We start from the raw sequence: 72089 nt of genomic DNA, 5'->3' as shown, positions 1-72089 counted from the left end.
GCAATCTCCCTCCTTGGATAATGAGCACCTTTAACCTCCTGTTCCGAACAGGTTGCAATTTGTCCTGAGGATGAACGGGAAGAGGGGGAACCAATGAGAGACTAGGTCTAGGTGTGGGGACAGGCACAGGTCACTCTATTTTCCCATCAGGAAGAAGAATTAACCACAGGCTCAGCCTGCCGCCCGGAACCACAATAGGGCCTGAAGCAATCCTGCGCTTTTGGGGCCAGCTCCCAAGAAAGCGAGTTGAAAAATGGAGCTCAGGGGCACTGCAATTCACAAACCTGCAGAGTTAGAAATGATAACTCTCGTCCACAAATATATTGAGGGAAGGCAACGAAGAGGATTTGAAAGCAAGGCAGAATTGCAGGAAACAGATTTCAGGAGGTAGATTCGAATCGCCTTTAAAGCACAGGAAAAGCGGCAAAACCTCGACCATGATGCCCTTGGCCAAAAAGGGCGTATGCGTTTTTTCCTGAATATATTCAGGAAAAAACGCATACGCCCTTTTTGGCCAACCAAGCAACCTGGAAAGGCAAATCAGCGCTACAAAGAAGTCTCGCTTCCCATCGGTCAAAAGGGCCATGCTGAATAAAGTGTCAAAACCAGAAATGCAGGACAGGCCATGGAGAAACGGGAGCCTTGCTACGCTGATGGGCGGGATGTAAATTGCCAACAGCCACTCTGGAGAAGTGTACAGTGTGTCCTGAAACATCTAAAAAACTCAGCTTAGAGAGCATAGGGCAGTTCCACTCATGGGCGTATAAATTGGGAAAACTAAAAATCAGCAAGACACAGGCACCCCAAAGTTTAAGGCTGCTCTGTTGAAAAGAACCTCCACTTCATTACACCTTAAATATCCCAGGAAAGAGAAAAATGGATAAAGAAGTTGTGGTCCTTATGTAAAATGGAATGTCACTCAGGCATGAAATCAACATCATAAGGCTAGTAGCAGCATGATGAGAAGATTTAGGTACGACGATTCTAAGTGAAATAAGTCACACAGAAAAAGGCACTTATCATAAGATATCACTTATAGAGGGAATGTAAAAACCGCTACACTTGAACTGAATTACAAAACAGAACAGAGACACACGTTTACAAAACACACTATGGCTTCTTAACGGGAAACGTGAGGTCGGGTGAGGCAGAAAACAAGGGTTTCAAATTAGCTCAGATACCGTTCCATAAACCCAATATGTATTAGACAAGACCTACTCCTTGCTCAGTGAACTGGACGCAAAAACCCCCTATTCACCGCCCAAGAATATATCTGACTAGGAAGAATCTTCAAAGCTATGTATTGATATCTCTCTGTAAGTGAGTCAAGTGGGTGTAAAGCAGCATAAAAACAGCAGTGAAAAGCAGCTAAACCCCATTTTAAAAATCAATTACTTTTAAAAAGCCGTGAAACAAAGACAGTGAAAGAGAGAGAAATTCTTACAATATTCGTTCAGGGGCTGTGATGCCACCTGGATTGACCATATCTAGACCCACAGCTGATTGAGACATAAGGGTGGACACTCTTGTGGCTGAGAGGTTTGGTCAGATTGGTTGAGGAAACGCAGTCCCTTTAAAGTAATACTGCGTGGTACCCATCCCATGGGTCCCAAATCTCCAAGTTCAAGGGCATCTTCCTATAACAAAAACATGCATGAGAAACCCAGAAGATGGTACACCGTGTGATCGGGAAAGGTTTCGAAAACGCACCTCATTTCTTATCTCCTTGTGCTCGGGTTGGCCATTACAGCCGCTTTACTAGCAATCTCCCTCCTTCGAGAATCAGCACCTTCAACCTCCTGTTCCGTACAGGTTGCAAATTGTCCTGAGGATGAACGGGAAGAGGGGGAACCAATGAGAGACTAGGTCTAGGTGTTGGGACAAGCAGAGGTCACTCTATTTTCCAATCAGGAAGAAGAATTAACCACAGGCTCAGCCTGCCGCCCGGAACCACAATAGGGCCTGAAGCAATCCTGCGCTTTTGCGGCCAGCTCCCAAGAAAGCGAGTTGAAAAATGGAGCTCAGGGGCACTGCAATTCACAAACCTGCAGAGTTAGAAATGATAACTCTCGTCCACAAATATATTGAGGGAAGGCAACGAAGAGGATTTGAAAGCAAGGCAGAATTGCAGGAAACAGATTTCAGGAGGTAGATTCGAATCGCCTTTAAAGCACAGGAAAAGCGGCAAAACCTCGACCATGATGCCCTTGGCCAAAAAGGGCGTATGCGTTTTTTCCTGAATATATTCAGGAAAAAACGCATACGCCCTTTTTGGCCAACCAAGCAACCTGGAAAGGCAAATCAGCGCTACAAAGAAGTCTCGCTTCCCATCGGTCAAAAGGGCCATGCTGAATAAAGTGTCAAAACCAGAAATGCAGGACAGGCCATGGAGGTACGGGAGCCTTGCTACGCTGATGGGCGGGATGTAAATTGCCAACAGCCACTCTGGAGAAGTGTACGGTGTGTCCTGAAACATCTAGAAAACTCAGCTTAGAGAGCATAGGGCACTTCCACTCATAGGCGTATAAATTGGGAAAACTAAAAATCAGCAAGACACAGGCACCCCAAAGTTTAGGGCTGCTCTGTTGACAAGAACCTCCACTTCATTACACCTTAAATATCCCAGGAAAGAGAAAAATGGATAAAGAAGTTGTGGTCCTTATGTACAATGGAATATCACTCAGGCATGAAATCAACATCATAAGGCTAGTAGCAGCATGATGAGAAGATTTAGGTACGACGATTCTAAGTGAAATAAGTCACACAGAAAAAGGCACTTATCATAAGATATCACTTATAGAGGGAATGTAAAAACCGCTACACTTGAACTGAATTACAAAACAGAACAGCGTCACACGTTTAGAAAACACACTATGGCTGCTTAACGGGAAAGGTGAGGTGGGGTGATGCATAACACAAGGGTTTCAAATTAGCTCAGATACTGTTCCATAAACCCAATATGTAACAGACAAGACCTACTCCTTGCTCAGTGAACTGGATTCAACACCCCCTGTTCACCGCCCAAGAATATATCTGACTAGTAAGACTCTTAAAATCAATGTATTGATATCTCTCTGTAAGTGAGTCAAGTGGGTGTAAAGCGGCATAAACACAGCAGTGAAAAGCAGCTAAACCCCATTATAAAAATCAATTACTTTTAAAAACCCGTGAAACAAAGACAGTGAAAGAGAGAGAAATTCATACAGAATTCGTTCAGGGGCTGGGATGCCACCTTTATTGACCATCTCTAGACCCACAGCTGATTGAGACATAAGGGTGGACACTCTTGGGGCTGAGAGGTTTGGTGAGGTTGGGTGAGCAAACGCAGACCCTTTAAAGTAATACTGCGTGGTACACATCCCATGGGTCCAAAATCTCCAGGTTCAAGGGCATCTTCCTACATCGAAAACATGCATGAGAAACCCAGAAGATGGTACACCGTGTGATCGGGAAAGGTTTCTAAAACGCACCTCATTTCTCATCTCCTTGTGCTCGGGCTCGCCATTCCAGCCACTTTACTAGCAATCTCCCTCCTTGGAGAATGAGCACCTTTAACCTCCTGTTCCGTACAGGTTGCAAATTTGTCCTGAGGATGAACGGGAAGAGGGGGAACCAATGAGAGACTAGGTCTAGGTGTGAGGACAGGCACAGGTCACTCTATTTTCCCATCAGGAAGAAGAATTAACCACAGGCTCAGCCTGCCGCCCGGAACCACAATAGGGCCTGAAGCAATCCTGCGCTTTTGCGGCCAGCTCCCAAGAAAGCGAGTTGAAAAATGGAGCTCAGGGGCACTGCAATTCACAAACCTGCAGAGTTAGAAACGATAACTCTCGTCCACAAATATATTGAGGGAAGGCAACGAAGAGGATTTGAAAGCAAGGCAGAATTGCAGGAAACAGATTTCAGGAGGTAGATTCGAATCGCCTTTAAAGCACAGGAAAAGCGGCAAAACCTCGACCATGATGCCCTTGGCCAAAAAGGGCGTATGCGTTTTTTTCCTGAATATATTCAGGAAAAAACGCATACGCCCTTTTTGGCCAACCAAGCAACCTGGAAAGGCAAATCAGCGCTACAAAGAAGTCTCGCTTCCCATCGGTCAAAAGGGCCATTCTGAATAAAGTGTCAAAACCAGAAATGCAGGACAGGCCATGGAGAAATGGGAGCCTTGCTACGCTGATGGGCGGGATGTAAATTGCCAACAGCCACTCTGGAGAAGTGTACGGTGTGTCCTGAGACATCTAAAAAACTCAGCTTAGAGAGCATAGGGCACTTCCACTCATGGGCGTATAAATTGGGAAAACTAAAAATCAGCAAGACACAGGCACCCCAAAGTTTAGGGCTGCTCTGTTGACAAGAACCTCCACTTCATTACACCTTAAATATCCCAGGAAAGAGAAAAATGGATAAAGAAGTTGTGGTCCTTATGTACAATGGAATATCACTCAGGCATGAAATCAACGTCATAAGACTAGTAGCAGCATGATGAGTGGATTTAGGTACGACGATTCTAAGTGAAATAAGTCACACAGAAAGACACTTATCGTAAGATATCACTTATAGAGGGAATGTAAAAACCGCTACACTTGAACTGAATTACAAAACAGAACAGAGTCCCACGTTTAGAAAACACACTATGGCTGCTTAACGGGGACGGTGAGGTGGGGTGAAGCATAAAACAAGGGTTTCAAATTAGCTCAGATAGCGTTCCATAAACCCAATATGTAATAGACAAGACCTACTCCTTGCTCAGTGAACTGGACGCAAAAACCCCCTATTCACCGCCTAAGAATATATCTGACTAGGAAGAATCTTCAAAGCTATGTATTGATATCTCTCTGTAAGTGAGTCAAGTGGGTGTAAAGCGGCATAAACACAGCAGTGAAAAGCAGCTAGCCCCACTATAAAAATCAATTACTTTTAAAAACCCGTGAAACAAAGACAGTGAAAGAGAGAGAAATTCTTACAAAATTCGTTCAGGGGCTGTGATGCCACCTGGATTGACCATCTCTAGACCCACAGCTGATTGAGACATAAGGGTGGACACTCTTGGGGCTGAGAGGTTTGGTGAGGTTGGGTGATCAAACGCAGACCCTTTAAAGTAATACTGCGTGGTACCCATCCCATAGGTCCCAAATCTCCAGCTTCAAGGGCATCTTCCTACATCGAAAACATGCATGAGAAACCCAGAAGACGGTACACCGTGTGATCGCGAAAGGTTTCTAAAACGCACCTCATTTCTCATTTCCTTGTGCTCGGGTTCGCCATTCCAGCCGCTTTACTAGCAATCTCCCTCCTTGGAGAATGAGCACCTTTAACCTCCTGTTCCGTACAGGTTGCAATTTGTCCTGAGGATGAACGGGAAGAGGGGGAACCAATGAGAGACTAGGTCTAGGTGTGGGGACAGGCACAGGTCACTCTATTTTCCCATCAGGAAGAAGAATTAACCACAGGCTCAGCCTGCCTCCCGGAACCAGAATAGGGCCTTAAACAATCCTGCGCTTTTGGGGCCAGCTCCCAAGAAAGCGAGTTGAAAAATGGAGCTCAGGGGCACTGCAATTCAGAAACCTGCAGAGTTATAAATGTTAACTCTCGTCCACAAATATATTGAGGGAAGGCAACGAAGAGGATTTGAAAGCAAGGCAGAATTGCAGGAAACAGATTTCAGGAGGTAGATTCGAATCGCCTTTAAAGCACAGGAAAAGCGGCAAAACCTCGACCATGATGCCCTTGGCCAAAAAGGGCGTATGCGTTTTTTCCTGAATATATTCAGGAAAAAACGCATACGCCCTTTTTGGCCAACCAAGCAACCTGGAAAGGCAAATCAGCGCTACAAAGAAGTCTCGCTTCCCATCGGTCAAAAGGGCCATGCTGAATAAAGTGTCAAAACCAGAAATGCAGGACAGGCCATGGAGAAACGGGAGCCTTGCTACGCTGATGGGCGGGATGTAAATTGCCAACAGCCACTCTGGAGAAGAGTACGGGGTGTCCTGAAACATCTAAAAAACTCAGCTTAGAGAGCATAGGGCACTTCCACTCATGGGCATATAAATTGGGAAAACTGAAAATCAGCAAGACACAGGCACCCCAAAGTTTAGGGTTGCTCTGTTGACAAGAACCTCCACTTCGTTAAACCTTAAATATCCCAGGAAAGAGAAAAATGGATAAAGAAGTTGTGGTCCATATGTATAATGGCATATCACTCAGCAATGAAATCAACATCTTTAGGCTAGTAGCAGCATGATGAGAAGATTTAGGTACGACGATTCTAAGTGAAATAAATCACACAGAAAAAGGCACTTATCATAAGATATCACTTATAGAGGGAATGTAAAAACCGCTACACTTGAACTGAATTACAAAACAGAACAGCGTCACACGTTTAGAAAACACACTATGGCTGCTTATCGGGAAACGTGAGGTGGGGTGATGCATAAAACAAGGGTTTCAAATTAGCTCAGATACTGTTCCATAAACCCAATATGTAACAGACAAGACCTACTCCTTGCTCAGTGAACTGGATTCAACACCCCCTGTTCACCGCCCAAGAATATATCTGACTAGTAAGACTCTTAAAACCAATGTATTGATATCTCTCTGTAAGTGAGTCAAGTGGGTGTAAAGCGGCATAAACACAGCAGTGAAAAGCAGCTAAACCCCATTATAAAAATCAATTACTTTTAAAAACCCGTGAAACAAAGACAGTGAAAGAGAGAGAAATTCATACAGAATTCGTTCAGGGGCTGGGATGCCACCTTTATTGACCATCTCTAGACCCACAGCTGATTGAGACATAAGGGTGGACACTCTTGGGGCTGAGAGGTTTGGTGAGGTTGGGTGAGCAAACGCAGACCCTTTAAAGTAATACTGCGTGGTACCCATCCCATGGGTCCAAAATCTCCAGGTTCAAGGGCATCTTCCTACATCGAAAACATGCTTGAGAAACCCAAAAGATGGTACACCGTGTGATCGGGAAAGGTTTCTAAAACGCACCTCATTTCTCATCTCCTTGTGCTCGGGCTCGCCATTACAGCCGCTTTACTAGCAATCTCCCTCCTTGGAGAATGAGCACCTTTAACCTCCTGTTCCGTACAGGTTGCAAATTTGTCCTGAGCATGAACGGGAAGAGGGGGAACCAATGAGAGACTAGGTCGAGGTGTGGGGACAGGCACAGGTCACTCTTTTTTCCCATCAGGAAGAAGAATTAACCACAGGCTCAGCCTGCCGCCCGGAACCACAATAGGGCCTGAAGCAATCCTGCGCTTTTGCGGCCAGCTCCCAAGAAAGCGAGTTGAAAATGGAGCTCAGGGGCACTGCAATTCACAAACCTGCAGAGTTATAAACGATAACTCTCGTCCACAAATATATTGAGGGAAGGCAACGAAGAGGATTTGAAAGCAAGGCAGAATTGCAGGAAACAGATTTCAGGAGGTAGATTCGAATCGCCTTTAAAGAACAGGAAAAGCGGCAAAACCTCGACCATGATGCCCTTGGCCAAAAAGGGCGTATGCGTTTTTTCCTGAATATATTCAGGAAAAAACGCATACGCCCTTTTTGGCCAACCAAGCAACCTGGAAAGGCAAATCAGCGCTACAAAGAAGTCTCGCTTCCCATCGGTCAAAAGGGCCATGCTGAATAAAGTGTCAAAACCAGAAATGCAGGACAGGCCATGGAGAAACGGGAGCCTTGCTACGCTGATGGGCGGGATGTAAATTGCCAACAGCCACTCTGGAGAAGTGTACGGTGTGTCCTGAAACATCTAAAAAACTCAGCTTAGAGAGCATAGGGCACTTCCACTCATAGGCGTATAAATTGGGAAAACTAAAAATCAGCAAGACACAGGCACCCCAAAGTTTAGGGCTGCTCTGTTGACAAGAACCTCCACTTCATTACACCTTAAATATCCCAGGAAAGAGAAAAATGGATAAAGAAGTTGTGGTCCTTATGTACAATGGAATGTCACTCAGGCATGAAATCAACATCATAAGGCTAGTAGCAGCATGATGAGAAGATTTAGGTACGACGATTCTAAGTGAAATAAGTCACACAGAAAAAGGCACTTATCATAAGATATCACTTATAGAGGGAATGTAAAAACCGCTACACTTGAACTGAATTACAAAACAGAACAGCGTCACACGTTTAGAAAACACACTATGGCTGCTTAACGGGAAAGGTGAGGTGGGGTGATGCATAAAACAAGGGTTTCAAATTAGCTCAGATACTGTTCCATAAACCCAATATGTAACAGACAAGACCTACTCCTTGCTCACTGAACTGGATTCAACACCCCCTGTTCACCGCCCAAGAATATATCTGACTAGTAAGACTCTTAAAACCAATGTATTGATATCTCTCTGTAAGTGAGTCAAGTGGGTGTAAAGCGGCATAAACACAGCAGTGAAAAGCAGCTAAACCCCATTATAAAAATCAATTACTTTTAAAAACCCGTGAAACAAAGACAGTGAAAGAGAGAGAAATTCATACAGAATTCGTTCAGGGGCTGGGATGCCACCTTTATTGACCATCTCTAGACCCACAGCTGATTGAGACATAAGGGTGGACACTCTTGGGGCTGAGAGGTTTGGTGAGGTTGGGTGAGCAAATGCAGACCCTTTAAAGTAATACTGCGTGGTACCCATCCCATGGGTCCAAAATCTCCAGGTTCAAGGGCATCTTCCTACATCGAAAACATGCTTGAGAAACCCAGAAGATGGTACACCGTGTGATCGGGAAAGGTTTCTAAAACGCACCTCATTTCTCATCTCCTTGTGCTCGGGCTCGCCATTACAGCCGCTTTACTAGCAATCTCCCTCCTTGGAGAATGAGCACCTTTAACCTCCTGTTCTGTACAGGTTGCAAATTTGTCCTGAGGATGAACGGGAAAAGGGGGAAACAATGAGAGACTAGGTCTAGGTGTGGGGACAGGCACAGGTCAATCTATTTTCCCATCAGGAAGAAGAATTAACCACAGGCTCAGCCTGCCGCCCGGAACCACAATAGGGCCTGAAGCAATCCTGCGCTTTTGCGGCCAGCTCCCAAAAAAGCGAGTTGAAAAATGGAGCTCAGGGGCACTGCAATTCACAACCCTGCAGAGTTATAAATGATAACTCTCGTCCACAAATATATTGAGGGAAGGCAACGAAGAGGATTTGAAAGCAAGGCAGAATTGCAGGAAACAGATTTCAGGAGGTAGATTCGAATCGCCTTTAAAGCACAGGAAAAGCGGCAAAACCTCGACCATGATGCCCTTGGCCATAAAGGGCGTATGCGTTTTTTCCTGAATATATTCAGGAAAAAACGCATACGCCCTTTTTGGCCAACCAAGCAACCTGGAAAGGCAAATCAGCGCTACAAAGAAGTCTCGCTTCCCATCGGTCAAAAGGGCCATGCTGAATAAAGTGTCAAAACCAGAAATGCAGGACAGGCCATGGAGAAATGGGAGCCTTGCTACGCTGATGGGCGGGATGTAAATTGCCAACAGCCACTCTGGAGAAGTGTACAGTGTGTCCTGAAACATCTAAAAAACTCAGCTTAGAGAGCATAGGGCACTTCCACTCATGGGCGTATAAATTGGGAAAACTAAAAATCAGCAAGACACAGGCACCCCAAAATTTAGGGCTGCTCTGTTGACAAGAACCTCCACTTCGTTAAACCTTAAATATCCCAGGAAAGAGAAAAATGGATAAAGAAGTTGTGGTCCATATGTATAATGGCATATCACTCAGCAATGAAATCAACATCTTAAGGCTAGTAGCAGCATCATGAGAAGATTTAGGTACGAGGATTCTAAGTGAAATAAGTCACACAGAAAAAGGCACTTATCATAAGATATCACTTATAGAGGGAATGTAAAAACCGCTACACTTGAACTGAATTACAAAACAGAACAGCGTCACACGTTTAGAAAACACACTATGGCTGCTTAACGGGAAAGGTGAGGTGGGGTGAGGCATAAAACAAGGGTTTCAAATTAGCTCAGATACTGTTCCATAAACCCAATATGTAACAGTCAAGACCTACTCCTTGCTCAGTGAACTGGACTCAACACCCCCTGTTCACCGCCCAAGAATATATCTGACTAGTAAGAATCTTAAAACCAATGTATTGATATCCCTCTGTAACTGAGTCAAGTGGGTGTAAACCGGCATAAACACAGCAGTGAAAAGCAGATAAACCCCATTATAAAAATCAATTACTTTTAAAAACCCGTGAAACAAAGACAGTGAAAGAGAGAGAAATTCTTACAAAATTCGTTCAGGGGCTGTGATGCCACCTGGATTGACCATCTCTAGACCCACAGCTGATTGAGACATAAGGGTGGACACTCTTGGGGCTGAGAGGTTTGGTGAGGTTGGGTGAGCAAACGCAGACCCTTTAAAGTAATACTGCGTGGTATCCATCCCATGGGTCCAAAATCTCCAGGTTCAAGGGCATCTTCCTACATCGAAAACATGCATGAGAAACCCAGAAGATGGTACACCGTGTGATCGGGAAAGGTTTCTAAAACGCACCTCATTTCTCATCTCCTTGTGCTCGGGCTTGCCATTACAGCCGCTTTACTAGCAATCTCCCTCCTTGGAGAATGAGCACCTTTAACCTCCTGTTCTGTACAGGTTGCAAATTTGTCCTGAGGATGAACGGGAAGAGGGGGAACCAATGAGAGACTAGGTCTAGGTGTGGGGACAGGCACAGGTCACTCTATTTTCCCATCAGGAAGAAGAATTAACCACAGGCTCAGCCTGCCGCCCGGAACCACAATAGGGCCTGAAGCAATCCTGCGCTTTTGCGGCCAGCTCCCAAGAAAGCGAGTTGAAAAATGGAGCTCAGGGGCACTGCAATTCACAACCCTGCAGAGTTAGAAATGATAACTCTCGTCCACAAATATATTGAGGGAAGGCAACGAAGAGGATTTGAAAGCAAGGCAGAATTGCAGGAAACAGATTTCAGGAGGTAGATTCGAATCGCCTTTAAAGCACAGGAAAAGCGGCAAAACCTCGACCATGATGCCCTTGGCCAAAAAGGGCGTATGCGTTTTTTCCTGAATATATTCAGGAAAAAACGCATACGCCCTTTTTGGCCAACCAAGCAACCTGGAAAGGCAAATCAGCGCTACAAAGAAGTCTCGCTTCCCATCGGTCAAAAGGGCCATGCTGAATAAAGTGTCAAAACCAGAAATGCAGGACAGGCCATGGAGAAACGGGAGCCTTGCTACGCTGATGGGCGGGATGTAAATTGCCAACAGCCACTCTGGAGACGTGTACGGTGTGTCCTGAAACATCTAGAAAACTCAGCTTAGAGAGCATAGGGCACTTCCACTCATAGGCGTATAAATTGGGAAAACTAAAAATCAGCAAGACACAGGCACCCCAAAGTTTAGGGCTGCTCTGTTGACAAGAACCTCCACTTCATTACACCTTAAATATCCCAGGAAAGAGAAAAATGGATAAAGAAGTTGTGGTCCTTATGTACAATGGAATATCACTCAGGCATGAAATCAACATCATAAGGCTAGTAGCAGCATGATGAGAAGATTTAGGTACGACGATTCTAAGTGAAATAAGTCACACAGAAAAAGGCACTTATCATAAGATATCACTTATAGAGGGAATGTAAAAACCGCTACACTTGAACTGAATTACAAAACAGAACAGCGTCACACGTTTAGAAAACACACTATGGCTGCTTAACGGGAAAGGTGAGGTGGGGTGATGCATAACACAAGGGTTGCAAATTAGCTCAGATACTGTTCCATAAACCCAATATGTAACAGACAAGACCTACTCCTTGCTCAGTGAACTGGATTCAACACCCCCTGTTCACCGCCCAAGAATATATCTGACTAGTAAGACTCTTAAAACCAATGTATTGATATCTCTCTGTAAGTGAGTCAAGTGGGTGTAAAGCGGCATAAACACAGCAGTGAAAAGCAGCTAAACCCCATTATAAAAATCAATTACTTTTAAAAACCCGTGAAACAAAGACAGTGAAAGAGAGAGAAATTCATACAGAATTCGTTCAGGGGCTGGGATGCCACCTTTATTGACCATCTCTAGACCCACAGCTGATTGAGACATAAGGGTGGACACTCTTGGGGCTGAGAGGTTTGGTGAGGTTGGGTGAGCAAACGCAGACCCTTTAAAGTAATACTGCGTGGTACCCATCCCATGGGTCCAAAATCTCCAGGTTCAAGGGCATCTTCCTACATCGAAAACATGCATGAGAAACCCAGAAGACGGTACACCGTGTGATCGGGAAAGGTTTCTAAAACGCACCTCATTTCTCATCTCCTTGTGCTCGGGCTCGCCATTACAGCCGCTTTACTAGCAATCTCCCTCCTTGGATAATGAGCACCTTTAACCTCCTGTTCCGAACAGGTTGCAATTTGTCCTGAGGATGAACGGGAAGAGGGGGAACCAATGAGAGACTAGGTCTAGGTGTGGGGACAGGCACAGGTCACTCTATTTTCCCATCAGGAAGAAGAATTAACCACAGGCTCAGCCTGCCGCCCGGAACCACAATAGGGCCTGAAGCAATCCTGCGCTTTTGGGGCCAGCTCCCAAGAAAGCGAGTTGAAAAATGGAGCTCAGGGGCACTGCAATTCACAAACCTGCAGAGTTAGAAATGATAACTCTCGTCCACAAATATATTGAGGGAAGGCAACGAAGAGGATTTGAAAGCAAGGCAGAATTGCAGGAAACAGATTTCAGGAGGTAGATTCGAATCGCCTTTAAAGCACAGGAAAAGCGGCAAAACCTCGACCATGATGCCCTTGGCCAAAAAGGGCGTATGCGTTTTTTCCTGAATATATTCAGGAAAAAACGCATACGCCCTTTTTGGCCAACCAAGCAACCTGGAAAGGCAAATCAGCGCTACAAAGAAGTCTCGCTTCCCATCGGTCAAAAGGGCCATGCTGAATAAAGTGTCAAAACCAGAAATGCAGGACAGGCCATGGAGAAACGGGAGCCTTGCTACGCTGATGGGCGGGATGTAAATTGCCAACAGCCACTCTGGAGAAGTGTACAGTGTGTCCTGAAACATCTAAAAAACTCAGCTTAGAGAGCATAGGGCAGTTCCACTCATGGGCGTATAAATTGGGAAAACTAAAAATCAGCAAGACACAGGCACCCCAAAGTTTAAGGCTGCTCTGTTGAAAAGAACCTCCACTTCATTACACCTTAAATATCCCAGGAAAGAGAAAAATGGATAAAGAAGTTGTGGTCCTTATGTAAAATGGAATGTCACTCAGGCATGAAATCAACATCATAAGGCTAGTAGCAGCATGATGAGAAGATTTAGGTACGACGATTCTAAGTGAAATAAGTCACACAGAAAAAGGCACTTATCATAAGATATCACTTATAGAGGGAATGTAAAAACCGCTACACTTGAACTGAATTACAAAACAGAACAGCGTCACACGTTTAGGAAACACACTATGGCTGCTTAACGGGAAAGGTGAGGTGGGGTGATGCATAAAACAAGGGTTTCAAATTAGCTCAGATACTGTTCCATAAACCCAATATGTAACAGTCAAGACCTACTCCTTGCTCAGTGAACTGGACTCAACACCCCCTGTTCACCGCCCAAGAATATATCTGACTAGTAAGAATCTTAAAACCAATGTATTGATATCCCTCTGTAACTGAGTCAAGTGGGTGTAAAGCGGCATAAACACAGCAGTGAAAAGCAGCTAAACCCCATTATAAAAATCAATTACTTTTAAAAACCCGTGAAACAAAGACAGTGAAAGAGAGAGAAATTCTTACAAAATTCGTTCAGGGGCTGTGATGCCACCTGGATTGACCATCTGTAGACACACAGCTGATTGAGACATAAGGGTGGACACTCTTGGGGCTGAGAGGTTTGGTGAGGTTGGGTGAGCAAACGCAGACCCTTTAAAGTAATACTGCGTGGTATCCATCCCATGGGTCCAAAATCTCCAGGTTCAAGGACATCTTCCTACATCGAAAACATGCATGAGAAACCCAGAAGACGGTACACCGTGTGATCGGGAAAGGTTTCTAAAACGCACCTCATTTCTCATCTCCTTGTGCTCGGGCTCGCCATTACAGCCGCTTTACTAGCAATCTCCCTCCTTGGATAATGAGCACCTTTAACCTCCTGTTCCGAACAGGTTGCAATTTGTCCTGAGGATGAACGGGAAGAGGGGGAACCAATGAGAGACTAGGTCTAGGTGTGGGGACAGGCACAGGTCACTCTATTTTCCCATCAGGAAGAAGAATTAACCACAGGCTCAGCCTGCCGCCCGGAACCACAATAGGGCCTGAAGCAATCCTGCGCTTTTGGGGCCAGCTCCCAAGAAAGCGAGTTGAAAAATGGAGCTCAGGGGCACTGCAATTCACAAACCTGCAGAGTTAGAAATGATAACTCTCGTCCACAAATATATTGAGGGAAGGCAACGAAGAGGATTTGAAAGCAAGGCAGAATTGCAGGAAACAGATTTCAGGAGGTAGATTCGAATCGCCTTTAAAGCACAGGAAAAGCGGCAAAACCTCGACCATGATGCCCTTGGCCAAAAAGGGCGTATGCGTTTTTTCCTGAATATATTCAGGAAAAAACGCATACGCCCTTTTTGGCCAACCAAGCAACCTGGAAAGGCAAATCAGTGCTACAAAGAAGTCTCGCTTCCCATCGGTCAAAAGGGCCATGCTGAATAAAGTGTCAAAACCAGAAATGCAGGACAGGCCATGGAGAAACGAGAGCCTTGCTACGCTGATGGGCGGGATGTAAATTGCCAACAGCCACTCTGGAGAAGTGTACGGTGTGTCCTGAAACATCTAAAAAACTCAGCTTAGAGAGCATAGGGCACTTCCACTCATAGGCGTATAAATTGGGAAAACTAAAAATCAGCAAGACACAGGCACCCCAAAGTTTAGGGCTGCTCTGTTGACAAGAACCTCCACTTCCTTACAACTTAAATATCCCAGGAAATAGAAAAATGGATAAAGAAGTTGTGGTCCATATGTATAATGGCATATCACTCAGCAATGAAATTAACATCATAAGGCTAGTAGCAGCATGATGAGAAGATTTAGGTACGACGACTCTAAGTGAAATAAGTCACACAGAAAAAGGCACTTATCATAAGATATCACTTATAGAGGGAATGTAAAAACCGCTACACTTGAACTGAATTACAAAACAGAACAGCGTCACACGTTTAGAAAACACACTATGGCTGCTTAACGGGAAAGGTGAGGTGGGGTGATGCATAAAACAAGGGTTTCAAATTAGCTCAGATACTGTTCCATAAACCCAATATGTAACAGTCAAGACCTACTCCTTGCTCAGTGAACTGGACTCAACACCCCCTGTTCACCGCCCAAGAATATATCTGACTAGTAAGAATCTTAAAACCAATGTATTGATATCCCTCTGTAACTGAGTCAAGTGGGTGTAAACCGGCATAAACACAGCAGTGAAAAGCAGCTAAACCCCATTATAAAAATCAATTACTTTTAAAAACCCGTGAAACAAAGACAGTGAAAGAGAGAGAAATTCTTACAAAATTCGTTCAGGGGCTGTGATGCCACCTGGATTGACCATCTCTAGACCCACAGCTGATTGAGACATAAGGGTGGACACTCTTGGGGCTGAGAGGTTTGGTGAGGTTGGGTGAGCAAACGCAGACCCTTTAAAGTAATACTGCGTGGTATCCATCCCATGGGTCCAAAATCTCCAGGTTCAAGGGCATCTTCCTACATCGAAAACATGCATGAGAAACCCAGAAGATGGTACACCGTGTGATCGGGAAAGGTTTCTAAAACGCACCTCATTTCTCATCTCCTTGTGCTCGGGCTTGCCATTACAGCCGCTTTACTAGCAATCTCCCTCCTTGGAGAATGAGCACCTTTAACCTCCTGTTCTGTACAGGTTGCAAATTTGTCCTGAGGATGAACGGGAAGAGGGGGAACCAATGAGAGACTAGGTCTAGGTGTGGGGACAGGCACAGGTCACTCTATTTTCCCATCAGGAAGAAGAATTAACCACAGGCTCAGCCTGCCGCCCGGAACCACAATAGGGCCTGAAGCAATCCTGCGCTTTTGCGGCCAGCTCCCAAGAAAGCGAGTTGAAAAATGGAGCTCAGGGGCACTGCAATTCACAAACCTGCAGAGTTAGAAATGATAACTCTCGTCCACAAATATATTGAGGGAAGGCAACGAAGAGGATTTGAAAGCAAGGCAGAATTGCAGGAAACAGATTTCAGGAGGTAGATTCGAATCGCCTTTAAAGCACAGGAAAAGCGGCAAAACCTCGACCATGATGCCCTTGGCCAAAAAGGGCGTATGCGTTTTTTCCTGAATATATTCAGGAAAAAACGCATACGCCCTTTTTGGCCAACCAAGCAACCTGGAAAGGCAAATCAGCGCTACAAAGAAGTCTCGCTTCCCATCGGTCAAAAGGGCCATGCTGAATAAAGTGTCAAAACCAGAAATGCAGGACAGGCCATGGAGAAACGGGAGCCTTGCTACGCTGATGGGCGGGATGTAAATTGCCAACAGCCACTCTGGAGAAGTGTACGGTGTGTCCTGAAACATCTAGAAAACTCAGCTTAGAGAGCATAGGGCACTTCCACTCATAGGCGTATAAATTGGGAAAACTAAAAATCAGCAAGACACAGGCACCCCAAAGTTTAGGGCTGCTCTGTTGACAAGAACCTCCACTTCATTACACCTTAAATATCCCAGGAAAGAGAAAAATGGATAAAGAAGTTGTGGTCCTTATGTACAATGGAATATCACTCAGGCATGAAATCAACATCATAAGGCTAGTAGCAGCATGATGAGAAGATTTAGGTACGACGATTCTAAGTGAAATAAGTCACACAGAAAAAGGCACTTATCATAAGATATCACTTATAGAGGGAATGTAAAAACCGCTACACTTGAACTGAATTACAAAACAGAACAGCGTCACACGTTTAGAAAACACACTATGGCTGCTTAACGGGAAAGGTGAGGTGGGGTGATGCATAACACAAGGGTTTCAAATTAGCTCAGATACTGTTCCATAAACCCAATATGTAACAGACAAGACCTACTCCTTGCTCAGTGAACTGGATTCAACACCCCCTGTTCACCGCCCAAGAATATATCTGACTAGTAAGACTCTTAAAATCAATGTATTGATATCTCTCTGTAAGTGAGTCAAGTGGGTGTAAAGCGGCATAAACACAGCAGTGAAAAGCAGCTAAACCCCATTATAAAAATCAATTACTTTTAAAAACCCGTGAAACAAAGACAGTGAAAGAGAGAGAAATTCATACAGAATTCGTTCAGGGGCTGGGATGCCACCTTTATTGACCATCTCTAGACCCACAGCTGATTGAGACATAAGGGTGGACACTCTTGGGGCTGAGAGGTTTGGTGAGGTTGGGTGAGCAAACGCAGACCCTTTAAAGTAATACTGCGTGGTACACATCCCATGGGTCCAAAATCTCCAGGTTCAAGGGCATCTTCCTACATCGAAAACATGCATGAGAAACCCAGAAGATGGTACACCGTGTGATCGGGAAAGGTTTCTAAAACGCACCTCATTTCTCATCTCCTTGTGCTCGGGCTCGCCATTCCAGCCGCTTTACTAGCAATCTCCCTCCTTGGAGAATGAGCACCTTTAACCTCCTGTTCCGTACAGGTTGCAAATTTGTCCTGAGGATGAACGGGAAGAGGGGGAACCAATGAGAGACTAGGTCTAGGTGTGAGGACAGGCACAGGTCACTCTATTTTCCCATCAGGAAGAAGAATTAACCACAGGCTCAGCCTGCCGCCCGGAACCACAATAGGGCCTGAAGCAATCCTGCGCTTTTGCGGCCAGCTCCCAAGAAAGCGAGTTGAAAAATGGAGCTCAGGGGCACTGCAATTCACAAACCTGCAGAGTTAGAAACGATAACTCTCGTCCACAAATATATTGAGGGAAGGCAACGAAGAGGATTTGAAAGCAAGGCAGAATTGCAGGAAACAGATTTCAGGAGGTAGATTCGAATCGCCTTTAAAGCACAGGAAAAGCGGCAAAACCTCGACCATGATGCCCTTGGCCAAAAAGGGCGTATGCGTTTTTTTCCTGAATATATTCAGGAAAAAACGCATACGCCCTTTTTGGCCAACCAAGCAACCTGGAAAGGCAAATCAGCGCTACAAAGAAGTCTCGCTTCCCATCGGTCAAAAGGGCCATTCTGAATAAAGTGTCAAAACCAGAAATGCAGGACAGGCCATGGAGAAATGGGAGCCTTGCTACGCTGATGGGCGGGATGTAAATTGCCAACAGCCACTCTGGAGAAGTGTACGGTGTGTCCTGAGACATCTAAAAAACTCAGCTTAGAGAGCATAGGGCACTTCCACTCATGGGCGTATAAATTGGGAAAACTAAAAATCAGCAAGACACAGGCACCCCAAAGTTTAGGGCTGCTCTGTTGACAAGAACCTCCACTTCATTACACCTTAAATATCCCAGGAAAGAGAAAAATGGATAAAGAAGTTGTGGTCCTTATGTACAATGGAATATCACTCAGGCATGAAATCAACGTCATAAGACTAGTAGCAGCATGATGAGTGGATTTAGGTACGACGATTCTAAGTGAAATAAGTCACACAGAAAGACACTTATCGTAAGATATCACTTATAGAGGGAATGTAAAAACCGCTACACTTGAACTGAATTACAAAACAGAACAGAGTCCCACGTTTAGAAAACACACTATGGCTGCTTAACGGGGACGGTGAGGTGGGGTGAAGCATAAAACAAGGGTTTCAAATTAGCTCAGATAGCGTTCCATAAACCCAATATGTAATAGACAAGACCTACTCCTTGCTCAGTGAACTGGACGCAAAAACCCCCTATTCACCGCCTAAGAATATATCTGACTAGGAAGAATCTTCAAAGCTATGTATTGATATCTCTCTGTAAGTGAGTCAAGTGGGTGTAAAGCGGCATAAACACAGCAGTGAAAAGCAGCTAGCCCCACTATAAAAATCAATTACTTTTAAAAACCCGTGAAACAAAGACAGTGAAAGAGAGAGAAATTCTTACAAAATTCGTTCAGGGGCTGTGATGCCACCTGGATTGACCATCTCTAGACCCACAGCTGATTGAGACATAAGGGTGGACACTCTTGGGGCTGAGAGGTTTGGTGAGGTTGGGTGATCAAACGCAGACCCTTTAAAGTAATACTGCGTGGTACCCATCCCATAGGTCCCAAATCTCCAGCTTCAAGGGCATCTTCCTACATCGAAAACATGCATGAGAAACCCAGAAGACGGTACACCGTGTGATCGCGAAAGGTTTCTAAAACGCACCTCATTTCTCATTTCCTTGTGCTCGGGTTCGCCATTCCAGCCGCTTTACTAGCAATCTCCCTCCTTGGAGAATGAGCACCTTTAACCTCCTGTTCCGTACAGGTTGCAATTTGTCCTGAGGATGAACGGGAAGAGGGGGAACCAATGAGAGACTAGGTCTAGGTGTGGGGACAGGCACAGGTCACTCTATTTTCCCATCAGGAAGAAGAATTAACCACAGGCTCAGCCTGCCTCCCGGAACCAGAATAGGGCCTTAAACAATCCTGCGCTTTTGGGGCCAGCTCCCAAGAAAGCGAGTTGAAAAATGGAGCTCAGGGGCACTGCAATTCAGAAACCTGCAGAGTTATAAATGTTAACTCTCGTCCACAAATATATTGAGGGAAGGCAACGAAGAGGATTTGAAAGCAAGGCAGAATTGCAGGAAACAGATTTCAGGAGGTAGATTCGAATCGCCTTTAAAGCACAGGAAAAGCGGCAAAACCTCGACCATGATGCCCTTGGCCAAAAAGGGCGTATGCGTTTTTTCCTGAATATATTCAGGAAAAAACGCATACGCCCTTTTTGGCCAACCAAGCAACCTGGAAAGGCAAATCAGCGCTACAAAGAAGTCTCGCTTCCCATCGGTCAAAAGGGCCATGCTGAATAAAGTGTCAAAACCAGAAATGCAGGACAGGCCATGGAGAAACGGGAGCCTTGCTACGCTGATGGGCGGGATGTAAATTGCCAACAGCCACTCTGGAGAAGAGTACGGGGTGTCCTGAAACATCTAAAAAACTCAGCTTAGAGAGCATAGGGCACTTCCACTCATGGGCATATAAATTGGGAAAACTGAAAATCAGCAAGACACAGGCACCCCAAAGTTTAGGGTTGCTCTGTTGACAAGAACCTCCACTTCGTTAAACCTTAAATATCCCAGGAAAGAGAAAAATGGATAAAGAAGTTGTGGTCCATATGTATAATGGCATATCACTCAGCAATGAAATCAACATCTTTAGGCTAGTAGCAGCATGATGAGAAGATTTAGGTACGACGATTCTAAGTGAAATAAATCACACAGAAAAAGGCACTTATCATAAGATATCACTTATAGAGGGAATGTAAAAACCGCTACACTTGAACTGAATTACAAAACAGAACAGCGTCACACGTTTAGAAAACACACTATGGCTGCTTATCGGGAAACGTGAGGTGGGGTGATGCATAAAACAAGGGTTTCAAATTAGCTCAGATACTGTTCCATAAACCCAATATGTAACAGACAAGACCTACTCCTTGCTCAGTGAACTGGATTCAACACCCCCTGTTCACCGCCCAAGAATATATCTGACTAGTAAGACTCTTAAAACCAATGTATTGATATCTCTCTGTAAGTGAGTCAAGTGGGTGTAAAGCGGCATAAACACAGCAGTGAAAAGCAGCTAAACCCCATTATAAAAATCAATTACTTTTAAAAACCCGTGAAACAAAGACAGTGAAAGAGAGAGAAATTCATACAGAATTCGTTCAGGGGCTGGGATGCCACCTTTATTGACCATCTCTAGACCCACAGCTGATTGAGACATAAGGGTGGACACTCTTGGGGCTGAGAGGTTTGGTGAGGTTGGGTGAGCAAACGCAGACCCTTTAAAGTAATACTGCGTGGTACCCATCCCATGGGTCCAAAATCTCCAGGTTCAAGGGCATCTTCCTACATCGAAAACATGCTTGAGAAACCCAAAAGATGGTACACCGTGTGATCGGGAAAGGTTTCTAAAACGCACCTCATTTCTCATCTCCTTGTGCTCGGGCTCGCCATTACAGCCGCTTTACTAGCAATCTCCCTCCTTGGAGAATGAGCACCTTTAACCTCCTGTTCCGTACAGGTTGCAAATTTGTCCTGAGCATGAACGGGAAGAGGGGGAACCAATGAGAGACTAGGTCGAGGTGTGGGGACAGGCACAGGTCACTCTTTTTTCCCATCAGGAAGAAGAATTAACCACAGGCTCAGCCTGCCGCCCGGAACCACAATAGGGCCTGAAGCAATCCTGCGCTTTTGCGGCCAGCTCCCAAGAAAGCGAGTTGAAAATGGAGCTCAGGGGCACTGCAATTCACAAACCTGCAGAGTTATAAACGATAACTCTCGTCCACAAATATATTGAGGGAAGGCAACGAAGAGGATTTGAAAGCAAGGCAGAATTGCAGGAAACAGATTTCAGGAGGTAGATTCGAATCGCCTTTAAAGAACAGGAAAAGCGGCAAAACCTCGACCATGATGCCCTTGGCCAAAAAGGGCGTATGCGTTTTTTCCTGAATATATTCAGGAAAAAACGCATACGCCCTTTTTGGCCAACCAAGCAACCTGGAAAGGCAAATCAGCGCTACAAAGAAGTCTCGCTTCCCATCGGTCAAAAGGGCCATGCTGAATAAAGTGTCAAAACCAGAAATGCAGGACAGGCCATGGAGAAATGGGAGCCTTGCTACGCTGATGGGCGGGATGTAAATTGCCAACAGCCACTCTGGAGAAGTGTACAGTGTGTCCTGAAACATCTAAAAAACTCAGCTTAGAGAGCATAGGGCACTTCCACTCATGGGCGTATAAATTGGGAAAACTAAAAATCAGCAAGACACAGGCACCCCAAAATTTAGGGCTGCTCTGTTGACAAGAACCTCCACTTCGTTAAACCTTAAATATCCCAGGAAAGAGAAAAATGGATAAAGAAGTTGTGGTCCATATGTATAATGGCATATCACTCAGCAATGAAATCAACATCTTAAGGCTAGTAGCAGCATCATGAGAAGATTTAGGTACGAGGATTCTAAGTGAAATAAGTCACACAGAAAAAGGCACTTATCATAAGATATCACTTATAGAGGGAATGTAAAAACCGCTACACTTGAACTGAATTACAAAACAGAACAGCGTCACACGTTTAGAAAACACACTATGGCTGCTTAACGGGAAAGGTGAGGTGGGGTGAGGCATAAAACAAGGGTTTCAAATTAGCTCAGATACTGTTCCATAAACCCAATATGTAACAGTCAAGACCTACTCCTTGCTCAGTGAACTGGACTCAACACCCCCTGTTCACCGCCCAAGAATATATCTGACTAGTAAGAATCTTAAAACCAATGTATTGATATCCCTCTGTAACTGAGTCAAGTGGGTGTAAACCGGCATAAACACAGCAGTGAAAAGCAGATAAACCCCATTATAAAAATCAATTACTTTTAAAAACCCGTGAAACAAAGACAGTGAAAGAGAGAGAAATTCTTACAAAATTCGTTCAGGGGCTGTGATGCCACCTGGATTGACCATCTCTAGACCCACAGCTGATTGAGACATAAGGGTGGACACTCTTGGGGCTGAGAGGTTTGGTGAGGTTGGGTGAGCAAACGCAGACCCTTTAAAGTAATACTGCGTGGTATCCATCCCATGGGTCCAAAATCTCCAGGTTCAAGGGCATCTTCCTACATCGAAAACATGCATGAGAAACCCAGAAGATGGTACACCGTGTGATCGGGAAAGGTTTCTAAAACGCACCTCATTTCTCATCTCCTTGTGCTCGGGCTTGCCATTACAGCCGCTTTACTAGCAATCTCCCTCCTTGGAGAATGAGCACCTTTAACCTCCTGTTCTGTACAGGTTGCAAATTTGTCCTGAGGATGAACGGGAAGAGGGGGAACCAATGAGAGACTAGGTCTAGGTGTGGGGACAGGCACAGGTCACTCTATTTTCCCATCAGGAAGAAGAATTAACCACAGGCTCAGCCTGCCGCCCGGAACCACAATAGGGCCTGAAGCAATCCTGCGCTTTTGCGGCCAGCTCCCAAGAAAGCGAGTTGAAAAATGGAGCTCAGGGGCACTGCAATTCACAACCCTGCAGAGTTAGAAATGATAACTCTCGTCCACAAATATATTGAGGGAAGGCAACGAAGAGGATTTGAAAGCAAGGCAGAATTGCAGGAAACAGATTTCAGGAGGTAGATTCGAATCGCCTTTAAAGCACAGGAAAAGCGGCAAAACCTCGACCATGATGCCCTTGGCCAAAAAGGGCGTATGCGTTTTTTCCTGAATATATTCAGGAAAAAACGCATACGCCCTTTTTGGCCAACCAAGCAACCTGGAAAGGCAAATCAGCGCTACAAAGAAGTCTCGCTTCCCATCGGTCAAAAGGGCCATGCTGAATAAAGTGTCAAAACCAGAAATGCAGGACAGGCCATGGAGAAACGGGAGCCTTGCTACGCTGATGGGCGGGATGTAAATTGCCAACAGCCACTCTGGAGACGTGTACGGTGTGTCCTGAAACATCTAGAAAACTCAGCTTAGAGAGCATAGGGCACTTCCACTCATAGGCGTATAAATTGGGAAAACTAAAAATCAGCAAGACACAGGCACCCCAAAGTTTAGGGCTGCTCTGTTGACAAGAACCTCCACTTCATTACACCTTAAATATCCCAGGAAAGAGAAAAATGGATAAAGAAGTTGTGGTCCTTATGTACAATGGAATATCACTCAGGCATGAAATCAACATCATAAGGCTAGTAGCAGCATGATGAGAAGATTTAGGTACGACGATTCTAAGTGAAATAAGTCACACAGAAAAAGGCACTTATCATAAGATATCACTTATAGAGGGAATGTAAAAACCGCTACACTTGAACTGAATTACAAAACAGAACAGCGTCACACGTTTAGAAAACACACTATGGCTGCTTAACGGGAAAGGTGAGGTGGGGTGATGCATAACACAAGGGTTGCAAATTAGCTCAGATACTGTTCCATAAACCCAATATGTAACAGACAAGACCTACTCCTTGCTCAGTGAACTGGATTCAACACCCCCTGTTCACCGCCCAAGAATATATCTGACTAGTAAGACTCTTAAAACCAATGTATTGATATCTCTCTGTAAGTGAGTCAAGTGGGTGTAAAGCGGCATAAACACAGCAGTGAAAAGCAGCTAAACCCCATTATAAAAATCAATTACTTTTAAAAACCCGTGAAACAAAGACAGTGAAAGAGAGAGAAATTCATACAGAATTCGTTCAGGGGCTGGGATGCCACCTTTATTGACCATCTCTAGACCCACAGCTGATTGAGACATAAGGGTGGACACTCTTGGGGCTGAGAGGTTTGGTGAGGTTGGGTGAGCAAACGCAGACCCTTTAAAGTAATACTGCGTGGTACCCATCCCATGGGTCCAAAATCTCCAGGTTCAAGGGCATCTTCCTACATCGAAAACATGCATGAGAAACCCAGAAGACGGTACACCGTGTGATCGGGAAAGGTTTCTAAAACGCACCTCATTTCTCATCTCCTTGTGCTCGGGCTCGCCATTACAGCCGCTTTACTAGCAATCTCCCTCCTTGGATAATGAGCACCTTTAACCTCCTGTTCCGAACAGGTTGCAATTTGTCCTGAGGATGAACGGGAAGAGGGGGAACCAATGAGAGACTAGGTCTAGGTGTGGGGACAGGCACAGGTCACTCTATTTTCCCATCAGGAAGAAGAATTAACCACAGGCTCAGCCTGCCGCCCGGAACCACAATAGGGCCTGAAGCAATCCTGCGCTTTTGGGGCCAGCTCCCAAGAAAGCGAGTTGAAAAATGGAGCTCAGGGGCACTGCAATTCACAAACCTGCAGAGTTAGAAATGATAACTCTCGTCCACAAATATATTGAGGGAAGGCAACGAAGAGGATTTGAAAGCAAGGCAGAATTGCAGGAAACAGATTTCAGGAGGTAGATTCGAATCGCCTTTAAAGCACAGGAAAAGCGGCAAAACCTCGACCATGATGCCCTTGGCCAAAAAGGGCGTATGCGTTTTTTCCTGAATATATTCAGGAAAAAACGCATACGCCCTTTTTGGCCAACCAAGCAACCTGGAAAGGCAAATCAGCGCTACAAAGAAGTCTCGCTTCCCATCGGTCAAAAGGGCCATGCTGAATAAAGTGTCAAAACCAGAAATGCAGGACAGGCCATGGAGAAACGGGAGCCTTGCTACGCTGATGGGCGGGATGTAAATTGCCAACAGCCACTCTGGAGAAGTGTACAGTGTGTCCTGAAACATCTAAAAAACTCAGCTTAGAGAGCATAGGGCAGTTCCACTCATGGGCGTATAAATTGGGAAAACTAAAAATCAGCAAGACACAGGCACCCCAAAGTTTAAGGCTGCTCTGTTGAAAAGAACCTCCACTTCATTACACCTTAAATATCCCAGGAAAGAGAAAAATGGATAAAGAAGTTGTGGTCCTTATGTAAAATGGAATGTCACTCAGGCATGAAATCAACATCATAAGGCTAGTAGCAGCATGATGAGAAGATTTAGGTACGACGATTCTAAGTGAAATAAGTCACACAGAAAAAGGCACTTATCATAAGATATCACTTATAGAGGGAATGTAAAAACCGCTACACTTGAACTGAATTACAAAACAGAACAGCGTCACACGTTTAGGAAACACACTATGGCTGCTTAACGGGAAAGGTGAGGTGGGGTGATGCATAAAACAAGGGTTTCAAATTAGCTCAGATACTGTTCCATAAACCCAATATGTAACAGTCAAGACCTACTCCTTGCTCAGTGAACTGGACTCAACACCCCCTGTTCACCGCCCAAGAATATATCTGACTAGTAAGAATCTTAAAACCAATGTATTGATATCCCTCTGTAACTGAGTCAAGTGGGTGTAAAGCGGCATAAACACAGCAGTGAAAAGCAGCTAAACCCCATTATAAAAATCAATTACTTTTAAAAACCCGTGAAACAAAGACAGTGAAAGAGAGAGAAATTCTTACAAAATTCGTTCAGGGGCTGTGATGCCACCTGGATTGACCATCTGTAGACACACAGCTGATTGAGACATAAGGGTGGACACTCTTGGGGCTGAGAGGTTTGGTGAGGTTGGGTGAGCAAACGCAGACCCTTTAAAGTAATACTGCGTGGTATCCATCCCATGGGTCCAAAATCTCCAGGTTCAAGGACATCTTCCTACATCGAAAACATGCATGAGAAACCCAGAAGACGGTACACCGTGTGATCGGGAAAGGTTTCTAAAACGCACCTCATTTCTCATCTCCTTGTGCTCGGGCTCGCCATTACAGCCGCTTTACTAGCAATCTCCCTCCTTGGATAATGAGCACCTTTAACCTCCTGTTCCGAACAGGTTGCAATTTGTCCTGAGGATGAACGGGAAGAGGGGGAACCAATGAGAGACTAGGTCTAGGTGTGGGGACAGGCACAGGTCACTCTATTTTCCCATCAGGAAGAAGAATTAACCACAGGCTCAGCCTGCCGCCCGGAACCACAATAGGGCCTGAAGCAATCCTGCGCTTTTGGGGCCAGCTCCCAAGAAAGCGAGTTGAAAAATGGAGCTCAGGGGCACTGCAATTCACAAACCTGCAGAGTTAGAAATGATAACTCTCGTCCACAAATATATTGAGGGAAGGCAACGAAGAGGATTTGAAAGCAAGGCAGAATTGCAGGAAACAGATTTCAGGAGGTAGATTCGAATCGCCTTTAAAGCACAGGAAAAGCGGCAAAACCTCGACCATGATGCCCTTGGCCAAAAAGGGCGTATGCGTTTTTTCCTGAATATATTCAGGAAAAAACGCATACGCCCTTTTTGGCCAACCAAGCAACCTGGAAAGGCAAATCAGTGCTACAAAGAAGTCTCGCTTCCCATCGGTCAAAAGGGCCATGCTGAATAAAGTGTCAAAACCAGAAATGCAGGACAGGCCATGGAGAAACGAGAGCCTTGCTACGCTGATGGGCGGGATGTAAATTGCCAACAGCCACTCTGGAGAAATGTACGGTGTGTCCTGAAACATCTAAAAAACTCAGCTTAGAGAGCATAGGGCACTTCCACTCATAGGCGTATAAATTGGGAAAACTAAAAATCAGCAAGACACAGGCACCCCAAAGTTTAGGGCTGCTCTGTTGACAAGAACCTCCACTTCCTTACAACTTAAATATCCCAGGAAATAGAAAAATGGATAAAGAAGTTGTGGTCCATATGTATAATGGCATATCACTCAGCAATGAAATTAACATCATAAGGCTAGTAGCAGCATGATGAGAAGATTTAGGTACGACGACTCTAAGTGAAATAAGTCACACAGAAAAAGGCACTTATCATAAGATATCACTTATAGAGGGAATGTAAAAACCGCTACACTTGAACTGAATTACAAAACAGAACAGCGTCACACGTTTAGAAAACACACTATGGCTGCTTAACGGGAAAGGTGAGGTGGGGTGATGCATAAAACAAGGGTTTCAAATTAGCTCAGATACTGTTCCATAAACCCAATATGTAACAGTCAAGACCTACTCCTTGCTCAGTGAACTGGACTCAACACCCCCTGTTCACCGCCCAAGAATATATCTGACTAGTAAGAATCTTAAAACCAATGTATTGATATCCCTCTGTAACTGAGTCAAGTGGGTGTAAACCGGCATAAACACAGCAGTGAAAAGCAGCTAAACCCCATTATAAAAATCAATTACTTTTAAAAACCCGTGAAACAAAGACAGTGAAAGAGAGAGAAATTCTTACAAAATTCGTTCAGGGGCTGTGATGCCACCTGGATTGACCATCTCTAGACCCACAGCTGATTGAGACATAAGGGTGGACACTCTTGGGGCTGAGAGGTTTGGTGAGGTTGGGTGAGCAAACGCAGACCCTTTAAAGTAATACTGCGTGGTATCCATCCCATGGGTCCAAAATCTCCAGGTTCAAGGGCATCTTCCTACATCGAAAACATGCATGAGAAACCCAGAAGATGGTACACCGTGTGATCGGGAAAGGTTTCTAAAACGCACCTCATTTCTCATCTCCTTGTGCTCGGGCTTGCCATTACAGCCGCTTTACTAGCAATCTCCCTCCTTGGAGAATGAGCACCTTTAACCTCCTGTTCTGTACAGGTTGCAAATTTGTCCTGAGGATGAACGGGAAGAGGGGGAACCAATGAGAGACTAGGTCTAGGTGTGGGGACAGGCACAGGTCACTCTATTTTCCCATCAGGAAGAAGAATTAACCACAGGCTCAGCCTGCCGCCCGGAACCACAATAGGGCCTGAAGCAATCTTGCGCTTTTGCGGCCAGCTCCCAAGAAAGCGAGTTGAAAAATGGAGCTCAGGGGCACTGCAATTCACAAACCTGCAGAGTTAGAAATGATAACTCTCGTCCACAAATATATTGAGGGAAGGCAACGAAGAGGATTTGAAAGCAAGGCAGAATTGCAGGAAACAGATTTCAGGAGGTAGATTCGAATCGCCTTTAAAGCACAGGAAAAGCGGCAAAACCTCGACCATGATGCCCTTGGCCAAAAAGGGCGTATGCGTTTTTTCCTGAATATATTCAGGAAAAAACGCATACGCCCTTTTTGGCCAACCAAGCAACCTGGAAAGGCAAATCAGCGCTACAAAGAAGTCTCGCTTCCCATCGGTCAAAAGGGCCATGCTGAATAAAGTGTCAAAACCAGAAATGCAGGACAGGCCATGGAGAAACGGGAGCCTTGCTACGCTGATGGGCGGGATGTAAATTGCCAACAGCCACTCTGGAGAAGTGTACGGTGTGTCCTGAAACATCTAGAAAACTCAGCTTAGAGAGCATAGGGCACTTCCACTCATAGGCGTATAAATTGGGAAAACTAAAAATCAGCAAGACACAGGCACCCCAAAGTTTAGGGCTGCTCTGTTGACAAGAACCTCCACTTCATTACACCTTAAATATCCCAGGAAAGAGAAAAATGGATAAAGAAGTTGTGGTCCTTATGTACAATGGAATATCACTCAGGCATGAAATCAACATCATAAGGCTAGTAGCAGCATGATGAGAAGATTTAGGTACGACGATTCTAAGTGAAATAAGTCACACAGAAAAAGGCACTTATCATAAGATATCACTTATAGAGGGAATGTAAAAACCGCTACACTTGAACTGAATTACAAAACAGAACAGCGTCACACGTTTAGAAAACACACTATGGCTGCTTAACGGGAAAGGTGAGGTGGGGTGATGCATAACACAAGGGTTTCAAATTAGCTCAGATACTGTTCCATAAACCCAATATGTAACAGACAAGACCTACTCCTTGCTCAGTGAACTGGATTCAACACCCCCTGTTCACCGCCCAAGAATATATCTGACTAGTAAGACTCTTAAAATCAATGTATTGATATCTCTCTGTAAGTGAGTCAAGTGGGTGTAAAGCGGCATAAACACAGCAGTGAAAAGCAGCTAAACCCCATTATAAAAATCAATTACTTTTAAAAACCCGTGAAACAAAGACAGTGAAAGAGAGAGAAATTCATACAGAATTCGTTCAGGGGCTGGGATGCCACCTTTATTGACCATCTCTAGACCCACAGCTGATTGAGACATAAGGGTGGACACTCTTGGGGCTGAGAGGTTTGGTGAGGTTGGGTGAGCAAACGCAGACCCTTTAAAGTAATACTGCGTGGTACACATCCCATGGGTCCAAAATCTCCAGGTTCAAGGGCATCTTCCTACATCGAAAACATGCATGAGAAACCCAGAAGATGGTACACCGTGTGATCGGGAAAGGTTTCTAAAACGCACCTCATTTCTCATCTCCTTGTGCTCGGGCTCGCCATTCCAGCCGCTTTACTAGCAATCTCCCTCCTTGGAGAATGAGCACCTTTAACCTCCTGTTCCGTACAGGTTGCAAATTTGTCCTGAGGATGAACGGGAAGAGGGGGAACCAATGAGAGACTAGGTCTAGGTGTGAGGACAGGCACAGGTCACTCTATTTTCCCATCAGGAAGAAGAATTAACCACAGGCTCAGCCTGCCGCCCGGAACCACAATAGGGCCTGAAGCAATCCTGCGCTTTTGCGGCCAGCTCCCAAGAAAGCGAGTTGAAAAATGGAGCTCAGGGGCACTGCAATTCACAAACCTGCAGAGTTAGAAACGATAACTCTCGTCCACAAATATATTGAGGGAAGGCAACGAAGAGGATTTGAAAGCAAGGCAGAATTGCAGGAAACAGATTTCAGGAGGTAGATTCGAATCGCCTTTAAAGCACAGGAAAAGCGGCAAAACCTCGACCATGATGCCCTTGGCCAAAAAGGGCGTATGCGTTTTTTTCCTGAATATATTCAGGAAAAAACGCATACGCCCTTTTTGGCCAACCAAGCAACCTGGAAAGGCAAATCAGCGCTACAAAGAAGTCTCGCTTCCCATCGGTCAAAAGGGCCATTCTGAATAAAGTGTCAAAACCAGAAATGCAGGACAGGCCATGGAGAAATGGGAGCCTTGCTACGCTGATGGGCGGGATGTAAATTGCCAACAGCCACTCTGGAGAAGTGTACGGTGTGTCCTGAGACATCTAAAAAACTCAGCTTAGAGAGCATAGGGCACTTCCACTCATGGGCGTATAAATTGGGAAAACTAAAAATCAGCAAGACACAGGCACCCCAAAGTTTAGGGCTGCTCTGTTGACAAGAACCTCCACTTCATTACACCTTAAATATCCCAGGAAAGAGAAAAATGGATAAAGAAGTTGTGGTCCTTATGTACAATGGAATATCACTCAGGCATGAAATCAACGTCATAAGACTAGTAGCAGCATGATGAGTGGATTTAGGTACGACGATTCTAAGTGAAATAAGTCACACAGAAAGACACTTATCGTAAGATATCACTTATAGAGGGAATGTAAAAACCGCTACACTTGAACTGAATTACAAAACAGAACAGAGTCCCACGTTTAGAAAACACACTATGGCTGCTTAACGGGGACGGTGAGGTGGGGTGAAGCATAAAACAAGGGTTTCAAATTAGCTCAGATAGCGTTCCATAAACCCAATATGTAATAGACAAGACCTACTCCTTGCTCAGTGAACTGGACGCAAAAACCCCCTATTCACCGCCTAAGAATATATCTGACTAGGAAGAATCTTCAAAGCTATGTATTGATATCTCTCTGTAAGTGAGTCAAGTGGGTGTAAAGCGGCATAAACACAGCAGTGAAAAGCAGCTAGCCCCACTATAAAAATCAATTACTTTTAAAAACCCGTGAAACAAAGACAGTGAAAGAGAGAGAAATTCTTACAAAATTCGTTCAGGGGCTGTGATGCCACCTGGATTGACCATCTCTAGACCCACAGCTGATTGAGACATAAGGGTGGACACTCTTGGGGCTGAGAGGTTTGGTGAGGTTGGGTGATCAAACGCAGACCCTTTAAAGTAATACTGCGTGGTACCCATCCCATAGGTCCCAAATCTCCAGCTTCAAGGGCATCTTCCTACATCGAAAACATGCATGAGAAACCCAGAAGACGGTACACCGTGTGATCGCGAAAGGTTTCTAAAACGCACCTCATTTCTCATTTCCTTGTGCTCGGGTTCGCCATTCCAGCCGCTTTACTAGCAATCTCCCTCCTTGGAGAATGAGCACCTTTAACCTCCTGTTCCGTACAGGTTGCAATTTGTCCTGAGGATGAACGGGAAGAGGGGGAACCAATGAGAGACTAGGTCTAGGTGTGGGGACAGGCACAGGTCACTCTATTTTCCCATCAGGAAGAAGAATTAACCACAGGCTCAGCCTGCCTCCCGGAACCAGAATAGGGCCTTAAACAATCCTGCGCTTTTGGGGCCAGCTCCCAAGAAAGCGAGTTGAAAAATGGAGCTCAGGGGCACTGCAATTCAGAAACCTGCAGAGTTATAAATGTTAACTCTCGTCCACAAATATATTGAGGGAAGGCAACGAAGAGGATTTGAAAGCAAGGCAGAATTGCAGGAAACAGATTTCAGGAGGTAGATTCGAATCGCCTTTAAAGCACAGGAAAAGCGGCAAAACCTCGACCATGATGCCCTTGGCCAAAAAGGGCGTATGCGTTTTTTCCTGAATATATTCAGGAAAAAACGCATACGCCCTTTTTGGCCAACCAAGCAACCTGGAAAGGCAAATCAGCGCTACAAAGAAGTCTCGCTTCCCATCGGTCAAAAGGGCCATGCTGAATAAAGTGTCAAAACCAGAAATGCAGGACAGGCCATGGAGAAACGGGAGCCTTGCTACGCTGATGGGCGGGATGTAAATTGCCAACAGCCACTCTGGAGAAGAGTACGGGGTGTCCTGAAACATCTAAAAAACTCAGCTTAGAGAGCATAGGGCACTTCCACTCATGGGCATATAAATTGGGAAAACTGAAAATCAGCAAGACACAGGCACCCCAAAGTTTAGGGTTGCTCTGTTGACAAGAACCTCCACTTCGTTAAACCTTAAATATCCCAGGAAAGAGAAAAATGGATAAAGAAGTTGTGGTCCATATGTATAATGGCATATCACTCAGCAATGAAATCAACATCTTTAGGCTAGTAGCAGCATGATGAGAAGATTTAGGTACGACGATTCTAAGTGAAATAAATCACACAGAAAAAGGCACTTATCATAAGATATCACTTATAGAGGGAATGTAAAAACCGCTACACTTGAACTGAATTACAAAACAGAACAGCGTCACACGTTTAGAAAACACACTATGGCTGCTTATCGGGAAACGTGAGGTGGGGTGATGCATAAAACAAGGGTTTCAAATTAGCTCAGATACTGTTCCATAAACCCAATATGTAACAGACAAGACCTACTCCTTGCTCAGTGAACTGGATTCAACACCCCCTGTTCACCGCCCAAGAATATATCTGACTAGTAAGACTCTTAAAACCAATGTATTGATATCTCTCTGTAAGTGAGTCAAGTGGGTGTAAAGCGGCATAAACACAGCAGTGAAAAGCAGCTAAACCCCATTATAAAAATCAATTACTTTTAAAAACCCGTGAAACAAAGACAGTGAAAGAGAGAGAAATTCATACAGAATTCGTTCAGGGGCTGGGATGCCACCTTTATTGACCATCTCTAGACCCACAGCTGATTGAGACATAAGGGTGGACACTCTTGGGGCTGAGAGGTTTGGTGAGGTTGGGTGAGCAAACGCAGACCCTTTAAAGTAATACTGCGTGGTACCCATCCCATGGGTCCAAAATCTCCAGGTTCAAGGGCATCTTCCTACATCGAAAACATGCTTGAGAAACCCAAAAGATGGTACACCGTGTGATCGGGAAAGGTTTCTAAAACGCACCTCATTTCTCATCTCCTTGTGCTCGGGCTCGCCATTACAGCCGCTTTACTAGCAATCTCCCTCCTTGGAGAATGAGCACCTTTAACCTCCTGTTCCGTACAGGTTGCAAATTTGTCCTGAGCATGAACGGGAAGAGGGGGAACCAATGAGAGACTAGGTCGAGGTGTGGGGACAGGCACAGGTCACTCTTTTTTCCCATCAGGAAGAAGAATTAACCACAGGCTCAGCCTGCCGCCCGGAACCACAATAGGGCCTGAAGCAATCCTGCGCTTTTGCGGCCAGCTCCCAAGAAAGCGAGTTGAAAATGGAGCTCAGGGGCACTGCAATTCACAAACCTGCAGAGTTATAAACGATAACTCTCGTCCACAAATATATTGAGGGAAGGCAACGAAGAGGATTTGAAAGCAAGGCAGAATTGCAGGAAACAGATTTCAGGAGGTAGATTCGAATCGCCTTTAAAGAACAGGAAAAGCGGCAAAACCTCGACCATGATGCCCTTGGCCAAAAAGGGCGTATGCGTTTTTTCCTGAATATATTCAGGAAAAAACGCATACGCCCTTTTTGGCCAACCAAGCAACCTGGAAAGGCAAATCAGCGCTACAAAGAAGTCTCGCTTCCCATCGGTCAAAAGGGCCATGCTGAATAAAGTGTCAAAACCAGAAATGCAGGACAGGCCATGGAGAAACGGGAGCCTTGCTACGCTGATGGGCGGGATGTAAATTGCCAACAGCCACTCTGGAGAAGTGTACGGTGTGTCCTGAAACATCTAAAAAACTCAGCTTAGAGAGCATAGGGCACTTCCACTCATAGGCGTATAAATTGGGAAAACTAAAAATCAGCAAGACACAGGCACCCCAAAGTTTAGGGCTGCTCTGTTGACAAGAACCTCCACTTCATTACACCTTAAATATCCCAGGAAAGAGAAAAATGGATAAAGAAGTTGTGGTCCTTATGTACAATGGAATGTCACTCAGGCATGAAATCAACATCATAAGGCTAGTAGCAGCATGATGAGAAGATTTAGGTACGACGATTCTAAGTGAAATAAGTCACACAGAAAAAGGCACTTATCATAAGATATCACTTATAGAGGGAATGTAAAAACCGCTACACTTGAACTGAATTACAAAACAGAACAGCGTCACACGTTTAGAAAACACACTATGGCTGCTTAACGGGAAAGGTGAGGTGGGGTGATGCATAAAACAAGGGTTTCAAATTAGCTCAGATACTGTTCCATAAACCCAATATGTAACAGACAAGACCTACTCCTTGCTCACTGAACTGGATTCAACACCCCCTGTTCACCGCCCAAGAATATATCTGACTAGTAAGACTCTTAAAACCAATGTATTGATATCTCTCTGTAAGTGAGTCAAGTGGGTGTAAAGCGGCATAAACACAGCAGTGAAAAGCAGCTAAACCCCATTATAAAAATCAATTACTTTTAAAAACCCGTGAAACAAAGACAGTGAAAGAGAGAGAAATTCATACAGAATTCGTTCAGGGGCTGGGATGCCACCTTTATTGACCATCTCTAGACCCACAGCTGATTGAGACATAAGGGTGGACACTCTTGGGGCTGAGAGGTTTGGTGAGGTTGGGTGAGCAAATGCAGACCCTTTAAAGTAATACTGCGTGGTACCCATCCCATGGGTCCAAAATCTCCAGGTTCAAGGGCATCTTCCTACATCGAAAACATGCTTGAGAAACCCAGAAGATGGTACACCGTGTGATCGGGAAAGGTTTCTAAAACGCACCTCATTTCTCATCTCCTTGTGCTCGGGCTCGCCATTACAGCCGCTTTACTAGCAATCTCCCTCCTTGGAGAATGAGCACCTTTAACCTCCTGTTCTGTACAGGTTGCAAATTTGTCCTGAGGATGAACGGGAAAAGGGGGAAAAAATGAGAGACTAGGTCTAGGTGTGGGGACAGGCACAGGTCAATCTATTTTCCCATCAGGAAGAAGAATTAACCACAGGCTCAGCCTGCCGCCCGGAACCACAATAGGGCCTGAAGCAATCCTGCGCTTTTGCGGCCAGCTCCCAAAAAAGCGAGTTGAAAAATGGAGCTCAGGGGCACTGCAATTCACAACCCTGCAGAGTTATAAATGATAACTCTCGTCCACAAATATATTGAGGGAAGGCAACGAAGAGGATTTGAAAGCAAGGCAGAATTGCAGGAAACAGATTTCAGGAGGTAGATTCGAATCGCCTTTAAAGCACAGGAAAAGCGGCAAAACCTCGACCATGATGCCCTTGGCCATAAAGGGCGTATGCGTTTTTTCCTGAATATATTCAGGAAAAAACGCATACGCCCTTTTTGGCCAACCAAGCAACCTGGAAAGGCAAATCAGCGCTACAAAGAAGTCTCGCTTCCCATCGGTCAAAAGGGCCATGCTGAATAAAGTGTCAAAACCAGAAATGCAGGACAGGCCATGGAGAAATGGGAGCCTTGCTACGCTGATGGGCGGGATGTAAATTGCCAACAGCCACTCTGGAGAAGTGTACAGTGTGTCCTGAAACATCTAAAAAACTCAGCTTAGAGAGCATAGGGCACTTCCACTCATGGGCGTATAAATTGGGAAAACTAAAAATCAGCAAGACACAGGCACCCCAAAATTTAGGGCTGCTCTGTTGACAAGAACCTCCACTTCGTTAAACCTTAAATATCCCAGGAAAGAGAAAAATGGATAAAGAAGTTGTGGTCCATATGTATAATGGCATATCACTCAGCAATGAAATCAACATCTTAAGGCTAGTAGCAGCATCATGAGAAGATTTAGGTACGAGGATTCTAAGTGAAATAAGTCACACAGAAAAAGGCACTTATCATAAGATATCACTTATAGAGGGAATGTAAAAACCGCTACACTTGAACTGAATTACAAAACAGAACAGCGTCACACGTTTAGAAAACACACTATGGCTGCTTAACGGGAAAGGTGAGGTGGGGTGAGGCATAAAACAAGGGTTTCAAATTAGCTCAGATACTGTTCCATAAACCCAATATGTAACAGTCAAGACCTACTCCTTGCTCAGTGAACTGGACTCAACACCCCCTGTTCACCGCCCAAGAATATATCTGACTAGTAAGAATCTTAAAACCAATGTATTGATATCCCTCTGTAACTGAGTCAAGTGGGTGTAAACCGGCATAAACACAGCAGTGAAAAGCAGATAAACCCCATTATAAAAATCAATTACTTTTAAAAACCCGTGAAACAAAGACAGTGAAAGAGAGAGAAATTCTTACAAAATTCGTTCAGGGGCTGTGATGCCACCTGGATTGACCATCTCTAGACCCACAGCTGATTGAGACATAAGGGTGGACACTCTTGGGGCTGAGAGGTTTGGTGAGGTTGGGTGAGCAAACGCAGACCCTTTAAAGTAATACTGCGTGGTATCCATCCCATGGGTCCAAAATCTCCAGGTTCAAGGGCATCTTCCTACATCGAAAACATGCATGAGAAACCCAGAAGATGGTACACCGTGTGATCGGGAAAGGTTTCTAAAACGCACCTCATTTCTCATCTCCTTGTGCTCGGGCTTGCCATTACAGCCGCTTTACTAGCAATCTCCCTCCTTGGAGAATGAGCACCTTTAACCTCCTGTTCTGTACAGGTTGCAAATTTGTCCTGAGGATGAACGGGAAGAGGGGGAACCAATGAGAGACTAGGTCTAGGTGTGGGGACAGGCACAGGTCACTCTATTTTCCCATCAGGAAGAAGAATTAACCACAGGCTCAGCCTGCCGCCCGGAACCACAATAGGGCCTGAAGCAATCCTGCGCTTTTGCGGCCAGCTCCCAAGAAAGCGAGTTGAAAAATGGAGCTCAGGGGCACTGCAATTCACAACCCTGCAGAGTTAGAAATGATAACTCTCGTCCACAAATATATTGAGGGAAGGCAACGAAGAGGATTTGAAAGCAAGGCAGAATTGCAGGAAACAGATTTCAGGAGGTAGATTCGAATCGCCTTTAAAGCACAGGAAAAGCGGCAAAACCTCGACCATGATGCCCTTGGCCAAAAAGGGCGTATGCGTTTTTTCCTGAATATATTCAGGAAAAAACGCATACGCCCTTTTTGGCCAACCAAGCAACCTGGAAAGGCAAATCAGCGCTACAAAGAAGTCTCGCTTCCCATCGGTCAAAAGGGCCATGCTGAATAAAGTGTCAAAACCAGAAATGCAGGACAGGCCATGGAGAAACGGGAGCCTTGCTACGCTGATGGGCGGGATGTAAATTGCCAACAGCCACTCTGGAGACGTGTACGGTGTGTCCTGAAACATCTAGAAAACTCAGCTTAGAGAGCATAGGGCACTTCCACTCATAGGCGTATAAATTGGGAAAACTAAAAATCAGCAAGACACAGGCACCCCAAAGTTTAGGGCTGCTCTGTTGACAAGAACCTCCACTTCATTACACCTTAAATATCCCAGGAAAGAGAAAAATGGATAAAGAAGTTGTGGTCCTTATGTACAATGGAATATCACTCAGGCATGAAATCAACATCATAAGGCTAGTAGCAGCATGATGAGAAGATTTAGGTACGACGATTCTAAGTGAAATAAGTCACACAGAAAAAGGCACTTATCATAAGATATCACTTATAGAGGGAATGTAAAAACCGCTACACTTGAACTGAATTACAAAACAGAACAGCGTCACACGTTTAGAAAACACACTATGGCTGCTTAACGGGAAAGGTGAGGTGGGGTGATGCATAACACAAGGGTTGCAAATTAGCTCAGATACTGTTCCATAAACCCAATATGTAACAGACAAGACCTACTCCTTGCTCAGTGAACTGGATTCAACACCCCCTGTTCACCGCCCAAGAATATATCTGACTAGTAAGACTCTTAAAACCAATGTATTGATATCTCTCTGTAAGTGAGTCAAGTGGGTGTAAAGCGGCATAAACACAGCAGTGAAAAGCAGCTAAACCCCATTATAAAAATCAATTACTTTTAAAAACCCGTGAAACAAAGACAGTGAAAGAGAGAGAAATTCATACAGAATTCGTTCAGGGGCTGGGATGCCACCTTTATTGACCATCTCTAGACCCACAGCTGATTGAGACATAAGGGTGGACACTCTTGGGGCTGAGAGGTTTGGTGAGGTTGGGTGAGCAAACGCAGACCCTTTAAAGTAATACTGCGTGGTACCCATCCCATGGGTCCAAAATCTCCAGGTTCAAGGGCATCTTCCTACATCGAAAACATGCATGAGAAACCCAGAAGACGGTACACCGTGTGATCGGGAAAGGTTTCTAAAACGCACCTCATTTCTCATCTCCTTGTGCTCGGGCTCGCCATTACAGCCGCTTTACTAGCAATCTCCCTCCTTGGATAATGAGCACCTTTAACCTCCTGTTCCGAACAGGTTGCAATTTGTCCTGAGGATGAACGGGAAGAGGGGGAACCAATGAGAGACTAGGTCTAGGTGTGGGGACAGGCACAGGTCACTCTATTTTCCCATCAGGAAGAAGAATTAACCACAGGCTCAGCCTGCCGCCCGGAACCACAATAGGGCCTGAAGCAATCCTGCGCTTTTGGGGCCAGCTCCCAAGAAAGCGAGTTGAAAAATGGAGCTCAGGGGCACTGCAATTCACAAACCTGCAGAGTTAGAAATGATAACTCTCGTCCACAAATATATTGAGGGAAGGCAACGAAGAGGATTTGAAAGCAAGGCAGAATTGCAGGAAACAGATTTCAGGAGGTAGATTCGAATCGCCTTTAAAGCACAGGAAAAGCGGCAAAACCTCGACCATGATGCCCTTGGCCAAAAAGGGCGTATGCGTTTTTTCCTGAATATATTCAGGAAAAAACGCATACGCCCTTTTTGGCCAACCAAGCAACCTGGAAAGGCAAATCAGCGCTACAAAGAAGTCTCGCTTCCCATCGGTCAAAAGGGCCATGCTGAATAAAGTGTCAAAACCAGAAATGCAGGACAGGCCATGGAGAAACGGGAGCCTTGCTACGCTGATGGGCGGGATGTAAATTGCCAACAGCCACTCTGGAGAAGTGTACAGTGTGTCCTGAAACATCTAAAAAACTCAGCTTAGAGAGCATAGGGCAGTTCCACTCATGGGCGTATAAATTGGGAAAACTAAAAATCAGCAAGACACAGGCACCCCAAAGTTTAAGGCTGCTCTGTTGAAAAGAACCTCCACTTCATTACACCTTAAATATCCCAGGAAAGAGAAAAATGGATAAAGAAGTTGTGGTCCTTATGTAAAATGGAATGTCACTCAGGCATGAAATCAACATCATAAGGCTAGTAGCAGCATGATGAGAAGATTTAGGTACGACGATTCTAAGTGAAATAAGTCACACAGAAAAAGGCACTTATCATAAGATATCACTTATAGAGGGAATGTAAAAACCGCTACACTTGAACTGAATTACAAAACAGAACAGCGTCACACGTTTAGGAAACACACTATGGCTGCTTAACGGGAAAGGTGAGGTGGGGTGATGCATAAAACAAGGGTTTCAAATTAGCTCAGATACTGTTCCATAAACCCAATATGTAACAGTCAAGACCTACTCCTTGCTCAGTGAACTGGACTCAACACCCCCTGTTCACCGCCCAAGAATATATCTGACTAGTAAGAATCTTAAAACCAATGTATTGATATCCCTCTGTAACTGAGTCAAGTGGGTGTAAAGCGGCATAAACACAGCAGTGAAAAGCAGCTAAACCCCATTATAAAAATCAATTACTTTTAAAAACCCGTGAAACAAAGACAGTGAAAGAGAGAGAAATTCTTACAAAATTCGTTCAGGGGCTGTGATGCCACCTGGATTGACCATCTGTAGACACACAGCTGATTGAGACATAAGGGTGGACACTCTTGGGGCTGAGAGGTTTGGTGAGGTTGGGTGAGCAAACGCAGACCCTTTAAAGTAATACTGCGTGGTATCCATCCCATGGGTCCAAAATCTCCAGGTTCAAGGACATCTTCCTACATCGAAAACATGCATGAGAAACCCAGAAGACGGTACACCGTGTGATCGGGAAAGGTTTCTAAAACGCACCTCATTTCTCATCTCCTTGTGCTCGGGCTCGCCATTACAGCCGCTTTACTAGCAATCTCCCTCCTTGGATAATGAGCACCTTTAACCTCCTGTTCCGAACAGGTTGCAATTTGTCCTGAGGATGAACGGGAAGAGGGGGAACCAATGAGAGACTAGGTCTAGGTGTGGGGACAGGCACAGGTCACTCTATTTTCCCATCAGGAAGAAGAATTAACCACAGGCTCAGCCTGCCGCCCGGAACCACAATAGGGCCTGAAGCAATCCTGCGCTTTTGGGGCCAGCTCCCAAGAAAGCGAGTTGAAAAATGGAGCTCAGGGGCACTGCAATTCACAAACCTGCAGAGTTAGAAATGATAACTCTCGTCCACAAATATATTGAGGGAAGGCAACGAAGAGGATTTGAAAGCAAGGCAGAATTGCAGGAAACAGATTTCAGGAGGTAGATTCGAATCGCCTTTAAAGCACAGGAAAAGCGGCAAAACCTCGACCATGATGCCCTTGGCCAAAAAGGGCGTATGCGTTTTTTCCTGAATATATTCAGGAAAAAACGCATACGCCCTTTTTGGCCAACCAAGCAACCTGGAAAGGCAAATCAGCGCTACAAAGAAGTCTCGCTTCCCATCGGTCAAAAGGGCCATGCTGAATAAAGTGTCAAAACCAGAAATGCAGGACAGGCCATGGAGAAACGGGAGCCTTGCTACGCTGATGGGCGGGATGTAAATTGCCAACAGCCACTCTGGAGAAGTGTACAGTGTGTCCTGAAACATCTAAAAAACTCAGCTTAGAGAGCATAGGGCAGTTCCACTCATGGGCGTATAAATTGGGAAAACTAAAAATCAGCAAGACACAGGCACCCCAAAGTTTAAGGCTGCTCTGTTGAAAAGAACCTCCACTTCATTACACCTTAAATATCCCAGGAAAGAGAAAAATGGATAAAGAAGTTGTGGTCCTTATGTAAAATGGAATGTCACTCAGGCATGAAATCAACATCATAAGGCTAGTAGCAGCATGATGAGAAGATTTAGGTACGACGATTCTAAGTGAAATAAGTCACACAGAAAAAGGCACTTATCATAAGATATCACTTATAGAGGGAATGTAAAAACCGCTACACTTGAACTGAATTACAAAACAGAACAGCGTCACACGTTTAGGAAACACACTATGGCTGCTTAACGGGAAAGGTGAGGTGGGGTGATGCATAAAACAAGGGTTTCAAATTAGCTCAGATACTGTTCCATAAACCCAATATGTAACAGTCAAGACCTACTCCTTGCTCAGTGAACTGGACTCAACACCCCCTGTTCACCGCCCAAGAATATATCTGACTAGTAAGAATCTTAAAACCAATGTATTGATATCCCTCTGTAACTGAGTCAAGTGGGTGTAAAGCGGCATAAACACAGCAGTGAAAAGCAGCTAAACCCCATTATAAAAATCAATTACTTTTAAAAACCTGTGAAACAAAGACAGTGAAAGAGAGAGAAATTCTTACAAAATTCGTTCAGGGGCTGTGATGCCACCTGGATTGACCGTCTCTAGACCCACAGCTGATTGAGACATAAGGGTGGACACTCTTGGGGCTGAGAGGTTTGGTGAGGTTGGGTGAGCAAACGCAGACCCTTTAAAGTAATACTGCGTGGTATCCATCCCATGGGTCCAAAATCTCCAGGTTCAAGGACATCTTCCTACATCGAAAACATGCATGAGAAACCCAGAAGACGGTACACCGTGTGATCGGGAAAGGTTTCTAAAACGCACCTCATTTCTCATCTCCTTGTGCTCGGGCTCGCCATTACAGCCGCTTTACTAGCAATCTCCCTCCTTGGATAATGAGCACCTTTAACCTCCTGTTCCGAACAGGTTGCAATTTGTCCTGAGTATGAACGGGAAGAGGGGGAACCAATGAGAGACTAGGTCTAGGTGTGGGGACAGGCACAGGTCACTCTATTTTCCCATCAGGAAGAAGAATTAACCACAGGCTCAGCCTGCCGCCCGGAACCACAATAGGGCCTGAAGCAATCCTGCGCTTTTGGGGCCAGCTCCCAAGAAAGCGAGTTGAAAAATGGAGCTCAGGGGCACTGCAATTCACAAACCTGCAGAGTTAGAAATGATAACTCTCGTCCACAAATATATTGAGGGAAGGCAACGAAGAGGATTTGAAAGCAAGGCAGAATTGCAGGAAACAGATTTCAGGAGGTAGATTCGAATCGCCTTTAAAGCACAGGAAAAGCGGCAAAACCTCGACCATGATGCCCTTGGCCAAAAAGGGCGTATGCGTTTTTTCCTGAATATATTCAGGAAAAAACGCATACGCCCTTTTTGGCCAACCAAGCAACCTGGAAAGGCAAATCAGCGCTACAAAGAAGTCTCGCTTCCCATCGGTCAAAAGGGCCATGCTGAATAAAGTGTCAAAACCAGAAATGCAGGACAGGCCATGGAGAAACGGGAGCCTTGCTACGCTGATGGGCGGGATGTAAATTGCCAACAGCCACTCTGGAGAAGTGTACGGTGTGTCCTGAAACATCTAGAAAACTCAGCTTAGAGAGCATAGGGCACTTCCACTCATAGGCGTATAAATTGGGAAAACTAAAAATCAGCAAGACACAGGCACCCCAAAGTTTAGGGCTGCTCTGTTGACAAGAACCTCCACTTCATTACACCTTAAATATCCCAGGAAAGAGAAAAATGGATAAAGAAGTTGTGGTCCTTATGTACAATGGAATATCACTCAGGCATGAAATCAACATCATAAGGCTAGTAGCAGCATGATGAGAAGATTTAGGTACGACGATTCTAAGTGAAATAAGTCACACAGAAAAAGGCACTTATCATAAGATATCACTTATAGAGGGAATGTAAAAACCGCTACACTTGAACTGAATTACAAAACAGAACAGCGTCACACGTTTAGAAAACACACTATGGCTGCTTAACGGGAAAGGTGAGGTGGGGTGATGCATAACACAAGGGTTGCAAATTAGCTCAGATACTGTTCCATAAACCCAATATGTAACAGACAAGACCTACTCCTTGCTCAGTGAACTGGATTCAACACCCCCTGTTCACCGCCCAAGAATATATCTGACTAGTAAGACTCTTAAAACCAATGTATTGATATCTCTCTGTAAGTGAGTCAAGTGGGTGTAAAGCGGCATAAACACAGCAGTGAAAAGCAGCTAAACCCCATTATAAAAATCAATTACTTTTAAAAACCCGTGAAACAAAGACAGTGAAAGAGAGAGAAATTCATACAGAATTCGTTCAGGGGCTGGGATCCACCTTTATTGACCATCTCTAGACCCACAGCTGATTGAGACATAAGGGTGGACACTCTTGGGGCTGAGAGGTTTGGTGAGGTTGGGTGAGCAAACGCAGACCCTTTAAAGTAATACTGCGTGGTACCCATCCCATGGGTCCAAAATCTCCAGGTTCAAGGGCATCTTCCTACATCGAAAACATGCATGAGAAACCCAGAAGACGGTACACCGTGTGATCGGGAAAGGTTTCTAAAACGCACCTCATTTCTCATCTCCTTGTGCTCGGGCTCGCCATTACAGCCGCTTTACTAGCAATCTCCCTCCTTGGATAATGAGCACCTTTAACCTCCTGTTCCGAACAGGTTGCAATTTGTCCTGAGGATGAACGGGAAGAGGGGGAACCAATGAGAGACTAGGTCTAGGTGTGGGGACAGGCACAGGTCACTCTATTTTCCCATCAGGAAGAAGAATTAACCACAGGCTCAGCCTGCCGCCCGGAACCACAATAGGGCCTGAAGCAATCCTGCGCTTTTGGGGCCAGCTCCCAAGAAAGCGAGTTGAAAAATGGAGCTCAGGGGCACTGCAATTCACAAACCTGCAGAGTTAGAAATGATAACTCTCGTCCACAAATATATTGAGGGAAGGCAACGAAGAGGATTTGAAAGCAAGGCAGAATTGCAGGAAACAGATTTCAGGAGGTAGATTCGAATCGCCTTTAAAGCACAGGAAAAGCGGCAAAACCTCGACCATGATGCCCTTGGCCAAAAAGGGCGTATGCGTTTTTTCCTGAATATATTCAGGAAAAAACGCATACGCCCTTTTTGGCCAACCAAGCAACCTGGAAAGGCAAATCAGCGCTACAAAGAAGTCTCGCTTCCCATCGGTCAAAAGGGCCATGCTGAATAAAGTGTCAAAACCAGAAATGCAGGACAGGCCATGGAGGTACGGGAGCCTTGCTACGCTGATGGGCGGGATGTAAATTGCCAACAGCCACTCTGGAGAAGTGTACGGTGTGTCCTGAAACATCTAGAAAACTCAGCTTAGAGAGCATAGGGCACTTCCACTCATAGGCGTATAAATTGGGAAAACTAAAAATCAGCAAGACACAGGCACCCCAAAGTTTAGGGCTGCTCTGTTGACAAGAACCTCCACTTCCTTACAACTTAAATATCCCAGGAAATAGAAAAATGGATAAAGAAGTTGTGGTCCATATGTATAATGGCATATCACTCAGCAATGAAATCAACATCATAAGGCTAGTAGCAGCATGATGAGAAGATTTAGGTACGACGACTCTAAGTGAAATAAGTCACACAGAAAAAGGCACTTATCATAAGATATCACTTATAGAGGGAATGTAAAAACCGCTACACTTGAACTGAATTACAAAACAGAACAGCGTCACACGTTTAGAAAACACACTATGGCTGCTTAACGGGAAAGGTGAGGTGGGGTGATGCATAAAACAAGGGTTTCAAATTAGCTCAGATACTGTTCCATAAACCCAATATGTAACAGTCAAGACCTACTCCTTGCTCAGTGAACTGGACTCAACACCCCCTGTTCACCGCCCAAGAATATATCTGACTAGTAAGAATCTTAAAACCAATGTATTGATATCCCTCTGTAACTGAGTCAAGTGGGTGTAAACCGGCATTAACACAGCAGTGAAAAGCAGCTAAACCCCATTATAAAAATCAATTACTTTTAAAAACCCGTGAAACAAAGACAGTGAAAGAGAGAGAAATTCTTACAAAATTCGTTCAGGGGCTGTGATGCCACCTGGATTGACCATCTCTAGACCCACAGCTGATTGAGACATAAGGGTGGACACTCTTGGGGCTGAGAGGTTTGGTGAGGTTGGGTGAGCAAACGCAGACCCTTTAAAGTAATACTGCGTGGTATCCATCCCATGGGTCCAAAATCTCCAGGTTCAAGGGCATCTTCCTACATCGAAAACATGCATGAGAAACCCAGAAGATGGTACACCGTGTGATCGGGAAAGGTTTCTAAAACGCACCTCATTTCTCATCTCCTTGTGCTCGGGCTTGCCATTACAGCCGCTTTACTAGCAATCTCCCTCCTTGGAGAATGAGCACCTTTAACCTCCTGTTCTGTACAGGTTGCAAATTTGTCCTGAGGATGAACAGGAAGAGGGGGAACCAATGAGAGACTAGGTCTAGGTGTGGGGACAGGCACAGGTCACTCTATTTTCCCATCAGGAAGAAGAATTAACCACAGGCTCAGCCTGCCGCCCGGAACCACAATAGGGCCTGAAGCAATCCTGCGCTTTTGCGGCCAGCTCCCAAGAAAGCGAGTTGAAAAATGGAGCTCAGGGGCACTGCAATTCACAAACCTGCAGAGTTAGAAATGATAACTCTCGTCCACAAATATATTGAGGGAAGGCAACGAAGAGGATTTGAAAGCAAGGCAGAATTGCAGGAAACAGATTTCAGGAGGTAGATTCGAATCGCCTTTAAAGCACAGGAAAAGCGGCAAAACCTCGACCATGATGCCCTTGGCCAAAAAGGGCGTATGCGTTTTTTCCTGAATATATTCAGGAAAAAACGCATACGCCCTTTTTGGCCAACCAAGCAACCTGGAAAGGCAAATCAGCGCTACAAAGAAGTCTCGCTTCCCATCGGTCAAAAGGGCCATGCTGAATAAAGTGTCAAAACCAGAAATGCAGGACAGGCCATGGAGGTACGGGAGCCTTGCTACGCTGATGGGCGGGATGTAAATTGCCAACAGCCACTCTGGAGAAGTGTACGGTGTGTCCTGAAACATCTAGAAAACTCAGCTTAGAGAGCATAGGGCACTTCCACTCATAGGCGTATAAATTGGGAAAACTAAAAATCAGCAAGACACAGGCACCCCAAAGTTTAGGGCTGCTCTGTTGACAAGAACCTCCACTTCATTACACCTTAAATATCCCAGGAAAGAGAAAAATGGATAAAGAAGTTGTGGTCCTTATGTACAATGGAATATCACTCAGGCATGAAATCAACATCATAAGGCTAGTAGCAGCATGATGAGAAGATTTAGGTACGACGATTCTAAGTGAAATAAGTCACACAGAAAAAGGCACTTATCATAAGATATCACTTATAGAGGGAATGTAAAAACCGCTACACTTGAACTGAATTACAAAACAGAACAGCGTCACACGTTTAGAAAACACACTATGGCTGCTTAACGGGAAAGGTGAGGTGGGGTGATGCATAACACAAGGGTTGCAAATTAGCTCAGATACTGTTCCATAAACCCAATATGTAACAGACAAGACCTACTCCTTGCTCAGTGAACTGGATTCAACACCCCCTGTTCACCGCCCAAGAATATATCTGACTAGTAAGACTCTTAAAACCAATGTATTGATATCTCTCTGTAAGTGAGTCAAGTGGGTGTAAAGCGGCATAAACACAGCAGTGAAAAGCAGCTAAACCCCATTATAAAAATCAATTACTTTTAAAAACCCGTGAAACAAAGACAGTGAAAGAGAGAGAAATTCATACAGAATTCGTTCAGGGGCTGGGATGCCACCTTTATTGACCATCTCTAGACCCACAGCTGATTGAGACATAAGGGTGGACACTCTTGGGGCTGAGAGGTTTGGTGAGGTTGGGTGAGCAAACGCAGACCCTTTAAAGTAATACTGCGTGGTACCCATCCCATGGGTCCAAAATCTCCAGGTTCAAGGGCATCTTCCTACATCGAAAACATGCATGAGAAACCCAGAAGACGGTACACCGTGTGATCGGGAAAGGTTTCTAAAACGCACCTCATTTCTCATCTCCTTGTGCTCGGGCTCGCCATTACAGCCGCTTTACTAGCAATCTCCCTCCTTGGATAATGAGCACCTTTAACCTCCTGTTCCGAACAGGTTGCAATTTGTCCTGAGGATGAACGGGAAGAGGGGGAACCAATGAGAGACTAGGTCTAGGTGTGGGGACAGGCACAGGTCACTCTATTTTCCCATCAGGAAGAAGAATTAACCACAGGCTCAGCCTGCCGCCCGGAACCACAATAGGGCCTGAAGCAATCCTGCGCTTTTGGGGCCAGCTCCCAAGAAAGCGAGTTGAAAAATGGAGCTCAGGGGCACTGCAATTCACAAACCTGCAGAGTTAGAAATGATAACTCTCGTCCACAAATATATTGAGGGAAGGCAACGAAGAGGATTTGAAAGCAAGGCAGAATTGCAGGAAACAGATTTCAGGAGGTAGATTCGAATCGCCTTTAAAGCACAGGAAAAGCGGCAAAACCTCGACCATGATGCCCTTGGCCAAAAAGGGCGTATGCGTTTTTTCCTGAATATATTCAGGAAAAAACGCATACGCCCTTTTTGGCCAACCAAGCAACCTGGAAAGGCAAATCAGCGCTACAAAGAAGTCTCGCTTCCCATCGGTCAAAAGGGCCATGCTGAATAAAGTGTCAAAACCAGAAATGCAGGACAGGCCATGGAGAAACGGGAGCCTTGCTACGCTGATGGGCGGGATGTAAATTGCCAACAGCCACTCTGGAGAAGTGTACAGTGTGTCCTGAAACATCTAAAAAACTCAGCTTAGAGAGCATAGGGCAGTTCCACTCATGGGCGTATAAATTGGGAAAACTAAAAATCAGCAAGACACAGGCACCCCAAAGTTTAAGGCTGCTCTGTTGAAAAGAACCTCCACTTCATTACACCTTAAATATCCCAGGAAAGAGAAAAATGGATAAAGAAGTTGTGGTCCTTATGTAAAATGGAATGTCACTCAGGCATGAAATCAACATCATAAGGCTAGTAGCAGCATGATGAGAAGATTTAGGTACGACGATTCTAAGTGAAATAAGTCACACAGAAAAAGGCACTTATCATAAGATATCACTTATAGAGGGAATGTAAAAACCGCTACACTTGAACTGAATTACAAAACAGAACAGCGTCACACGTTTAGGAAACACACTATGGCTGCTTAACGGGAAAGGTGAGGTGGGGTGATGCATAAAACAAGGGTTTCAAATTAGCTCAGATACTGTTCCATAAACCCAATATGTAACAGTCAAGACCTACTCCTTGCTCAGTGAACTGGACTCAACACCCCCTGTTCACCGCCCAAGAATATATCTGACTAGTAAGAATCTTAAAACCAATGTATTGATATCCCTCTGTAACTGAGTCAAGTGGGTGTAAAGCGGCATAAACACAGCAGTGAAAAGCAGCTAAACCCCATTATAAAAATCAATTACTTTTAAAAACCCGTGAAACAAAGACAGTGAAAGAGAGAGAAATTCTTACAAAATTCGTTCAGGGGCTGTGATGCCACCTGGATTGACCGTCTCTAGACCCACAGCTGATTGAGACATAAGGGTGGACACTCTTGGGGCTGAGAGGTTTGGTGAGGTTGGGTGAGCAAACGCAGACCCTTTAAAGTAATACTGCGTGGTACCCATCCCATGGGTCCAAAATCTCCAGGTTCAAGGACATCTTCCTACATCGAAAACATGCATGAGAAACCCAGAAGACGGTACACCGTGTGATCGGGAAAGGTTTCTAAAACGCACCTCATTTCTCATCTCCTTGTGCTCGGGCTCGCCATTACAGCCGCTTTACTAGCAATCTCCCTCCTTGGATAATGAGCACCTTTAACCTCCTGTTCCGAACAGGTTGCAATTTGTCCTGAGGATGAACGGGAAGAGGGGGAACCAATGAGAGACTAGGTCTAGGTGTGGGGACAGGCACAGGTCACTCTATTTTCCCATCAGGAAGAAGAATTAACCACAGGCTCAGCCTGCCGCCCGGAACCACAATAGGGCCTGAAGCAATCCTGCGCTTTTGGGGCCAGCTCCCAAGAAAGCGAGTTGAAAAATGGAGCTCAGGGGCACTGCAATTCACAAACCTGCAGAGTTAGAAATGATAACTCTCGTCCACAAATATATTGAGGGAAGGCAACGAAGAGGATTTGAAAGCAAGGCAGAATTGCAGGAAACAGATTTCAGGAGGTAGATTCGAATCGCCTTTAAAGCACAGGAAAAGCGGCAAAACCTCGACCATGATGCCCTTGGCCAAAAAGGGCGTATGCGTTTTTTCCTGAATATATTCAGGAAAAAACGCATACGCCCTTTTTGGCCAACCAAGCAACCTGGAAAGGCAAATCAGTGCTACAAAGAAGTCTCGCTTCCCATCGGTCAAAAGGGCCATGCTGAATAAAGTGTCAAAACCAGAAATGCAGGACAGGCCATGGAGAAACGAGAGCCTTGCTACGCTGATGGGCGGGATGTAAATTGCCAACAGCCACTCTGGAGAAGTGTACGGTGTGTCCTGAAACATCTAAAAAACTCAGCTTAGAGAGCATAGGGCACTTCCACTCATAGGCGTATAAATTGGGAAAACTAAAAATCAGCAAGACACAGGCACCCCAAAGTTTAGGGCTGCTCTGTTGACAAGAACCTCCACTTCCTTACAACTTAAATATCCCAGGAAATAGAAAAATGGATAAAGAAGTTGTGGTCCATATGTATAATGGCATATCACTCAGCAATGAAATTAACATCATAAGGCTAGTAGCAGCATGATGAGAAGATTTAGGTACGACGACTCTAAGTGAAATAAGTCACACAGAAAAAGGCACTTATCATAAGATATCACTTATAGAGGGAATGTAAAAACCGCTACACTTGAACTGAATTACAAAACAGAACAGCGTCACACGTTTAGAAAACACACTATGGCTGCTTAACGGGAAAGGTGAGGTGGGGTGATGCATAAAACAAGGGTTTCAAATTAGCTCAGATACTGTTCCATAAACCCAATATGTAACAGTCAAGACCTACTCCTTGCTCAGTGAACTGGACTCAACACCCCCTGTTCACCGCCCAAGAATATATCTGACTAGTAAGAATCTTAAAACCAATGTATTGATATCCCTCTGTAACTGAGTCAAGTGGGTGTAAACCGGCATAAACACAGCAGTGAAAAGCAGCTAAACCCCATTATAAAAATCAATTACTTTTAAAAACCCGTGAAACAAAGACAGTGAAAGAGAGAGAAATTCTTACAAAATTCGTTCAGGGGCTGTGATGCCACCTGGATTGACCATCTCTAGACCCACAGCTGATTGAGACATAAGGGTGGACACTCTTGGGGCTGAGAGGTTTGGTGAGGTTGGGTGAGCAAACGCAGACCCTTTAAAGTAATACTGCGTGGTATCCATCCCATGGGTCCAAAATCTCCAGGTTCAAGGGCATCTTCCTACATCGAAAACATGCATGAGAAACCCAGAAGATGGTACACCGTGTGATCGGGAAAGGTTTCTAAAACGCACCTCATTTCTCATCTCCTTGTGCTCGGGCTTGCCATTACAGCCGCTTTACTAGCAATCTCCCTCCTTGGAGAATGAGCACCTTTAACCTCCTGTTCTGTACAGGTTGCAAATTTGTCCTGAGGATGAACGGGAAGAGGGGGAACCAATGAGAGACTAGGTCTAGGTGTGGGGACAGGCACAGGTCACTCTATTTTCCCATCAGGAAGAAGAATTAACCACAGGCTCAGCCTGCCGCCCGGAACCACAATAGGGCCTGAAGCAATCCTGCGCTTTTGCGGCCAGCTCCCAAGAAAGCGAGTTGAAAAATGGAGCTCAGGGGCACTGCAATTCACAAACCTGCAGAGTTAGAAATGATAACTCTCGTCCACAAATATATTGAGGGAAGGCAACGAAGAGGATTTGAAAGCAAGGCAGAATTGCAGGAAACAGATTTCAGGAGGTAGATTCGAATCGCCTTTAAAGCACAGGAAAAGCGGCAAAACCTCGACCATGATGCCCTTGGCCAAAAAGGGCGTATGCGTTTTTTCCTGAATATATTCAGGAAAAAACGCATACGCCCTTTTTGGCCAACCAAGCAACCTGGAAAGGCAAATCAGCGCTACAAAGAAGTCTCGCTTCCCATCGGTCAAAAGGGCCATGCTGAATAAAGTGTCAAAACCAGAAATGCAGGACAGGCCATGGAGAAACGGGAGCCTTGCTACGCTGATGGGCGGGATGTAAATTGCCAACAGCCACTCTGGAGAAGTGTACGGTGTGTCCTGAAACATCTAGAAAACTCAGCTTAGAGAGCATAGGGCACTTCCACTCATAGGCGTATAAATTGGGAAAACTAAAAATCAGCAAGACACAGGCACCCCAAAGTTTAGGGCTGCTCTGTTGACAAGAACCTCCACTTCATTACACCTTAAATATCCCAGGAAAGAGAAAAATGGATAAAGAAGTTGTGGTCCTTATGTACAATGGAATATCACTCAGGCATGAAATCAACATCATAAGGCTAGTAGCAGCATGATGAGAAGATTTAGGTACGACGATTCTAAGTGAAATAAGTCACACAGAAAAAGGCACTTATCATAAGATATCACTTATAGAGGGAATGTAAAAACCGCTACACTTGAACTGAATTACAAAACAGAACAGCGTCACACGTTTAGGAAACACACTATGGCTGCTTAACGGGAAAGGTGAGGTGGGGTGATGCATAAAACAAGGGTTTCAAATTAGCTCAGATACTGTTCCATAAACCCAATATGTAACAGTCAAGACCTACTCCTTGCTCAGTGAACTGGACTCAACACCCCCTGTTCACCGCCCAAGAATATATCTGACTAGTAAGAATCTTAAAACCAATGTATTGATATCCCTCTGTAACTGAGTCAAGTGGGTGTAAAGCGGCATAAACACAGCAGTGAAAAGCAGCTAAACCCCATTATAAAAATCAATTACTTTTAAAAACCCGTGAAACAAAGACAGTGAAAGAGAGAGAAATTCTTACAAAATTCGTTCAGGGGCTGTGATGCCACCTGGATTGACCGTCTCTAGACCCACAGCTGATTGAGACATAAGGGTGGACACTCTTGGGGCTGAGAGGTTTGGTGAGGTTGGGTGAGCAAACGCAGACCCTTTAAAGTAATACTGCGTGGTACCCATCCCATGGGTCCAAAATCTCCAGGTTCAAGGACATCTTCCTACATCGAAAACATGCATGAGAAACCCAGAAGACGGTACACCGTGTGATCGGGAAAGGTTTCTAAAACGCACCTCATTTCTCATCTCCTTGTGCTCGGGCTCGCCATTACAGCCGCTTTACTAGCAATCTCCCTCCTTGGATAATGAGCACCTTTAACCTCCTGTTCCGAACAGGTTGCAATTTGTCCTGAGGATGAACGGGAAGAGGGGGAACCAATGAGAGACTAGGTCTAGGTGTGGGGACAGGCACAGGTCACTCTATTTTCCCATCAGGAAGAAGAATTAACCACAGGCTCAGCCTGCCGCCCGGAACCACAATAGGGCCTGAAGCAATCCTGCGCTTTTGGGGCCAGCTCCCAAGAAAGCGAGTTGAAAAATGGAGCTCAGGGGCACTGCAATTCACAAACCTGCAGAGTTAGAAATGATAACTCTCGTCCACAAATATATTGAGGGAAGGCAACGAAGAGGATTTGAAAGCAAGGCAGAATTGCAGGAAACAGATTTCAGGAGGTAGATTCGAATCGCCTTTAAAGCACAGGAAAAGCGGCAAAACCTCGACCATGATGCCCTTGGCCAAAAAGGGCGTATGCGTTTTTTCCTGAATATATTCAGGAAAAAACGCATACGCCCTTTTTGGCCAACCAAGCAACCTGGAAAGGCAAATCAGTGCTACAAAGAAGTCTCGCTTCCCATCGGTCAAAAGGGCCATGCTGAATAAAGTGTCAAAACCAGAAATGCAGGACAGGCCATGGAGAAACGAGAGCCTTGCTACGCTGATGGGCGGGATGTAAATTGCCAACAGCCACTCTGGAGAAGTGTACGGTGTGTCCTGAAACATCTAAAAAACTCAGCTTAGAGAGCATAGGGCACTTCCACTCATAGGCGTATAAATTGGGAAAACTAAAAATCAGCAAGACACAGGCACCCCAAAGTTTAGGGCTGCTCTGTTGACAAGAACCTCCACTTCCTTACAACTTAAATATCCCAGGAAATAGAAAAATGGATAAAGAAGTTGTGGTCCATATGTATAATGGCATATCACTCAGCAATGAAATTAACATCATAAGGCTAGTAGCAGCATGATGAGAAGATTTAGGTACGACGACTCTAAGTGAAATAAGTCACACAGAAAAAGGCACTTATCATAAGATATCACTTATAGAGGGAATGTAAAAACCGCTACACTTGAACTGAATTACAAAACAGAACAGCGTCACACGTTTAGAAAACACACTATGGCTGCTTAACGGGAAAGGTGAGGTGGGGTGATGCATAAAACAAGGGTTTCAAATTAGCTCAGATACTGTTCCATAAACCCAATATGTAACAGTCAAGACCTACTCCTTGCTCAGTGAACTGGACTCAACACCCCCTGTTCACCGCCCAAGAATATATCTGACTAGTAAGAATCTTAAAACCAATGTATTGATATCCCTCTGTAACTGAGTCAAGTGGGTGTAAACCGGCATAAACACAGCAGTGAAAAGCAGCTAAACCCCATTATAAAAATCAATTACTTTTAAAAACCCGTGAAACAAAGACAGTGAAAGAGAGAGAAATTCTTACAAAATTCGTTCAGGGGCTGTGATGCCACCTGGATTGACCATCTCTAGACCCACAGCTGATTGAGACATAAGGGTGGACACTCTTGGGGCTGAGAGGTTTGGTGAGGTTGGGTGAGCAAACGCAGACCCTTTAAAGTAATACTGCGTGGTATCCATCCCATGGGTCCAAAATCTCCAGGTTCAAGGGCATCTTCCTACATCGAAAACATGCATGAGAAACCCAGAAGATGGTACACCGTGTGATCGGGAAAGGTTTCTAAAACGCACCTCATTTCTCATCTCCTTGTGCTCGGGCTTGCCATTACAGCCGCTTTACTAGCAATCTCCCTCCTTGGAGAATGAGCACCTTTAACCTCCTGTTCTGTACAGGTTGCAAATTTGTCCTGAGGATGAACGGGAAGAGGGGGAACCAATGAGAGACTAGGTCTAGGTGTGGGGACAGGCACAGGTCACTCTATTTTCCCATCAGGAAGAAGAATTAACCACAGGCTCAGCCTGCCGCCCGGAACCACAATAGGGCCTGAAGCAATCCTGCGCTTTTGCGGCCAGCTCCCAAGAAAGCGAGTTGAAAAATGGAGCTCAGGGGCACTGCAATTCACAAACCTGCAGAGTTAGAAATGATAACTCTCGTCCACAAATATATTGAGGGAAGGCAACGAAGAGGATTTGAAAGCAAGGCAGAATTGCAGGAAACAGATTTCAGGAGGTAGATTCGAATCGCCTTTAAAGCACAGGAAAAGCGGCAAAACCTCGACCATGATGCCCTTGGCCAAAAAGGGCGTATGCGTTTTTTCCTGAATATATTCAGGAAAAAACGCATACGCCCTTTTTGGCCAACCAAGCAACCTGGAAAGGCAAATCAGCGCTACAAAGAAGTCTCGCTTCCCATCGGTCAAAAGGGCCATGCTGAATAAAGTGTCAAAACCAGAAATGCAGGACAGGCCATGGAGAAACGGGAGCCTTGCTACGCTGATGGGCGGGATGTAAATTGCCAACAGCCACTCTGGAGAAGTGTACGGTGTGTCCTGAAACATCTAGAAAACTCAGCTTAGAGAGCATAGGGCACTTCCACTCATAGGCGTATAAATTGGGAAAACTAAAAATCAGCAAGACACAGGCACCCCAAAGTTTAGGGCTGCTCTGTTGACAAGAACCTCCACTTCATTACACCTTAAATATCCCAGGAAAGAGAAAAATGGATAAAGAAGTTGTGGTCCTTATGTACAATGGAATATCACTCAGGCATGAAATCAACATCATAAGGCTAGTAGCAGCATGATGAGAAGATTTAGGTACGACGATTCTAAGTGAAATAAGTCACACAGAAAAAGGCACTTATCATAAGATATCACTTATAGAGGGAATGTAAAAACCGCTACACTTGAACTGAATTACAAAACAGAACAGCGTCACACGTTTAGAAAACACACTATGGCTGCTTAACGGGAAAGGTGAGGTGGGGTGATGCATAACACAAGGGTTGCAAATTAGCTCAGATACTGTTCCATAAACCCAATATGTAACAGACAAGACCTACTCCTTGCTCAGTGAACTGGATTCAACACCCCCTGTTCACCGCCCAAGAATATATCTGACTAGTAAGACTCTTAAAACCAATGTATTGATATCTCTCTGTAAGTGAGTCAAGTGGGTGTAAAGCGGCATAAACACAGCAGTGAAAAGCAGCTAAACCCCATTATAAAAATCAATTACTTTTAAAAACCCGTGAAACAAAGACAGTGAAAGAGAGAGAAATTCATACAGAATTCGTTCAGGGGCTGGGATCCACCTTTATTGACCATCTCTAGACCCACAGCTGATTGAGACATAAGGGTGGACACTCTTGGGGCTGAGAGGTTTGGTGAGGTTGGGTGAGCAAACGCAGACCCTTTAAAGTAATACTGCGTGGTACCCATCCCATGGGTCCAAAATCTCCAGGTTCAAGGGCATCTTCCTACATCGAAAACATGCATGAGAAACCCAGAAGACGGTACACCGTGTGATCGGGAAAGGTTTCTAAAACGCACCTCATTTCTCATCTCCTTGTGCTCGGGCTCGCCATTACAGCCGCTTTACTAGCAATCTCCCTCCTTGGATAATGAGCACCTTTAACCTCCTGTTCCGAACAGGTTGCAATTTGTCCTGAGGATGAACGGGAAGAGGGGGAACCAATGAGAGACTAGGTCTAGGTGTGGGGACAGGCACAGGTCACTCTATTTTCCCATCAGGAAGAAGAATTAACCACAGGCTCAGCCTGCCGCCCGGAACCACAATAGGGCCTGAAGCAATCCTGCGCTTTTGGGGCCAGCTCCCAAGAAAGCGAGTTGAAAAATGGAGCTCAGGGGCACTGCAATTCACAAACCTGCAGAGTTAGAAATGATAACTCTCGTCCACAAATATATTGAGGGAAGGCAACGAAGAGGATTTGAAAGCAAGGCAGAATTGCAGGAAACAGATTTCAGGAGGTAGATTCGAATCGCCTTTAAAGCACAGGAAAAGCGGCAAAACCTCGACCATGATGCCCTTGGCCAAAAAGGGCGTATGCGTTTTTTCCTGAATATATTCAGGAAAAAACGCATACGCCCTTTTTGGCCAACCAAGCAACCTGGAAAGGCAAATCAGCGCTACAAAGAAGTCTCGCTTCCCATCGGTCAAAAGGGCCATGCTGAATAAAGTGTCAAAACCAGAAATGCAGGACAGGCCATGGAGGTACGGGAGCCTTGCTACGCTGATGGGCGGGATGTAAATTGCCAACAGCCACTCTGGAGAAGTGTACGGTGTGTCCTGAAACATCTAAAAAACTCAGCTTAGAGAGCATAGGGCACTTCCACTCATAGGCGTATAAATTGGGAAAACTAAAAATCAGCAAGACAAAGGCACCCCAAAGTTTAGGGCTGCTCTGTTGACAAGAACCTCCACTTCCTTACAACTTAAATATCCCAGGAAATAGAAAAATGGATAAAGAAGTTGTGGTCCATATGTATAATGGCATATCACTCAGCAATGAAATCAACATCATAAGGCTAGTAGCAGCATGATGAGAAGATTTAGGTACGACGACTCTAAGTGAAATAAGTCACACAGAAAAAGGCACTTATCATAAGATATCACTTATAGAGGGAATGTAAAAACCGCTACACTTGAACTGAATTACAAAACAGAACAGCGTCACACGTTTAGAAAACACACTATGGCTGCTTAACGGGAAAGGTGAGGTGGGGTGATGCATAAAACAAGGGTTTCAAATTAGCTCAGATACTGTTCCATAAACCCAATATGTAACAGTCAAGACCTACTCCTTGCTCAGTGAACTGGACTCAACACCCCCTGTTCACCGCCCAAGAATATATCTGACTAGTAAGAATCTTAAAACCAATGTATTGATATCCCTCTGTAACTGAGTCAAGTGGGTGTAAACCGGCATAAACACAGCAGTGAAAAGCAGCTAAACCCCATTATAAAAATCAATTACTTTTAAAAACCCGTGAAACAAAGACAGTGAAAGAGAGAGAAATTCTTACAAAATTCGTTCAGGGGCTGTGATGCCACCTGGATTGACCATCTCTAGACCCACAGCTGATTGAGACATAAGGGTGGACACTCTTGGGGCTGAGAGGTTTGGTGAGGTTGGGTGAGCAAACGCAGACCCTTTAAAGTAATACTGCGTGGTATCCATCCCATGGGTCCAAAATCTCCAGGTTCAAGGGCATCTTCCTACATCGAAAACATGCATGAGAAACCCAGAAGATGGTACACCGTGTGATCGGGAAAGGTTTCTAAAACGCACCTCATTTCTCATCTCCTTGTGCTCGGGCTTGCCATTACAGCCGCTTTACTAGCAATCTCCCTCCTTGGAGAATGAGCACCTTTAACCTCCTGTTCTGTACAGGTTGCAAATTTGTCCTGAGGATGAACGGGAAGAGGGGGAACCAATGAGAGACTAGGTCTAGGTGTGGGGACAGGCACAGGTCACTCTATTTTCCCATCAGGAAGAAGAATTAACCACAGGCTCAGCCTGCCGCCCGGAACCACAATAGGGCCTGAAGCAATCCTGCGCTTTTGCGGCCAGCTCCCAAGAAAGCGAGTTGAAAAATGGAGCTCAGGGGCACTGCAATTCACAAACCTGCAGAGTTAGAAATGATAACTCTCGTCCACAAATATATTGAGGGAAGGCAACGAAGAGGATTTGAAAGCAAGGCAGAATTGCAGGAAACAGATTTCAGGAGGTAGATTCGAATCGCCTTTAAAGCACAGGAAAAGCGGCAAAACCTCGACCATGATGCCCTTGGCCAAAAAGGGCGTATGCGTTTTTTCCTGAATATATTCAGGAAAAAACGCATACGCCCTTTTTGGCCAACCAAGCAACCTGGAAAGGCAAATCAGCGCTACAAAGAAGTCTCGCTTCCCATCGGTCAAAAGGGCCATGCTGAATAAAGTGTCAAAACCAGAAATGCAGGACAGGCCATGGAGAAACGGGAGCCTTGCTACGCTGATGGGCGGGATGTAAATTGCCAACAGCCACTCTGGAGAAGTGTACGGTGTGTCCTGAAACATCTAGAAAACTCAGCTTAGAGAGCATAGGGCACTTCCACTCATAGGCGTATAAATTGGGAAAACTAAAAATCAGCAAGACACAGGCACCCCAAAGTTTAGGGCTGCTCTGTTGACAAGAACCTCCACTTCATTACACCTTAAATATCCCAGGAAAGAGAAAAATGGATAAAGAAGTTGTGGTCCTTATGTACAATGGAATATCACTCAGGCATGAAATCAACATCATAAGGCTAGTAGCAGCATGATGAGAAGATTTAGGTACGACGATTCTAAGTGAAATAAGTCACACAGAAAAAGGCACTTATCATAAGATATCACTTATAGAGGGAATGTAAAAACCGCTACACTTGAACTGAATTACAAAACAGAACAGCGTCACACGTTTAGAAAACACACTATGGCTGCTTAACGGGAAAGGTGAGGTGGGGTGATGCATAACACAAGGGTTGCAAATTAGCTCAGATACTGTTCCATAAACCCAATATGTAACAGACAAGACCTACTCCTTGCTCAGTGAACTGGATTCAACACCCCCTGTTCACCGCCCAAGAATATATCTGACTAGTAAGACTCTTAAAACCAATGTATTGATATCTCTCTGTAAGTGAGTCAAGTGGGTGTAAAGCGGCATAAACACAGCAGTGAAAAGCAGCTAAACCCCATTATAAAAATCAATTACTTTTAAAAACCCGTGAAACAAAGACAGTGAAAGAGAGAGAAATTCATACAGAATTCGTTCAGGGGCTGGGATCCACCTTTATTGACCATCTCTAGACCCACAGCTGATTGAGACATAAGGGTGGACACTCTTGGGGCTGAGAGGTTTGGTGAGGTTGGGTGAGCAAACGCAGACCCTTTAAAGTAATACTGCGTGGTACCCATCCCATGGGTCCAAAATCTCCAGGTTCAAGGGCATCTTCCTACATCGAAAACATGCATGAGAAACCCAGAAGACGGTACACCGTGTGATCGGGAAAGGTTTCTAAAACGCACCTCATTTCTCATCTCCTTGTGCTCGGGCTCGCCATTACAGCCGCTTTACTAGCAATCTCCCTCCTTGGATAATGAGCACCTTTAACCTCCTGTTCCGAACAGGTTGCAATTTGTCCTGAGGATGAACGGGAAGAGGGGGAACCAATGAGAGACTAGGTCTAGGTGTGGGGACAGGCACAGGTCACTCTATTTTCCCATCAGGAAGAAGAATTAACCACAGGCTCAGCCTGCCGCCCGGAACCACAATAGGGCCTGAAGCAATCCTGCGCTTTTGGGGCCAGCTCCCAAGAAAGCGAGTTGAAAAATGGAGCTCAGGGGCACTGCAATTCACAAACCTGCAGAGTTAGAAATGATAACTCTCGTCCACAAATATATTGAGGGAAGGCAACGAAGAGGATTTGAAAGCAAGGCAGAATTGCAGGAAACAGATTTCAGGAGGTAGATTCGAATCGCCTTTAAAGCACAGGAAAAGCGGCAAAACCTCGACCATGATGCCCTTGGCCAAAAAGGGCGTATGCGTTTTTTCCTGAATATATTCAGGAAAAAACGCATACGCCCTTTTTGGCCAACCAAGCAACCTGGAAAGGCAAATCAGCGCTACAAAGAAGTCTCGCTTCCCATCGGTCAAAAGGGCCATGCTGAATAAAGTGTCAAAACCAGAAATGCAGGACAGGCCATGGAGGTACGGGAGCCTTGCTACGCTGATGGGCGGGATGTAAATTGCCAACAGCCACTCTGGAGAAGTGTACGGTGTGTCCTGAAACATCTAAAAAACTCAGCTTAGAGAGCATAGGGCACTTCCACTCATAGGCGTATAAATTGGGAAAACTAAAAATCAGCAAGACAAAGGCACCCCAAAGTTTAGGGCTGCTCTGTTGACAAGAACCTCCACTTCCTTACAACTTAAATATCCCAGGAAATAGAAAAATGGATAAAGAAGTTGTGGTCCATATGTATAATGGCATATCACTCAGCAATGAAATCAACATCATAAGGCTAGTAGCAGCATGATGAGAAGATTTAGGTACGACGACTCTAAGTGAAATAAGTCACACAGAAAAAGGCACTTATCATAAGATATCACTTATAGAGGGAATGTAAAAACCGCTACACTTGAACTGAATTACAAAACAGAACAGCGTCACACGTTTAGAAAACACACTATGGCTGCTTAACGGGAAAGGTGAGGTGGGGTGATGCATAAAACAAGGGTTTCAAATTAGCTCAGATACTGTTCCATAAACCCAATATGTAACAGTCAAGACCTACTCCTTGCTCAGTGAACTGGACTCAACACCCCCTGTTCACCGCCCAAGAATATATCTGACTAGTAAGAATCTTAAAACCAATGTATTGATATCCCTCTGTAACTGAGTCAAGTGGGTGTAAACCGGCATAAACACAGCAGTGAAAAGCAGCTAAACCCCATTATAAAAATCAATTACTTTTAAAAACCCGTGAAACAAAGACAGTGAAAGAGAGAGAAATTCTTACAAAATTCGTTCAGGGGCTGTGATGCCACCTGGATTGACCATCTCTAGACCCACAGCTGATTGAGACATAAGGGTGGACACTCTTGGGGCTGAGAGGTTTGGTGAGGTTGGGTGAGCAAACGCAGACCCTTTAAAGTAATACTGCGTGGTATCCATCCCATGGGTCCAAAATCTCCAGGTTCAAGGGCATCTTCCTACATCGAAAACATGCATGAGAAACCCAGAAGATGGTACACCGTGTGATCGGGAAAGGTTTCTAAAACGCACCTCATTTCTCATCTCCTTGTGCTCGGGCTTGCCATTACAGCCGCTTTACTAGCAATCTCCCTCCTTGGAGAATGAGCACCTTTAACCTCCTGTTCTGTACAGGTTGCAAATTTGTCCTGAGGATGAACAGGAAGAGGGGGAACCAATGAGAGACTAGGTCTAGGTGTGGGGACAGGCACAGGTCACTCTATTTTCCCATCAGGAAGAAGAATTAACCACAGGCTCAGCCTGCCGCCCGGAACCACAATAGGGCCTGAAGCAATCCTGCGCTTTTGCGGCCAGCTCCCAAGAAAGCGAGTTGAAAAATGGAGCTCAGGGGCACTGCAATTCACAAACCTGCAGAGTTAGAAATGATAACTCTCGTCCACAAATATATTGAGGGAAGGCAACGAAGAGGATTTGAAAGCAAGGCAGAATTGCAGGAAACAGATTTCAGGAGGTAGATTCGAATCGCCTTTAAAGCACAGGAAAAGCGGCAAAACCTCGACCATGATGCCCTTGGCCAAAAAGGGCGTATGCGTTTTTTCCTGAATATATTCAGGAAAAAACGCATACGCCCTTTTTGGCCAACCAAGCAACCTGGAAAGGCAAATCAGCGCTACAAAGAAGTCTCGCTTCCCATCGGTCAAAAGGGCCATGCTGAATAAAGTGTCAAAACCAGAAATGCAGGACAGGCCATGGAGGTACGGGAGCCTTGCTACGCTGATGGGCGGGATGTAAATTGCCAACAGCCACTCTGGAGAAGTGTACGGTGTGTCCTGAAACATCTAGAAAACTCAGCTTAGAGAGCATAGGGCACTTCCACTCATAGGCGTATAAATTGGGAAAACTAAAAATCAGCAAGACACAGGCACCCCAAAGTTTAGGGCTGCTCTGTTGACAAGAACCTCCACTTCATTACACCTTAAATATCCCAGGAAATAGAAAAATGGATAAAGAAGTTGTGGTCCTTATGTACAATGGAATATCACTCAGGCATGAAATCAACATCATAAGGCTAGTAGCAGCATGATGAGAAGATTTAGGTACGACGATTCTAAGTGAAATAAGTCACACAGAAAAAGGCACTTATCATAAGATATCACTTATAGAGGGAATGTAAAAACCGCTACACTTGAACTGAATTACAAAACAGAACAGCGTCACACGTTTAGAAAACACACTATGGCTGCTTAACGGGAAAGGTGAGGTGGGGTGATGCATAACACAAGGGTTGCAAATTAGCTCAGATACTGTTCCATAAACCCAATATGTAACAGACAAGACCTACTCCTTGCTCAGTGAACTGGATTCAACACCCCCTGTTCACCGCCCAAGAATATATCTGACTAGTAAGACTCTTAAAACCAATGTATTGATATCTCTCTGTAAGTGAGTCAAGTGGGTGTAAAGCGGCATAAACACAGCAGTGAAAAGCAGCTAAACCCCATTATAAAAATCAATTACTTTTAAAAACCCGTGAAACAAAGACAGTGAAAGAGAGAGAAATTCATACAGAATTCGTTCAGGGGCTGGGATCCACCTTTATTGACCATCTCTAGACCCACAGCTGATTGAGACATAAGGGTGGACACTCTTGGGGCTGAGAGGTTTGGTGAGGTTGGGTGAGCAAACGCAGACCCTTTAAAGTAATACTGCGTGGAACCCATCCCATGGGTCCAAAATCTCCAGGTTCAAGGGCATCTTCCTACATCGAAAACATGCATGAGAAACCCAGAAGACGGTACACCGTGTGATCGGGAAAGGTTTCTAAAACGCACCTCATTTCTCATCTCCTTGTGCTCGGGCTCGCCATTACAGCCGCTTTACTAGCAATCTCCCTCCTTGGATAATGAGCACCTTTAACCTCCTGTTCCGAACAGGTTGCAATTTGTCCTGAGGATGAACGGGAAGAGGGGGAACCAATGAGAGACTAGGTCTAGGTGTGGGGACAGGCACAGGTCACTCTATTTTCCCATCAGGAAGAAGAATTAACCACAGGCTCAGCCTGCCGCCCGGAACCACAATAGGGCCTGAAGCAATCCTGCGCTTTTGGGGCCAGCTCCCAAGAAAGCGAGTTGAAAAATGGAGCTCAGGGGCACTGCAATTCACAAACCTGCAGAGTTAGAAATGATAACTCTCGTCCACAAATATATTGAGGGAAGGCAACGAAGAGGATTTGAAAGCAAGGCAGAATTGCAGGAAACAGATTTCAGGAGGTAGATTCGAATCGCCTTTAAAGCACAGGAAAAGCGGCAAAACCTCGACCATGATGCCCTTGGCCAAAAAGGGCGTATGCGTTTTTTCCTGAATATATTCAGGAAAAAACGCATACGCCCTTTTTGGCCAACCAAGCAACCTGGAAAGGCAAATCAGCGCTACAAAGAAGTCTCGCTTCCCATCGGTCAAAAGGGCCATGCTGAATAAAGTGTCAAAACCAGAAATGCAGGACAGGCCATGGAGGTACGGGAGCCTTGCTACGCTGATGGGCGGGATGTAAATTGCCAACAGCCACTCTGGAGAAGTGTACGGTGTGTCCTGAAACATCTAAAAAACTCAGCTTAGAGAGCATAGGGCACTTCCACTCATAGGCGTATAAATTGGGAAAACTAAAAATCAGCAAGACACAGGCACCCCAAAGTTTAGGGCTGCTCTGTTGACAAGAACCTCCACTTCGTTACAACTTAAATATCCCAGGAAATAGAAAAATGGATAAAGAAGTTGTGGTCCATATGTATAATGGCATATCACTCAGCAATGAAATCAACATCATAAGGCTAGTAGCAGCATGATGAGAAGATTTAGGTACGACGACTCTAAGTGAAATAAGTCACACAGAAAAAGGCACTTATCATAAGATATCACTTATAGAGGGAATGTAAAAACCGCTACACTTGAACTGAATTACAAAACAGAACAGCGTCACACGTTTAGAAAACACACTATGGCTGCTTAACGGGAAAGGTGAGGTGGGGTGATGCATAAAACAAGGGTTTCAAATTAGCTCAGATACTGTTCCATAAACCCAATATGTAACAGTCAAGACCTACTCCTTGCTCAGTGAACTGGACTCAACACCCCCTGTTCACCGCCCAAGAATATATCTGACTAGTAAGAATCTTAAAACCAATGTATTGATATCCCTCTGTAACTGAGTCAAGTGGGTGTAAACCGGCATAAACACAGCAGTGAAAAGCAGCTAAACCCCATTATAAAAATCAATTACTTTTAAAAACCCGTGAAACAAAGACAGTGAAAGAGAGAGAAATTCTTACAAAATTCGTTCAGGGGCTGTGATGCCACCTGGATTGACCATCTCTAGACCCACAGCTGATTGAGACATAAGGGTGGACACTCTTGGGGCTGAGAGGTTTGGTGAGGTTGGGTGAGCAAACGCAGACCCTTTAAAGTAATACTGCGTGGTATCCATCCCATGGGTCCAAAATCTCCAGGTTCAAGGGCATCTTCCTACATCGAAAACATGCATGAGAAACCCAGAAGACGGTACACCGTGTGATCGGGAAAGGTTTCTAAAACGCACCTCATTTCTCATCTCCTTGTGCTCGGGCTCGCCATTACAGCCGCTTTACTAGCAATCTCCCTCCTTGGATAATGAGCACCTTTAACCTCCTGTTCCGAACAGGTTGCAATTTGTCCTGAGGATGAACGGGAAGAGGGGGAACCAATGAGAGACTAGGTCTAGGTGTGGGGACAGGCACAGGTCACTCTATTTTCCCATCAGGAAGAAGAATTAACCACAGGCTCAGCCTGCCGCCCGGAACCACAATAGGGCCTGAAGCAATCCTGCGCTTTTGGGGCCAGCTCCCAAGAAAGCGAGTTGAAAAATGGAGCTCAGGGGCACTGCAATTCACAAACCTGCAGAGTTAGAAATGATAACTCTCGTCCACAAATATATTGAGGGAAGGCAACGAAGAGGATTTGAAAGCAAGGCAGAATTGCAGGAAACAGATTTCAGGAGGTAGATTCGAATCGCCTTTAAAGCACAGGAAAAGCGGCAAAACCTCGACCATGATGCCCTTGGCCAAAAAGGGCGTATGCGTTTTTTCCTGAATATATTCAGGAAAAAACGCATACGCTCTTTTTGGCCAACCAAGCAACCTGGAAAGGCAAATCAGCGCTACAAAGAAGTCTCGCTTCCCATCGGTCAAAAGGGCCATGCTGAATAAAGTGTCAAAACCAGAAATGCAAGACAGGCCATGGAGAAACGGGAGCCTTGCTACGCTGATGGGCGGGATGTAAATTGCCAACAGCCACTCTGGAGAAGTGTACGGTGTGTCCTGAAACATCTAAAAAACTCAGCTTAGAGAGCATAGGGCACTTCCACTCATAGGCGTATAAATTGGGAAAACTAAAAATCAGCAAGACACAGGCACCCCAAAGTTTAGGGCTGCTCTGATGACAAGAACCTCCACTTCATTACACCTTAAATATCCCAGGAAAGAGAAAAATGGATAAAGAAGTTGTGGTCCTTATGTACAATGGAATATCACTCAGGCATGAAATCAACATCATAAGGCTAGTAGCAGCATGATGAGAAGATTTAGGTACGACGATTCTAAGTGAAATAAGTCACACAGAAAAAGGCACTTATCATAAGATATCACTTATAGAGGGAATGTAAAAACCGCTACACTTGAACTGAATTACAAAACAGAACAGCGTCACACGTTTAGAAAACACACTATGGCTGCTTAACGGGAAAGGTGAGGTGGGGTGATGCATAACACAAGGGTTGCAAATTAGCTCAGATACTGTTCCATAAACCCAATATGTAACAGACAAGACCTACTCCTTGCTCAGTGAACTGGATTCAACACCCCCTGTTCACCGCCCAAGAATATATCTGACTAGTAAGACTCTTAAAACCAATGTATTGATATCTCTCTGTAAGTGAGTCAAGTGGGTGTAAAGCGGCATAAACACAGCAGTGAAAAGCAGCTAAACCCCATTATAAAAATCAATTACTTTTAAAAACCCGTGAAACAAAGACAGTGAAAGAGAGAGAAATTCATACAGAATTCGTTCAGGGGCTGGGATGCCACCTTTATTGACCATCTCTAGACCCACAGCTGATTGAGACATAAGGGTGGACACTCTTGGGGCTGAGAGGTTTGGTGAGGTTGGGTGAGCAAACGCAGACCCTTTAAAGTAATACTGCGTGGTACCCATCCCATGGGTCCAAAATCTCCAGGTTCAAGGGCATCTTCCTACATCGAAAACATGCATGAGAAACCCAGAAGACGGTACACCGTGTGATCGGGAAAGGTTTCTAAAACGCACCTCATTTCTCATCTCCTTGTGCTCGGGCTCGCCATTACAGCCGCTTTACTAGCAATCTCCCTCCTTGGATAATGAGCACCTTTAACCTCCTGTTCCGAACAGGTTGCAATTTGTCCTGAGGATGAACGGGAAGAGGGGGAACCAATGAGAGACTAGGTCTAGGTGTGGGGACAGGCACAGGTCACTCTATTTTCCCATCAGGAAGAAGAATTAACCACAGGCTCAGCCTGCCGCCCGGAACCACAATAGGGCCTGAAGCAATCCTGCGCTTTTGGGGCCAGCTCCCAAGAAAGCGAGTTGAAAAATGGAGCTCAGGGGCACTGCAATTCACAAACCTGCAGAGTTAGAAATGATAACTCTCGTCCACAAATATATTGAGGGAAGGCAACGAAGAGGATTTGAAAGCAAGGCAGAATTGCAGGAAACAGATTTCAGGAGGTAGATTCGAATCGCCTTTAAAGCACAGGAAAAGCGGCAAAACCTCGACCATGATGCCCTTGGCCAAAAAGGGCGTATGCGTTTTTTCCTGAATATATTCAGGAAAAAACGCATACGCCCTTTTTGGCCAACCAAGCAACCTGGAAAGGCAAATCAGCGCTACAAAGAAGTCTCGCTTCCCATCGGTCAAAAGGGCCATGCTGAATAAAGTGTCAAAACCAGAAATGCAGGACAGGCCATGGAGAAACGGGAGCCTTGCTACGCTGATGGGCGGGATGTAAATTGCCAACAGCCACTCTGGAGAAGTGTACGGTGTGTCCTGAAACATCTAAAAAACTCAGCTTAGAGAGCATAGGGCAGTTCCACTCATGGGCGTATAAATTGGGAAAACTAAAAATCAGCAAGACACAGGCACCCCAAAGTTTAGGGCTGCTCTGTTGACAAGAACCTCCACTTCATTACACCTTAAATATCCCAGGAAAGAGAAAAATGGATAAAGAAGTTGTGGTCCTTATGTACAATGGAATGTCACTCAGGCATGAAATCAACATCATAAGGCTAGTAGCAGCATGATGAGAAGATTTAGGTACGACGATTCTAAGTGCCATAAGTCACACAGAAAAAGGCACTTATCATAAGATATCACTTATAGAGGGAATGTAAAAACCGCTACACTTGAACTGAATTACAAAACAGAACAGCGTCACACGTTTAGGAAACACACTATGGCTGCTTAACGGGAAAGGTGAGGTGGGGTGATGCATAACACAAGGGTTTCAAATTAGCTCAGATACTGTTCCATAAACCCAATATGTAACAGACAAGACCTACTCCTTGCTCAGTGAACTGGATTCAACACCCCCTGTTCACCGCCCAAGAATATATCTGACTAGTAAGACTCTTAAAACCAATGTATTGATATCTCTCTGTAAGTGAGTCAAGTGGGTGTAAAGCGGCATAAACACAGCAGTGAAAAGCAGCTAAACCCCATTATAAAAATCAATTACTTTTAAAAACCCGTGAAACAAAGACAGTGAAAGAGAGAGAAATTCATACAGAATTCGTTCAGGGGCTGGGATGCCACCTTTATTGACCATCTCTAGACCCACAGCTGATTGAGACATAAGGGTGGACACTCTTGGGGCTGAGAGGTTTGGTGAGGTTGGGTGAGCAAACGCAGACCCTTTAAAGTAATACTGCGTGGTATCCATCCCATGGGTCCCAAATCTCCAGCTTCAAGGGCATCTTCCTACATCAAAAACATGCATGAGAAACCCAGAAGATGGTACACCATGTGATCGGGAAAGATGTCTAAAACGCACCTCATTTCTCATCTCCTTGTGCTCGGGTTCGCCATTCCAGCCGCTTTACTAGCAATCTCCCTCCTTGGAGAATGAGCACCTTTAACCTCCTGTTCCGTACAGGTTGCAATTTGTCCTGAGGATGAACGGGAAGAGGGGGAACCAATGAGAGACTAGGTCTAGGTGTGGGGACAGGCACAGGTCACTCTATTTTCCCATCAGGAAGAAGAATTAACCACAGGCTCAGCCTGCCGCCCGGAACCACAATAGGGCCTGAAGCAATCCTGCGCTTTTGGGGCCAGCTCCCAAGAAAGCGAGTTGAAAAATTGAGCTCAGGGGCACTGCAATTCACAAACCTGCAGAGTTAGAAATGTTAACTCTCGTCCACAAATATATTGAGGGAAGGCAACGAAGAGGATTTGAAAGCAAGGCAGAATTGCAGGAAACAGATTTCAGGAGGTAGATTCGAATCGCCTTTAAAGCACAGGAAAAGTGGCAAAACTTCGACAATGATGCCCTTGGCCAAAAAGGGCGTATGCGTTTTTTCCTGAATATATTCAGGAAAAAACGCATACGCCCTTTTTGGCCAACCAAGCAACCTGGAAAGGCAAATCAGCGCTACAAAGAAGTCTCGCTTCCCATCGGTCAAAAGGGCCATGCTGAATAAAGTGTCAAAACCAGAAATGCAGGACAGGCCATGGAGAAACGGGAGCCTTGCTACGCTGATGGGCGGGATGTAAATTGCCAACAGCCACTCTGGAGAAGTGTACGGTGTGTCCTGAAACATCTAAAAAACTCAGCTTAGAGAGCATAGGGCACTTCCACTCATAGGCGTATAAATTGGGAAAACTAAAAATCAGCAAGACACAGGCACCCCAAAGTTTAGGGCTGCTCTGTTGACAAGAACCTCCACTTCGTTACAACTTAAATATCCCAGGAAATAGAAAAATGGATAAAGAAGTTGTGGTCCATATGTATAATGGCATATCACTCAGCAATGAAATCAACATCATAAGGCTAGTAGCAGCATGATGAGAAGATTTAGGTACGACGACTCTAAGTGAAATAAGTCACACAGAAAAAGGCACTTATCATAAGATATCACTTATAGAGGGAATGTAAAAACCGCTACACTTGAACTGAATTACAAAACAGAACAGCGTCACACGTTTAGAAAACACACTATGGCTGCTTAACGGGAAAGGTGAGGTGGGGTGATGCATAAAACAAGGGTTTCAAATTAGCTCAGATACTGTTCCATAAACCCAATATGTAACAGTCCAGACCTACTCCTTGCTCAGTGAACTGGACTCAACACCCCCTGTTCACCGCCCAAGAATATATCTGACTAGTAAGAATCTTAAAACCAATGTATTGATATCCCTCTGTAACTGAGTCAAGTGGGTGTAAACCGGCATAAACACAGCAGTGAAAAGCAGCTAAACCCCATTATAAAAATCAATTACTTTTAAAAACCCGTGAAACAAAGACAGTGAAAGAGAGAGAAATTCTTACAAAATTCGTTCAGGGGCTGTGATGCCACCTGGATTGACCATCTCTAGACCCACAGCTGATTGAGACATAAGGGTGGACACTCTTGGGGCTGAGAGGTTTGGTGAGGTTGGGTGAGCAAACGCAGACCCTTTAAAGTAATACTGCGTGGTATCCATCCCATGGGTCCAAAATCTCCAGGTTCAAGGGCATCTTCCTACATCGAAAACATGCATGAGAAACCCAGAAGATGGTACACCGTGTGATCGGGAAAGGTTTCTAAAACGCACCTCATTTCTCATCTCCTTGTGCTCAGGCTTGCCATTACAGCCGCTTTACTAGCAATCTCCCTCCTTGGAGAATGAGCACCTTTAACCTCCTGTTCTGTACAGGTTGCAAATTTGTCCTGAGGATGAACGGGAAGAGGGGGAACCAATGAGAGACTAGGTCTAGGTGTGGGGACAGGCACAGGTCACTCTATTTTCCCATCAGGAAGAAGAATTAACCACAGGCTCAGCCTGCCGCCCGGAACCACAATAGGGCCTGAAGCAATCCTGCGCTTTTGCGGCCAGCTCCCAAGAAAGCAAGTTGAAAAATGGAGCTCAGGGGCACTGCAATTCACAAACCTGCAGAGTTAGAAATGATAACTCTCGTCCACAAATATATTGAGGGAAGGCAACGAAGAGGATTTGAAAGCAAGGCAGAATTGCAGGAAACAGATTTCAGGAGGTAGATTCGAATCGCCTTTAAAGCACAGGAAAAGCGGCAAAACCTCGACCATGATGCCCTTGGCCAAAAAGGGCGTATGCGTTTTTTCCTGAATATATTCAGGAAAAAACGCATACGCCCTTTTTGGCCAACCAAGCAACCTGGAAAGGCAAATCAGCGCTACAAAGAAGTCTCGCTTCCCATCGGTCAAAAGGGCCATGCTGAATAAAGTGTCAAAACCAGAAATGCAGGACAGGCCATGGAGAAACGGGAGCCTTGCTACGCTGATGGGCGGGATGTAAATTGCCAACAGCCACTCTGGAGAAGTGTACGGTGTGTCCTGAAACATCTAAAAAACTCAGCTTAGAGAGCATAGGGCACTTCCACTCATAGGCGTATAAATTGGGAAAACTAAAAATCAGCAAGACACAGGCACCCCAAAGTTTAGGGCTGCTCTGTTGACAAGAACCTCCACTTCATTACACCTTAAATATCCCAGGAAAGAGAAAAATGGATAAAGAAGTTGTGGTCCTTATGTACAATGGAATATCACTCAGGCATGAAATCAACATCATAAGGCTAGTAGCAGCATGATGAGAAGATTTAGGTACGACGATTCTAAGTGAAATAAGTCACACAGAAAAAGGCACTTATCATAAGATATCACTTATAGAGGGAATGTAAAAACCGCTACACTTGAACTGAATTACAAAACAGAACAGCGTCACACGTTTAGAAAACACACTATGGCTGCTTAACGGGAAAGGTGAGGTGGGGTGATGCATAACACAAGGGTTGCAAATTAGCTCAGATACTGTTCCATAAACCCAATATGTAACAGACAAGACCTACTCCTTGCTCAGTGAACTGGATTCAACACCCCCTGTTCACCGCCCAAGAATATATCTGACTAGTAAGACTCTTAAAACCAATGTATTGATATCTCTCTGTAAGTGAGTCAAGTGGGTGTAAAGCGGCATAAACACAGCAGTGAAAAGCAGCTAAACCCCATTATAAAAATCAATTACTTTTAAAAACCCGTGAAACAAAGACAGTGAAAGAGAGAGAAATTCATACAGAATTCGTTCAGGGGCTGGGATGCCACCTTTATTGACCATCTCTAGACCCACAGCTGATTGAGACATAAGGGTGGACACTCTTGGGGCTGAGAGGTTTGGTGAGGTTGGGTGAGCAAACGCAGACCCTTTAAAGTAATACTGCGTGGTACCCATCCCATGGGTCCAAAATTTCCAGGTTCAAGGGCATCTTCCTACATCGAAAACATGCATGAGAAACCCAGAAGACGGTACACC

The sequence above is a fragment of the Balaenoptera borealis genome (assembly GCF_965194805.1).
Source record: "Balaenoptera borealis genome assembly, chromosome: 6".
Taxonomy (NCBI): Eukaryota; Metazoa; Chordata; class Mammalia; order Artiodactyla; family Balaenopteridae; genus Balaenoptera; species Balaenoptera borealis.
Note: the sequence above shows the minus strand (reverse complement) of the source record.